The 72,089-nt window shown below is 39.9% G+C and overlaps 1 protein-coding gene across 1 annotated transcript; it reads left to right on the top strand.

Annotated features, from left to right (window-relative positions):
- Window positions 1-36,542: 36,542 nt before the first annotated feature.
- LOC109680121 (rhox homeobox family member 1-like) lies at window positions 36,543-41,876 on the top strand. Its single transcript, XM_020155088.2, has 3 exons — window positions 36,543-36,943; window positions 39,015-39,060; window positions 41,760-41,876. Exons 1-3 carry the CDS (start codon window positions 36,543-36,545, stop codon window positions 41,874-41,876), a joined length of 564 nt encoding a protein of 187 aa, XP_020010677.2.
- The last annotated feature ends 30,213 nt before the right edge of the window (window positions 41,877-72,089 follow it).

Raw genomic sequence — 72,089 nt, 5'->3', positions numbered from 1 at the left:
CAGGTCCACTGAGTCAGTGTTGGCACGATACAATGTTGCTTCCTGCTAATTGCCTCAGAGTCCCATATCTCAGTTAGCAACCTCCCACAACGTTTCTTGGGGGCTTCCAAGCCCTGTGAATCCTGTATGGACCAGTCCTCCAGGTGATTAAGATGACCACAGTCTGAGCAGCACTGCAGGGCACTATTCCCATATCAATTCGGTGTCCAAACTTACCCAATATGCTTCAGGTTTTCAGCTTGTCCTCCTATCAATTTCAGAATATCCCAGTCTGGACACCAGTGTAGTTACTCCTGAGTAAAAAAAATTTCATGCTTCCAATAACCCAGTACCTAGGGAGAATATTTATGCAAAAACAAATTCACCAACCCAGCAATGAAAATCTAACATGAACTTAAAATAAGTTGTATACAGAAACACTACTGTACTGTGCACTTAAAATGGCTACTGGAAATTTTATGTTACATATTTTTTCCACAATAGAAATAGGAAACAAAGCAAAGAATAGGCTATATACTACTGTAGCTTGGTCTACAATGCCATTGGAACTACACATGAAGGCAAAAAATCTTTCCCACTAGGCACAGAGCCTCTTGGTTCCTCCTCCAACACCATTCCTGGTACACTAACATCAGGACTAGGAAACCCACAGGTGTTGAGTTCCTCAGAGACCCTTTTCAAATGCCTTTGACAGCCTAGGCAAGGTTCCAAGCAGGGTTACAGAGCCACGTTGGAAAGGGATTGCTCCTGAGGACTGTGGGGCATCCACAATAAGCACAGTCTCAGGAGGAACTGCATAAGGTGAATGACACTTTCCTTATCAGTTTGCAAGAAAGAACTCAAGAAATGTGGTAGTGAAAGGCAAGTCACAAATACACACAAGAGATACTCTGACTTGTTCTTATATTAAACACTCCAAATCAGTAAGTCATGATGCAGCTCTATAAAAGATTGCAATTGACATTTAAACTGTGGAGTAAATGCCGTGGTCCTAAGGAAAAGCAGAATCCTTAAGTTTCTTGCAGATCCTGAACTGTTTTCAATAACACAGTTGTAAGAACAAAATTCTCAAAGACCTCCTGAATCAGAGCCCAGATGAATGTGCAGATCCACTTTGCAAGCACACCTACTGCCTGCCCACCAGCTCCTGTCCTTGGTACTGAACAACACAGCAGGACTGTATCTGGATTAGGACTGCTGCCTATAGGCTGCTCCTTGTTCGGGTATTCTGTATGAATGTGGCTCACACCAGTTTGTCATCTGTAACTTCCTTTAAAGATGCCTGACAACACCTCCACACAACTTATGAAACCTTAAATAAGCAGAACTAGCAAAATCAGTAAATCCCTTCTAAATTCACAAACTAAGTTTCCTCTGGTTACAAATCTACAATGCAATTCCATCTGCAGGGAGACAGTGAAAGTTAAGCCATGATGCCTAGAGGTGCTATTTATGCTCACATGGACATAGCCAGAGCATACTCTTATCCTGAGACTCCTCTTCTTACATATATCACTCTTTTAGACAGCAAATGTACTGGAACCCACCCAAAACACTACTAATGTCAACCCACTAATAATGTCAATTGATGGAGTAACAATCTGAGAATTATCATTCTTTGTTATTCTCAACAATTCCTCAATTCCAAGAAAAACATTGCAAAAATAATTTTACTATATTGAAATACAAGTGACTGAACATAGTGGATTTTCTACATTGAAAATATAAAATCACGTTTTAGTGGCCACTAAAAATGATTAAACAAAGAAGCTTTTAGAGACAGACACATTTAATGAGCTGTACCTCAATAGAAGTCATAAAGAAAATAATCACTTCAAATCCCACTGACCTACCAGAGAATTGGGGTTAGCAGAAAGGGAGCATAGGGAGTGACTTTCTTCCTTCCTGGCTGTGTGTGGCAGGATAGAAACCATGCACTTAACAGCCCTAAGCACAGGTCTAGTTCACGGCTCTACTGCCTGTCTAACTGTCCTCACAACTCTGTTCCCTCATTCACTGGGTCATCCATTCATTGATGCTGGCAACTAATCCCAAAGTTGACCTCCATCCAGGTGTGGTGTCCTGGTAAATGTCACTGCCAACTATCATCACCACATTCATTTTTAGGGAAACTCTTGTAATTTTTGACAAAACAGGATACTAGCAATACTTCAAAAGTCACTCTCCTTTTCTTGAATGTTTATTTCACAATTTTATTTTAAACTCATGCTCACAGCCATGCCCACCTTCCAGATGAAGGTATGCATCTTGCAGGGACATTTTTGTGGCCATGAATGTGACGGTTTGTTGCTTGCCGAGGGTCCAGGCCACCACACACTGACTCTGGGTGGGAAAATCTGTACTCACCTACTTTATAATCACATCATATTTGTAATTACAATTACTTGACAATAAAAACACAACTTAAAAGCAAACAAAATGCTTTATTAAAAAGAACTAGAAAACACAAAGGCAAGTTTAAGGGCGAGGACACAAACTTTCCATCAACACCTGTGGCTGTCAATGCCATCCACTCACTTATCCTCCCAGTATCAGTATGACATGAACAGTGCTTAGACAGACACTGCATGGTACACTGGACTGTGACAGATGCTGGTGCAGGGGCAAAGCATGTAAGGAAACAATGTAACAAAACTGAATCTATTTAAATGTGAGAATTGAATGTGCTCCAAGACCAGCTGGTAATAGTTCAGAGACAGGGGACAGGGAAATACAAGTGAGGATGACTCATAGGTGGACAGAAAGGGTTTTCTATGTTTGAACTCATGACGGTTCACCTGGGACCATGGCCTGGGAATCTGATCACAGCATAAACTCTTCTAGGAAGTCTGTGACAATTCTGAGGAAAAAATGGAGTGCCTGATCTGAATATTGCCCTGCTTCAGTTCTGGGGACACAGGTTCAAGTCCTGGAGATGAATCCAGCTTGTGATCTCACTGCCGTATTCTCCATGTAGACCCCAGACCCTTAATTTTCTTTTCTAGAATGCCCAACGAAATCATGTTCCACTTCAAGTGTCCCCTGTACACCATGCAACACACATCTAAGGGTAAAATAAGGGAAAATATTAAAGTAGATAAAAGTAGTCCATTTCTTATGTTGAAATCCAAATGGATAGGCTGACTTTCACTACATTTATCTCTGCATCACATGCTCTGTGGCCTCCTGGGGGACTACAGTGAAAACTTAAGAGTGATAGGGAAATTTCTTCTGGACTCACCTCCTATAACTTGGCTATATTGTCACAGTATTTCTGCATGAACAGGAAATACGACGTCATTTTGCTTTTAAATGCAGCCTGTAATGATTTGGATATGAATTGTACCCAAAAGTCATGAGTTGAAGGCTTGATCCCCAGTGCAGCAGTGTTCACAGGTGGGTCTTGTGAGAAATGACTGAGGGCTCTGACAAAATCAGTGGATTCATCTATTAATGGATTGGTATTTTGGTGGCATTATTGGGAGATGGTAAACATTTACGAGTTGATTCCTGATTGGAGGTGGTAGCAGGTCACTGGGGCTTGCCTGTGAAGGACGTGTCTTGTTCTGTACCCTTGCCTGTCTCTTTCTGACCAGCATAAGGTGAGCGACTTTACTCCTCCATGCCCTTCCACTATGATATTCTGATTTACCACAGCCTAGAAACAAGAGAGTCAGCTGACCATTGAAACCCTGAAACCCTGAGCCTAAATAATCCTTCCTACCTTAAGTTGTTTTCTCAGCCAAGAAAGGTCTGACTAACACACAGCAAGAGATAGAAATTCCTAACAGCCACTAGTGAAACAGCTCGGCTAATTATTATTCATGTGCAGCTCCAGTCATCACCCTCTTGCTGTGCTTCTGTCTGCCACAATCTCAGGCCACTTTGTCCTCACCACTAAGAACTCACTCTTATATTGTCATTCCACAGGTTGCAACTTACCTACTCTCTCAGCTAAGATATAAAAACTATGGGCTTTTATTGAGCCATACGCCCTAGCCACTACAGTTTCAGTTCACAGACTGATAATCCTAATGATAATTGTCATTGTTTAAACCTAAGAAATGGGACTGGCTTCACTTAATCTTTTATTTAGCCCTTCATTTTATTCTTTGGCCACTGACAGATCAAAAACAACCAACATCCACCACCAGGAAATCTGATCTACTGCCACCAAAGTGTCTCAAAGTTCTTGGGATACAATGCAGTCACAGGTGGGTGCAAAAGCCAATGGGGTTCAGAAGTGGGAACAAATACAAGTAGAGGGACAGGTGCAATTAGCGGTAAGGGTGTAGATACAGCTAGAGTCCCCAATCCCAGCAGCAATCCTTACCCACTTCCATAGCCTAATCTCCCCTGACTAGGGTACAGGGGCAGATCCAGTAGAGGTCCCTGGGCTGGTTCAGGTGGGGGACAGGGCATAGATGTTGTTATGGGTGGAGGTAAAGGTGTGGTGATAAGAAGGTGCAGGTTTATGGAAAGATGGGAACCAGATGCAGATGGAGGTGAGTGCCCATGTCCTACGGCCCTCATGTAGGGGCCCTGTGCCCATAGCCTCACATCACCTGACTGACCCTGCAGGTGAGACAAGGCCCCATATGCTGCAGAGCTCTTCCTGTGACCAGAGCCCACAGCATTACCCCTTATCCACCTCACTGCCTCTCACCCAGCAGGCAGTGATGAGCCAGGAATCACAGACCTTGGAACTCACACCTCTTTCCTGCTCTTTCTTACTTGCTCAGCTGCACCTGCCAACAACAGCAAAGGTCACCTCTCTCTGCTGCTCTTTGGCCCCCCTTACACAGTCTGAGTTGCTGTGCAGGCAGGGCCTACTTTTCTAGGGGACTGACACAAACACAGAGAAATGAGACTACTCAGTGGTGAGCACACACTGAGCCCTGATTGGCTGCTGCTTGGAGGGTGGTTTCCAAAGGCTGAGCCCACCCAAGCCCACCCAGGTCCTCTTGGGTACAACCTAAGCCCTGTCCCATTCATTTGCGTATGCATAATGAGATTTCCTGGATTTGTTCTCCCAATCCTGGAAGCAGGAGGTGAAACTTATGGGGCAGAGTGGTAGATGACTATTCTCAGGATGCCCGAGGTCCTGGGTGTTCCCACCTTCCACTGTCCACAGGGGCAGGAGTTCCTGCACCAGTGTGGCTCAGTGCTGGTGGTACTGGGGACACAGTAGCTTGCTGAGATTTAGACTGTTTCGCCCACCTCTTCTTCTCTCTATACCATCACCGAGTTCACGGGATGGGTGTTGCATCCGAAAGAGAGGAAAGACAGAGATAGGAGCATTGGAGGCCTGAGTGTATGAATAGGAGGAATCCAGGGGCCATGAACATGAATCTGCAGAGAAAAGAACACTGGATGTCCCAGGGAAAGGAAGTTTCCTGGAACTCACTAGAGCACCTGCCACCTCCTGGGACTGGTGGTGAAGTTTTCCTTGTCCTCCTTAATTCCCAGGATGCAATATACCATGTCATCAGTGGCTTCACCTGGGCTGAGGTCCTTGACCTGAGGGCTGTGGATGGAGCTGTTTGTCTCTGGAAACTCTGAGCTGTATCCTAGTGATCCCCAGTCAGGACAGCAAGTGCAGACAGCAACCAGACATGATCCTGTTTGGTGCCTGCTCCTGGCGACAGAGTGCCTGACAAAGGTACCAGTGTAGGTAGCGTCCCTTAGGCATGAGTATTGGATTTCTGATGGCACTAGTTGTGTCCCTGGGACCTTCAGGTGTTTGCCTTCTCAATGACCCCTTTGTAGAATAGCAAGAGCACTTTGGGGAACAATGAGTGAGGGGTAAATGCAGAATAGGCACTCTGTCTTGCAGCTAAGCTCACTGCAGTGGACTTGGTGTGAGGTCTGTCCCAAGAAAGGCACTTTGCTGGATTTTCCAGACTAATTTTGGTGTGGAGGGCATGGATGGACTGGCACTTTACACTATCCTTAACAAAAAAGATTGTAACACACCCTTGTCCATCAGAAAATTATCCAGCATGGGCAAATCTCTAAAAGACAGTGATTTGTTGGAGGCAGCATGCTTTGAGTATTTGCAATGAGACTGAAATCAGAGGCCTCCACTTCTTCAAGAAATCAGACGCTGGAATCTAAGGCTGGTGTTCCTGACAATTGGGGTATTCATATGCACTGAGTAAGACAGTCAGACAAGGTTCACATTTGGAGTGATGAATGCAACGTGTCCCCATGCAAGTACAAAATCCAGCTTATGCACGGGATATTGCAAATCTTTTTTGCGATTTTATTAGCATATGATAGTTACAGAGGGGGATACATTTTGATATTTGCATATGTGCTTATAATATGCCTTAGTTAGATTCAGCTCCTCAGTCATTTTCCCTCTTCCCACCTCCCCCCTTCTTAGAATAATTTAAACAGGTTTCATTCTTCTGTTTTCATATATGGATACAAAACACATCCACCATATACACCCTGATTCATCCTTTCCTTGTGTCCATCTTCCTTCCACTGGTACCTACCCCTGGAAAAGATTTATTTTCCCTCCCGCCCTTCATTTTTAAAATTAAGTGTATATTGATAGTCTAAGGGTACTTCCAATCAATGCATTTCATGCTTTTTCCAAATTAACCCCCTTGTCTCTGTTACTTACTCATTCTCTATCACCATGCTCCCTTTATATTCAACAGTTTACTGTAGAGTGCATTATATCATGTTCATATGTAGATTGGTTGTTTCAACATTTTTCATTCTCTAACATTTTCTTTCTCTCTCCCACCTCCTGTAGCCCCCTCAAACAGGCTCACTAAAACATTTTTGTTCTCTTTCATATACATGTATATGATCATATATGTTTCTATATATACACTTAGCTTATAGGTATAGCTTCCAAATATGAGAGAAAACATGTGACCTTCAATTTTTTGAGCTTGGCTCACTTCGTTTAACATGATGTTGTTCAGTTCCATCCATTTACCTGCAAGAAAAATAATTTCATTCTTCTTTATGGCTGAATAAAATTCCATTGTGTATATATGCCACATTTTCTTTTCTTTTTTTTATTATTTTATTATTCATATGTGCATACAAGGCTTGGGTCATTTCTCCCCCCTGCCCCCACCCCCTCCCTTACCACCCACTCCGCCCCCTCCCTCTCCCCCCCCTCAATACCCAGCAGAAACTATTTTGCCCTTATTTCTAATTTTGTTGTACAGAGAGTGTAAGCAATAATAGGAAGGAACAAGGGTTTTTGCTGGTTGAGATAAGGATAGCTATACAGGAAGTTGACTCACATTAATTTCCTGTGCGTGTGATGCCACATTTTCTTAATCCACTCATCAGTTGTCGGGCATCTGGCTGCTTCCAAAGCTTGCTATTGAAAATAGTGCTGCAATAGACATGGGTGTGCAAGTGGCTATATCATATCCGGGAGTACATTCTTTTGGATATATGCCTAGGAGTAGTATCACTGGATCGTATGTTAGCTGTATTTTTAGTTTTTTGAAGGACCTCCATGTTGTTTCCATAGCAGTTGCACTAATTTATATTCCCACCAGCAGTGGAGAAGTGTTCCTTTACACCCACATCCTCACCAGCATTTGTTGTTGCTTATGTTATTGATGATAGCCATTCTGACTGGGGTGAGGTGGAATCTCAATGTAGTTTTGATTTGCATTTCCTTTATGGCCAATGATGTTGACCATTTCATCATATGTTTATTGGCCATTTGTACTTCTTCTCTTGAGAATTGTCTGTTCAGTTCATTTGCCCATTTATTCAGTGGGATGCTGATTCTTTGAGAGCTCAGCTTTTTGAGTTCCCTGAATATTTTAGGTTATTACTCCCTTGTCAGATGTATAACTAGCAAAGATTTTCTCCCATTCGGTAGGCTGTCTCGCCAGTCTGGTGACTGTCCTTTGTTGTGCAGAAGCTTTTTATTTTCATGTAGTCCCATTTGTCAATACTTTCTCTTAATTGTTGAGCTATTGGAGTTCCATTCATAAAGTTATTACCTATGTCTATGTGGTCCAATGTGTTCCCTATTTTTTCCCTGATTACTTTCACTGTTTCAGATCTTACATCAAGATCTTTAATCCATTTTGAGTTCATGATTGTCCAAGGTGAGAGACTGGGATCTACTTTCAGTCTTCTGCAAGTGGAAATTCAGTTTTCTCAGCACCATTTGTTGAAAAGGCTGTCTTTTCTCCAGCGTATATTTTGGGCACCTTTGTTGAAAATCAGATGGCTATAGTTGCGTGGGTTTGTGTCAAGGTGTTCTACTCTATTCCATCGGTTTTTATGTCTGTTTTTGTGCCAGTACCATGCTGTTGTTATTACTATGGCTCTGTAGTATAGTTTGAAGTCAGGTATTGTGATACCTCCAGCATTGCTCTTTTGGCTCAGGATTGCTTTGGCTAGTCGATGTCTTTTGTGCTTCTGTATGAACTTTAAGATTGACTTTTCTATCTTGGTGAAGAATGCCATTGGAGTTTTGGTAGGAATTGTATTAAACATATACATATTGCTTTCATTAGTATAGACATTTTCGCAATATTGATTCTGCCTATCTATGAGCATGGGATGTCCTTCCATCTTCTGATGTCTTCTTTGATTTCTTTCTTTAGTGACTTATAACTTCAATTGTATATATCACTCACCTCCTTCGTTAAATTTATTCCTTGGTATTTTAATTTTTTTAAAGCTATTATGAATGATGTTACTTAACTTATTCCTTTCTCAGACTGTTTATTGTTTGTATATAGAAATGCTACAGATTTTTGTGTATTGATCTTCTATCCTGCTAGTTTGCTGCAAGTGTTTATGACATCAAAAAGCCTTTTGGTTGAGTTTTTAGGGTCTTTCAGGTATAGGATCATATCACCTGCAAATAGGGACAATTTGACTTCTTTCTTCCCCATTTGAATACCTTGTATTTCTTTCTCCTGACTTATTGGTCTGGCTAGGAATTCCAGCACTATATTGAATAAGAGTGGGGAGAGTGAACACCCTTGTCTCATTCCTGATTTTAGAGGAAATGGTTCCAGTTTTTCCATATTAAATATGATGCTGACTATTGGTTTTTCATATATAACCTTCATAATGTTGAGGAAGTACCTTCTGTTCCGAATCTCTTCAGAGATTTTATCATGAAAGGACATTGAATTTTGTCAAAGACTTTCTGCATCTATTGATATGATGATGTGGTTTTTGTCCTTGATTCTGTTATGTGCTGTATTACATTTATTGATTTGTGAATGTTGTACCATCCTTGCATCCCTGGAACGAAACCTACTTGAGGTTGATGTATGATCTTTTTAAATATTTTATTGAGGATTTTGAGTCTATGTTCCTCAATGATATTGGCTATAATTTTCTCTTTTTTTGTTTTTGATGTGTCTTTACTGGCTATGATCATAGAATGTGTTTGGTAGTATTCCTTCCTTTTGTACGTTATAGAATAATGTGAGGATCATTGGCATTAGTTCTTCTTTAAAGGTCTGGTAGAATTCAGCAGTGAATCCATCAGGACCTGAGCTTTTCTTTTTTGAGACATTTGTTATAAGTGTCTCAATCTCGTTATTTGTTATAGTTTTGTTTAAGTTTTAATAACCTCTTGGTTAGTCATATGTGTCAAGAAATTTATCTATTTCTTCTTCATTTTCCAGTTTGCATGAGTATACTGGTATGTATTGTAATATTCCCTTTTTTCATCTCTGATTTTATTAATACAGGTCTTCTTTCTTCTTTTAGTTAATTTGGCTATAGGCATGTTGATTTTGTTTATTTTTAAAAAGAACCAGATTTTTGTTTAGTTGATTGATTATATTACTTTTTAGTCTCCAATTCATTGATTTCTGCCCTGATTTTTATAATCTCTTTTTGCCTACTACTTTTTGGGTATCTTGCCCTTGTTTAGGTTATTTATTTGAGAACTTTCTGTGTTTTTAGTATATGCATGCATGGCTATAAAATTTCCCCTTAGCACTGCCTTTTCTGTATCCCATAAGTTCTGCTGGATTGTGCTTTCATGTACATCAAATTCCAGGAAATTTTGATTTCCTCCCCTTATTTCTTTGATGACCCACTGATCATGGAGCAATGTGTTGTTTACTATCCAGGTGTTTGAGTATTTTCTGCTGTTTCATATGTTGTTGAATTGTAATTTTATTTTATTGTGTGTTGAATTGTAATTTTATTTTATTGTGGTCAGACAGTATGCAGGGGGCTTATTTCAATTTGCTTATATATGTTAATACTTGCTTTATAATGTATTTTGGAGAAATTTCCATGGGCTACTGAGAAGAATATATACATATATATACGTATATATATATATGTATATATATATATGTATATATATACATATATATATATAGTGCAGTTGTAGATGGCTGTCAGATCCATTTGATACATGGTGACATTCAATTCTAAAGTTTCTTTGTTGATTTTTTTGTCTGGATGACCTACCTTTAGGTTATAAAGGAGTATCAAAGAATCCCACTATATTGTGTTGGGGTGTATATGTGTTTTTAAGTCCACCAGTGTGTGTTTAATGAAGTCAGGTGCACCAACATTGGGTGTATAAGTTAACAGTTCCTATTTATTCTTGATGTCTTGCTCCTTTTAGTAGTATGAAGTGCCCTTCTTTGTCTCTTCTGACTAATTTATATTTGAAGACTACTTTATCTGATATAAGTATAGATACTCTTGCCCATTTTCAGGGACCATTAGTTTGGTAAATCTTTTCCCACCCTTTCACTGTAAGCCACTGTGTTTTTCTGTCAATAAGGTGGGTTTCTTATAACCAAAAAATTATCATGTCTTCCTTTTTAATTGAGTTTGCCAATCAATGTCTTTTTATGGGGGAGTTGAGGCTATTAACATTTGGTGTTAATATTGAGAGGTATGTGGTGATTCCTGTCATTTAGCTGTTTTAGTTGTATAAGGGTGTGTGTGTGTGTGTGTGTGTGATATCAATTCTATGCTACTATCTAGTTACTTGTCTGCTCTTCTCTTGAGACTTAATAATTTCCATCTTTTCATAGCTATGTTTGTTTCCATCGTCTGTATATAGGATTCCTGTGAGAATCTTCTGGAGTGCTGATTTAGTGATCGTGCATTGTTTTAATTTCTGTTTATCATGGAAGGTTTATATTCTTGCTTCAAGTTTGAGCTGTAGCTTTGCTGAATAGAGTATTCTAGTGCTTGAAATACCTGAAATACCTCACCCCATGTCCCTCTTGCTTTTAAGGTTTCTGTTGAGAAATCTACTGTTATTTTGATTCATTTACCTTTGTGTGTTGTTTGATTTTTATTTCTTACAGTCTTCAATATTCTTTCCTTGTTCTCTGTGGTGATTGTTTTAATTATGATTTACTCTGGAGAGGTTCTATTTTGGTCATGTCTGTTTGGTGCCCTAGAGGCTTCCTATAACTGAATGGGAATCTCTTTCTCGAGATTTAGGAAATTTTCTGCTATTATTTTCTTGAATCTATTTACTATGCTGTTGGCTTATACCTCTTCTTCTTCAGTGCTCACAATTTGCAGGTTTGGTCTTTTAATGGAGTTGCAAAGTTCTTGCATATTCCTTTTGCAGTTCTTTGGTCTTTTCTCTAAGTATTCTTCTGTAGTTTCCTTAATCTATGTTGTCTTTGAGCCCTGAAATTGTGTCTTTCACTTGTTCCAGTACACTGTAGTGATTTTCAACTGTATTTCGTATTTGACTTAAGGAACTTTTTGTTTCAAGGGATTGTTTGATTCTTTTTTTTTTTGAGACATTACATATCTTTATTAAGCTCTTCTTTCACATCTTGTACTGATTTCTTTATTTCATTTATCTTTTTCTTTTTATAATTTCCTTGGTTTCATTTTGGATAGCTCAGTGGTTTTCCCCTTTCTCACCAACCAATACGGCTTCTAAGACAGCCTGTTCTGGGGTTCCTCTGAGCTATTTTCAACACCCAGACCTCACTCTGAGTATGCATGCAGGAATGGGACAGTATGAACCTTTTGGATGCTTCACAGACCAGCACATACTCTGTGTCCTTCCCCCATTGAAAAGGTCTTCTAAAAGAAGTCCTGAACTAGTCAGTTACTATATGAGTATCTTACAACTCCTTTATATTTCTTAACACTGATATTAAAGTCTGTAAGATGAGCTCTTTCCATTACAACATTCTTAGGAATCATACTGTCTGTCCTGCTCTTCCACAGGTCTATCTTTCTATAACTGAAATAAGTTTCTCTACTGTCCATCCTTCAACGAAAGAAAACATAAAGAAAGAAAAGCATTCCATTCTTTTGAATGTATTGAGGCTTGAATTCAAGACTTCTTGCTTCCACTCCACTTCTTGAGCCACACCAGTATGACAGAATTGCATTTCTTCTCAGATCTGATAAACCATATTCCCTAGCACAATGAAAATCCTTATGTTGAGAACAACCAGTACTGGAAAGGAAAGGCCTGGAGGGTGAGTGTACATGCCTGACACCTTGATCATGGAATTTCTAGTTTCCAGAACTGTGAGAAATAAAAATTTTGTTCTTTGTAAGAAAAAAAAATCAATCGTGATAAAAACAGTCGTCAGGAATAAAAGAAAATTTTCAGTCTAAAAAAAGGTCCTCTACAAAATGTTTAGTGTGAACACTTCATTTCAACATGTACTGCAAGGCAATGTTAAAAGTCACAGAAGCACATTTAACAGGTGGCAGCAGCCATTCATGGTAGAACTGAAAAGAGAATTATGGATACATTTCTGCACCCTACAAAGAGAAATACAAAATCAGGAAAGCTGAAGTAAAATTGTTTTCATCTGTGGTTATCAATGTAGAAAATTATACAAAAATTTACTAAAAGAAGTGCCTTTAGAGTCTTTGAAGAGACCAGGAGCACACAGTCACCTTGGTGATCATGTCAACATAAATCCCAGCTCTGGTATGTGTAGACTGTGAAATATGGCAGTGGCCATGAGACTTCACCCAAGTGTTCACAAAAAGTGACCTGTGGTCATTGTGAGGTCTTCTACCTTCTCCAATACCCACATGCAAGTCAGTTTGCAATCCAGCACAGTCCCTTCCTCAAGGTCCTACCTGGGGTGCAGGTCTATCAGTCAGCACCCAATAAGGGCTTGTTATGTGCATGTCACCCAGAGGTGTCTTTCTGCTTCACAGGGCCTGTATTCCTTGTCCATTCTCCATCACAATGGCACCCAAGCAAACCCCACCCACTGCAACTGTCATTAAGCAGAACGCCAATAGCAATGGTTGAAAGGGGAGCGTGTGCACATCCAAAATGGCACATCACCCTGATAACCAGGGTCAGGCTTCAGACCAGGAGTAGCTCCGCTCTCTGCCCAATGGATTACCAAACCCTACAGAAGTTGTGGAGGTCAGGTGTCTTCTGGAGAGTGCCAGCCATGTTGGACCAGGTCCCCTACTGTGAGAATCAACTAGAGTTAGGTGTTCTCCATCAAAGGAGTTAATTTAAAACTATCATTGTGTAGAAGCCCGCTACCGTCCCAGAATTGCTGCTTACATGATTTGTGAAACATTGCTTGATCTTGCAAGGTTCTTGAAGTCAAACAAAGAGCTGTTTATTGCCAGATGTCCTAATCTCAAACTGCTTGCTTAAAGATGAATATTTCCCAAAAGAATTTTCTTGTTCTCCCTGCTTCAAGGTCCCCCTTACCACACATGCCCCCTTTTCTAAGTAACCAATCATGAAGATTGGTGAGCCCAAACCCATCCATCACGGTGAGGGGCAGAGAGAGATAAAAACTGAGCTAACTTGCCACTCAGTGTGTTCTGCCTATCAGACTATGGTCTGTGGCTGCACCCTTCTGCAGAAGTAAAACTTTTCCTTTTGCCTTGCTGAGCAACTCCAGCGTGTTTCTTTGGGCATTTCTAACACTACTATGACCCCACCTACTATGGCCAGGAGGTAATTGAGATGGAAACAATTATGGTTGAACCTGAGCAAGGTACTGCAACCATAGCAGCAGCAAAAGGCCACTTACACTGGCGAAAGAGCCCTGGACCTTGTGGATGACATTAAAGCACCAGGGTGATTTGAACTAGGAAGGCAACGAGGACACTGATGATGGCAGAGACCAGGATCAGGAGGAGTGGGCCCACATGGATGCTGTGGGTCCTCAGCACCAACATGAATAGAAAGAATGCAGAACCAGTTCTCAAGATGGCAGATGGGCAAGTGCAAAGTGTATTTAAAGAAACTCACTACCCTGATGTGTTCACCAGCTAAGTGCCTTCCTCCAGGAGGGCACTTTCACCTCCAGTTGTCTATTCCTCTCCCTGGCTTCCTACTTTCCCTCTTGACCCCCAAACAACTGAGGTCTTCTGTTGCCTACCTTAGTCCTGGGTGGAAAAGTTCAAAACTGGACATTGGTCACTCATCTTCTTTTCTTGTCTTTTGTTTTCAAATTTTGCCACAATCAACAAAACAATTTATTATCAATATAATTTTTAAACTTTAGAACTCAGTAAGGGTAAGTGTTTTCACATGTTGTTTTGTAGATCTCCAGATTTCTCTTCAACTTGCCAAACACTAACTCTATACACATTAAAGACCTCCCCATTTTCCCTTCCAGTACTTAGTACCATCCTACTTTTTTGATTCTCTTAATTTGCCTACTCCAGAAACATCATATAAGGGAAATCTTGCAATAAAAGTGTGTGCCTTTTCTGATCAGCTTGTGTCATATAGCATTAGGTCCTCAGGGTTCACCCATGTTGTAGCACATGGTGCAATTTCCATCCTTTTAAAGCCTGAGTAATGCTCCATTGTGTGGCTATCCCACATTTTGATGTAACAGACAGTATGCAGGGGGCTTATTTCAATTTGCTTATATATGTTAGTACTTGCTTTATTACCTAAAATATAATCTATTTTGGAGAAATTTCCATGGGCTGCTGAGAAGAATATATACATATATATATATATATATATATATATATATATATATATATATATAGTGCAGTTGTAGATGGCTGTCAGATCCATTTGATACATGGTGACATTCAATTCTAAAGTTTCTTTGTTGATTTTTTTGTCTGGATGACCTACCTTTAGGTTATAAAGGAGTATCAAAGAATCCCACTATATTGTGTTGGGGTGTATATGTGTTTTTAAGTCCACCAGTGTGTGTTTAATGAAGTCAGGTGCACCAACATTGGGTGTATAAGTTAACAGTTCCTATTTATTCTTGATGTCTTGCTCCTTTTAGTAGTATGAAGTGCCCTTCTTTGTCTCTTCTGACTAATTTATATTTGAAGACTACTTTATCTGATATAAGTATAGATACTCTTGCCCATTTTCAGGGACCATTAGTTTGGTAAATCTTTTCCCACCCTTTCACTGTAAGCCACTGTGTTTTTCTGTCAATAAGGTGGGTTTCTTATAACCAAAAAATTATCACGTCTTCCTTTTTAATTGAGTTTGCCAATCAATGTCTTTTTATGGGGGAGTTGAGGCTATTAACATTTGGTGTTAATATTGAGAGGTATGTGGTGATTCCTGTCACTGGCCTTCTCCACACTACATATTCATGCAGCAGAAGGTGGTGTCAGAGAGAGAGGCACAAAGTCCCTTTGTGTCTCTAATATTTTGCAGTTTGGGAACTTCCAAAAGCAATAAATACAATGGAACCTCATTCCCCAGGAGGCTGAGAGGATAGTGACACTTGATGGGAAATTTGCACTCTCTGTGTTTACAAAGAAAGCAAACATCTAGGGAGGAGTTAATTTTGTGATCCTTTTCCCATACTGGTGTCAACCATCTTCCTAAAATGCCGGTCCCATGTTTTTGCCTCTAGAGAAAGGACGAGAGATGGATATGGTGGTTGAGCAGTAGGGCCTTGGGTGTCCCGGCTACTGGGCAAACAGCACTGGATCACGATGCTATTTTGTAGCTGACACAAAGTTAGGTGACATTTTTATGAACTGAGAAATGTTTTCAGGGTGGAGGAAGATGGAGAGTGCAGATATGCCATTGGTGAGAATTGTCAACCTCTCTCCCTGAACTATTGGGTTGGCAAAGAGTTTTGAGACTTATACAGTTCATTTGGGTTAAGTTGGTGCCACGTTTCCCTAGCAATACAGGCTACAATGTCACAACAGTGCGCACACCTTCCCTGCCAGGCCACATAATCCTCAAGACGTTTCAGATGACCAATGATCCTTTAGAATCCATTGAAGTCAGCCTTCTGTGCAAAAATCCCATGTACTCCTTCCCATTGATTACTGACCTCACACTGAAAATGGGATTTGCTCATAAGGAGCAGTCCCCTTGCAAATGACTTTACATAGGATCCACATGTTGTGAAATCTATTAACCCCCCAACACAAGGTCAAAGACTCAAGTGACTACAAAGCAGGGGCACCTGTAAAGGCGGTAGTCACCTGTCAAGAAGCATACTTTTTTTTTCTTGTTATCAGGCATTGATTTAACATCAGCGTCATGGAGCAAGTCACAAGCTATACCTATATCCAATACTGGAAAGAAGTGGTAGAGATTTAAATTGGGAGACTTGGTGTCTGTCTGAGTGGTAGAGCACCTTCCATGACACGAACAAGCCCGTGGGTTTGATAAGTTGCAATGCAAGAAAAAAAAAGAATGACAAAATTGTGGGAAACTGAGAATGTTCTGGGCCTATTCTAGTGCTTGGTAAGCTGAAGACAGGGTTGGTATTATGAGTCCTAAGTTGTTGTGTTTTTCTTAGCATTGCTGGGATTGAACCCTTGAGCTTGCATACTCTAGGCACTTGATCTACCACAGCCTTCTAACATATTTGAGCAATTAGATAAACAGTTCCCATTGGGAAATGTAAAATTTCAGTAGCATATAAATTGCATGATGTATTTTTTCCCTGTTTATCATGAGATAAACTGTTCAATTTGTTGAACCAATCCCTTTGTCCCTCTGATTTCAGGTTTGGTTTAACAATAGGAGAGCCAAACACAGGAAATATCAGAGGGAAGCAATGCGGAGACATGCACCACCTGGTACTGAAGACTACATTTTCATGATGGAGGCGGAGGAGCCTTAGGGTGCCATCCTTCTCCTAGAGCCACATGGAGATCAGTTCTTCCGATGTTATCAACACATGTGCTACCCGTATTGTCCTGCCACCCTTAATTAAGCACTTATATTAGCAATAAAAAGGTAAATTGTTAATATTTGTGTGTGTGTGTGTGCATGTGTGTGTGTTCTGGGATTAGGAGTATACAGATGTAAATTTTTCAGGAAATGCCATTTAAACAAAAGAGAAGGAGTTCTCCTTTCATAAAGTGAAATCCAGTCTCCATGAATTGGCTGTGCACATCACTTAGTTTCCTAAGTACCATGGTGACTCATACATTCTTCTCTGTCAGAGAACCCTCTCCTGGAGCTCATTAAAGACCAGTTTCATAGGGTTTATATGGTCCCAGTGTAAAGGGAGGCTGCCTCCTTGGAAAGCATGCGATGCTGATTTTCATTCCTTCTCCCTCCTTTTTCTGACTCATGGTTGTGAAAAGACAGCAAAGGGTTAAGGTATAACATAGATCTTCCACAGACAATGATGTGTTTGCTAACTGTCTCATGTCCTATTGGGAGTCCAGAATATCCAAGAATATAGTCGTATATGCCCCTTGCTTTCTTAGATCATGATTTTGAAACCAAATTTCTTATGTCCCGGTGTGGACTTGTTTCTTCTTCTGAAACAGAATTTTTCTCACTGCTTTATGTGGTGTCAGTACTAGAGGGGCCGCTCAGATAATGTCCAAGACATTGTCAGCCCCAGACAAGACCCGTTCTTGGCCCTGCCAAAGCTGAAACTGAGAGCCAGGGAGTGCACAGATCAAACCCCTCAGTCAACCTTCACTCAAATCTGAGGCAAACTAACAAAGATCATTCATTACTAATGATCAGGCTGCCTGGAAGAAGAAAACAAAAGTAAATACCTTTACCAAAAGGACTGTCATCTTCATGAGTCATATGCACAGTCATTTTAATGTATCTCTACAACTTTGAGGACCCATGCATATTAGGACATCAGGTAGCAAGAGGCAAAATTAATAAGTCAAACACTGCTACAGATGAAAATTTACTCAAGTTTTAAAAGAGACACATCTAAGATTAATTCTATGAAAGACACTTACATAAGAAGACATTTCATACATCTGAAAGAAAGTTACGCATGGTGGTACACACCTATATGAGATTTGAGGATCCTCCACTCAGCGCCAGCCTGAGCTACATAGTGAGACTCTATCTCAAAAAAAAAAAAATATATATATATAATTATCTCAAAGGCATGAAACAGAAGTTAAATTTAAGGAAATATCTGCTTGATTTTTTCAAACATTTAAAAACTAGTGACCTATCAACATATTAACCCAAGAAAGATAGTCTTTGCAGGTGATTGCTAGTTTTGGTTAAAAAGTTATTAATACAATCTTGTGAGTAGTCCAAGTAGATTTCAGCAGTGAGACCAGTAATGTAGCAGTTCTGGGTGTGGGCCTGCTTTGTCAAATTGTTCACCACAAAGAACACATGCCAGTAAGCTTTCAAAATTCTGAGGTTGATCACCCAGATAACTAGGAAGTAGTATAAAGTATTTGAGGACACACATTGTTTTCTTAGCACTAGATTCACATAGCCTAGATCTGGATTCAAACAAGTATGATATCACAACCTTGCAGGTTGAACTTGGAAGAACCTGATAATCAAAATTCTAAGCAAAAATTTTAACTGCAAGTACTTACAAAAAAAGGCCAGGAAGAAAGACAAGTGAAGTAACAATTCTTCATTGGACAATACAAGAATGTGGTCTCCTGGTAGAGGTGAGAAATGACATTCTGAATAAAGACAAGAATTGCTGTGTATAACATAGGGGAGTGATGTTTGTTCTGAGGTGCTTTGAAAAACACAAAAGTACATTTACTTGTGTTCCATCAGCAGAACCTTTGGCTGGTTGGTATCATCCCAGACTGGTGATATGGGGATTTCCACAAAGGACTTTCTGCCCCAAAAGGCCACCATGTATGTCCAGTAGGGATTCCAACACAGAACTATTAAATGCCAGGGTAATGGGTTCAAAGCATTGCCTTGGAAAACTACATAATGGGGTAATTCGGCTTCTCACAGTGCTCAATGAGACACTAGATGGAGCATCCATCTAGTTGTGTCAAAATTGAGGGGGTCAGGTTATAGCTTTCGTGTGATCCAGCTGATGCTGGGCAGGTCACAGAGAAGGTAAATTACTCACTGTTTCTCCATCAGGACACTGAAAGACAGCATCAGGGGGTCTAGAGTACTCACCACATGAGTCCTGATCGTGAGGTCTTCCACTTTTAACTGGACACACTGCACACACACAGGGCCACATTGTTTTCCCTAAGATCCATTTTGTGCTGATGTGACTCCTCAGGGAATAGTTGCTGTCCTGCCAGGAAATGGTGGAGTCACAACCCAGCCCTGGATTTTCTGAGTGATTAGTTCACCTGGTCCATTGACATGGGAGGGGCTGGAGTTCCCAAACTTAAGTGGATACACTGTGGAGTTGCTGTTTATGATAGCACAACCCTCATCACATGACCCTTGTCCTAAGAATGCTACATGGCATCACTTTTACTTTGGGATTGACTTGAGAGTTTCATTATGCTCCCTCCACTGAAACTAAGGCAGCAAGGATGTCTTTCTCATCTTCCTCTGTGAAACTCACCCACCAGACCACCATTTTTATTACTGCTTTGATCTCATTCCTTGTTATAGATCTGTTTAAGTGGTACCTTCCTCTTGGTTCAATTTGTAGCCCATGTATGTCTAGACATGTCCATTTACTGCTTTGGGGTTTGTTTTTTTTTCATTTTTCTGAGACCTTGAGATGCACCTCAGTAGTTATGCCGTTAAGTTCTCTCTGGTTTTAAATGTAGGCACTTGTAGCTATAAACTTTCCTCTTAGCACTGTCTTTGCTATGTCTCAAATATTTTGGTATGTTGTACTTTCATTTTCATTTGAGTCTTGAAATTTTAGGTGTGTGTTCCTTTTGCTTTAATGACTCATTAATCATTCAAAAATATACTCTGTCACCAAGTGGTTGAAAACTTTCTGTGGTTTCTTTTACTGTTAATTTCTAGTTTTATTTCATTTATTTGAAGTCTTCTTTTTCTGATACTGAGTATAGCTACTCCTGCTTGCTCTCAAGCTCCATTTTTTTGGAATATTATTGACCATTCTTTTATTTTAAGCCCATTTTTGTCTTTGCCAGTGAGGTGAGTTTCTTACAGGCAACAAATGGCTTGTCTTGTGTTTTATTCTAATCTGCTAGTCTGTCTCTTTTAAGTTGAGATTTGAGACCATTAACATTCAGAGTAATTACTGGAAGGTTTGTAGTAATCCCTGCCATTTTTTTGTTTTGTAGTGTTTGATTTTCCCCTACTCCTCATTTGCTTATCTTCTAGTCTTGTGAGGTTTATTCTTTCCTGTATTTTCAGGGTTGCATTTATCTTCCTTTCTTTGTGTTGAATTCCTTTAAAAATCACCGGCTGTGTCATGAATTGCTTTGCTTATTGTTTATAATGTTGTTTTTTTAAATTTCTCTTTCAACTATGAATGATAGCTTTTCTGGATATAGCTATCTAGGTTGGCAGTTATTTTCTTTCAGAGCTTGAAATACACCATTCCATGCCCTCCTGGGTTTTAGAGTTTCCACTGAGAAACCTGCTGTTATTCTGATGGGTTTGTCTTTTTTATATGTGACTTGACACTTCTCTCTTGCAGCTTTCAATATTCTTTCCTTTTTATAGGTACTGAATATTATAACATGGAGAGATTCTTTCTGGTCTTGTCTGTTTGGAATGCTAAAAAGCCTCCTCTACCTGGATGACCATCTCTTTCTCAAGATTTCGGAAATTTTGAACTATTATTTTATTGAATGTGTTTTGTTTGCTTTTGGGCTTGTACCTCTTCTCCTTATAATTCATAGTTTCATCTTTTGGTCAGGCTCCAGAGAACTTGCATGTCCCATTTGTACTTTCTTATTATTTTTTCTTTATCATTATATGAATATTCTTATTCATCTACCTCATCTTCAAGCCCTGATATTCCATCTTTAACTTGATCCAGGAAGGACTATGTAGTGTCAGGACTGAACACACTTCATCGCTAGACCCACTGTCCTGAATATTTGTGAGGAAATTGGTAGCCAAGAAGCAGACACCACTTTGCAAACAGAGGACCAGCCTGGTGTGCTAGGGAAGAAGACAGCAAACCTCAGTACATATGAACTGGAGCTGTCCCCTACATAGGGTAAAGCACAGGCACAGTGTAAAACACAGGAGTGGAAAAGCCTCACAGACCAAGTCCTAACCACATCCCTAGACCAACTGGCCTTCATAATTTTTGTGGTGAGAGCTAGCTGCATGCCACTTTGTGTACCAAGTACCAGCCAAGAAAATTAGGTGAAAGACTTTAAACCTTAATGAGGATAAGTTGTATGAACAAGTAGCCAGAGTCCACCATTCAGGTCAGGCCATTGGGGTGGGCACACCTAGTGGTTTCACTCTGATCCATAAGCTGAACACAGAGGCTATTCCCCACCCCAGCTGTTGCAATACATGCTTGGAGCCAGTCCATCCCCACCAGAGCCACTGCAGTGGGCTGTAGCTGTCCTACAGCTAGAGTTGCTCCACTTAGAGGACTTACTGCTACTCAAGAGGACCTGATCTGCCCTCTCCAGACTCTGCACCTGTCTGAGAGCCTTAATTGACTAGCAAACTCAGACTGCACCCAGTTAAAAATCATAGCCAATCCATGGACAAGAGGGAAACCAGGAATGAATACATCAGGGGAACCACAGACAGAATGTTGAGGCCCGGAGATTGGAGGATTTCATCTACTGCACAGATGCAGAGCAGATGGTATACACTCACATTCTCTCTCTTTTTTATTTTACGGTTTTACCTTTACTCACATGTGTATACATTGTTTGGGCCACCTCCCCCCTGCCACCCCCTCCACCACTCCCAAGCAGAACCTGTTCCACCCTCTTGTTCTCTGATTTTTTAAGAGAAAACATAAGAGATAATAAGAAAGACATAGCATTTTTGCTAGTTTGAGATAAAGATAGCTATATGGAGAGATTCCTAACATTTCTTCCATGCACATGTGTATTATAATCACATTAGTTCATCTGTGTAAGACCTCTTCACTACTTCCCAGTCCCCTTCCCATAGTGGCCTCTACCAGTTTAGGATTATTATAATCATTCCTATAGAGTGAGCAGATCGACTACATTCAAGTTTAAGTTTCCTTCCCTTTCCCTATCCCTCCAGTGTGCATTCTCTGCTTAGGGTATGACCCATATCCAATAGTGCATTTGTTTTAGGTCTATAATGAGCATATGAGGGAGAGCATACGGTTTTTGGCCTTCTGAGCCTGGCTATCTTTGCTTAAGATGATATTACTAGTTCCATCCATTTACTTGTGAATGACAAAATTCATTCTTATTTGTGGCTGAATAAAATTCCATTATGTATAAATGCCACATTTTCTTAATCCATTTGTCAGTAGTGGGGCATCTTGGCTGTCTCCCTAGCTTGGCTATTGTGACTAGCACTGCAATAAACATGGGTGTGGAGTGACTTTCTAATAACCTGAGTCACATTCCTTCAGGTATATCCCTAGGAGTTACGGTATGGTATTGCTGGATCATATGGCATATCAATGTTTAGTTTTTTAAGTAGCTGCCATATTGTTTTCCAAAGTGGTTATACTAGCATATGTTCCCACCAGCAGTGTACGAGGGTTCCTTTTTCCCAGCATCCTCACCAACATTTGTTGTTGGTGTTGTTGTTTTTTTTTTTTTTTTGGAAAGATTTTATTTGTAGAGAAGAGAAGAGAAAGACTACATGGTGGGGCATGCAGGGGGACCCAGAAAACAGTGGTCACCTGGTGGTGTTCTTGATGATAGCTATTCTAACCGGTGGAATCTTAGTGTGGTTTTGATTTGCATTTCCTTTGTAGCCACAGATGGTGAGCACTTTTTCATGTGTTTTTTGGCCATTTGGACTTCTTCCTTTGAAAAAGTTCTGTTTAGTTCAGTTGCCCAGTTCCTTATTGGTTTATTGATTTGGGGGGAGTTTAGTTTTTTGAGCTCCTGTATATTCTGTTATCAGTCCTTTGATGTATAGCAAACAAATATTTTCTCCCACTCTGTGGGTGGTCTCTCCAATTTAGAGACCATTTCTTTTGTTGTGCAGAAGTTTTTTAATTTCATGTAGTCCCATTTGTTATCTTTTCTCTTAGTTGCTGGGCCGCTTGAGTTCTACTGAGGAAGTCCTTGCCTATACCTATTGCTTCCAGAATATTCCCTGCTGTTTCCTGTGCTTACTGCAAGGTTTCGAGTCTGATATTAAGGTTGTTAATCCACATTGAGTTGATACTAGTACAGGGTAATAGGCATGGATCTAGTTTCAGTTTTCTGTGGACAGATCACTTTTCCTAGCAACATTTGTTGAAGAGGCTGTCTTTTCTCCATTGTATGTTTTTGGCACCATTGTCAAAAATAAGGTGGGTGTAGTTGTGTGGATTCATATGTGGGGCCTCTATTCTGTTCCACTGGTCTTCATGTCTCTTTTTTGTGCCACTACCATGCTGTTTTTATTGCTCCGTAGTATAGTTTGAAGTCGGATATTATGATTCCTCAAGCATTGCTCTTTTTGCTCGGTATTGCCTTGGCTATTCATGGTCTTTTGTGTTTCCAAATGAACTTTAAGGTAGTTTTTTTCAATCTCTGTGATGAATGTCATTGGGACTTTGGTGGGAATTGCATCGAACATGTAGATTGCTTTTGGTATTACAGCCATTTTTACTATGTTGATTATGCCAATCCATGAGCATGGGAGATCTCTCCACCTTCTGTAGTCTTCTTCGATCTCTTTCTTCATTGGTTTGTAGTTCTCCTTGTACAGGTCATTTACATCCTTTGTCAAGTTTATTCTGAGGTATTTCATTTTTTTGAGGCTATTGTAAATGGAATTGTTTTCTTGTATTCTTTCTGAATCTGTTCATTGTTGGTGTATAGAAAGGCTACTAATTTTTGTAAGTTGATTTTGTATCCTGCTACATTGTTGAAGCTCTTTGTGATGTCTAGTTTTTGGGTGGAAATTTTTGGGTCAGTGAGGTATAGGATCATGTCATCTGCAAATAGGGATACTTTGACTATTTCTTTACCTATTTGCATTCCTTTTATTCTTCTTCTTGCCTTATTCCTCTGGTTAGGAATTCCAATATTTTCATGCGACATTGACTCAAATCAATTCCAGAAACTGGTCAGTGGCCACTCATTTTCCTTTCTTGTCTTTTGTTTTTGAATTTGCTATCAAAATGAGCTTTAAAGTTTACTCATCATGATTAAGTTTTTTTGTGGGGTTGTTTTACAGTTCTCCAGAAGTGTCTTCAACTTCCTAAACTCTATGTCCATTAAAGACTTTCCCACTTTCTCTTCTCTCAGCCCCTGATACCGTCTTACTTTTTGATTCTCTGCATTTGCCTACTCCAGGTATGCAAAGGAACAAATATTGCATGATTTCCCTTATGTGAGGTAACTGGAAGTCATCTAATATTTGTTCCTTTTGTGATCAGTTTGTTTTCTAAAGCATTATGTCCTCAGGATTCATCCATGCTGTGGAACTTGTTGCTACTTCTGTTCATTTCAAGCCTGAATAATGTTACACTGTGTGGCTATCCCAGAGTTTATTGTAGCTTTTATTTCTGGAGAGACATCTGGGCTGATTTTTTTCTTGTGCCTCTCATGTATAGTGCTGATGTGAATGTGGGTGGATAAAAATGTATTCAAGTGTAGGTTTTCAGTTCTTTTTGGCATGTGCCCAGAAATGGAATTCCTGAGTCATATGGCCATTTCTGTGTTTTGAGGAATCTCCAGGCTCTTTTCCTTAAAGGAGTGGCTGCAGTATTTGACATTTTCACCAACATTTCAGAAGCTTTCCAGCTTCGTTGGGGCGTCAATGTCACTAGTTTTTTTCCTGGATTTTGATAGTAGCCATCTTACTGGGTGTGAGGTAATGTCACTAGGGAAATTTGCCTTTCCCTAATGTTCAGTGATGGCTGGCGAGCAGCTTTCCATGTGCTCCATGGTTATTTCTATATCTTCTTTGGGAACTGTTTCTTTAATTCCCTTTTCCTTTGTTAGAATCTGGATGGATTATGTTTTGGGTTATTTACTTGTCAGAGTGCTTTCTAAAACCTCTCACTAAGGTATAATATACAAGTATTTTGTTCCATTTTGTGATTGCCTTTTCCCTGTCTAGATTGTGTCCTTTGGCAAGACAGAAGCTTTTACTTGTAATATAGTCCAATTTACCTATTTACTTTTCCCCTGTGTTGGTGATCTGCCTCTGTAAATAAAATTTTATTGAAATCAGTGTCAGCAGAATGAGGTACCACCATGCAATTACAACATTGCAGCATTTCTATGTTTTAAATTTGTGTAATTCTTTTCATCATAGGCATTTGTTTTTATTTGTAATATAGCATATGAAAGTTATCTGTCTTGATTTCTGAGTTGTGAACAGCATGTTCAATTCTGTGATGAATTGAAACAATTTCTAAAGCGAGTCTCTTTCTTGTAATTGCAGTTAATTATGCTTAAGGAGTTTGAGGAGGCCCAGTAATTCTGAAAGGAACACAGAACATACATATCATATTGCATGTCATCCACAGTGCTGAATATTGAGCATTTGTGTATTCTCTCCACAGGAGGGAACTTGCAGGAGTCATGAACGTTCCTGAAGAAGCAGTGCAAGTGAATAAATTTGAAAAAAGTATTTGGCAGGCACTCAATCTACAACCTGTTCCAGGAACTGGACAGTTGTGTCCTAGGCATCTGCAAGTTAGAGTACTTTATTGTTTGTTTTAGTTTGACAAACAAGGTGTGAAATGTGGAGGCTTCCTGGGTGAAAATGGAATTAACAAACTCCACGTTTGCTTTTTTCCCACTCCTGCAAGTAGTATAATTTCCTAATCAATAAAGCAAATGAAAACACAAGCTGCTTCTCCTAACGTGTGGGCAAAATTGAATGTGTGCATTCACATGTATATGTGTACATTGTATAAACATATCTATAACACATAGGTAAGTACAATTATATGCATATGTAAGATATATATGTGTATGTGTGTATATCCAGTAGTTAACACGCAAATCCTTTTAAGGTTCATGTCCTTAACAAGCATTTCTGTGGGGAGTCATGTTGGGGTCACTGTGAAGCTGAAAGTATTCAAATGACACAGGGCGTGGAAGGGTTGCAGTAGGGTCCACCTGTGCTAAGTTACTAAACAAAGCTAAAAAAGTTAGCTAACAGAATGCATTTATAAATACTGTGTCACTCTGATTATGTACTGTCTGTTTAATTAAGCTGAGACCAATTTGGGAAGAGAGGTAAAAATTCCAAGTAGCTGGTCTTCTTGCTATCCTTTCAAAGTATTTGGTAAGGTGATATAAACCATTGCAGCACAAAAATTTCACTTTTATGCATATTGTGTTGTATCCTCTTAAAAACATTTCCCAAAGAGTCTCACTATGTTTAGAAGACATTAAGGATTGATGGTATACAAATGTCTCTCAAGAGTAAATACCCCAGCATGGTGGAGCAGGCCCCTAATCCAAGCACTTAGGGTCTGAGCCAGGAGGATCTCAAGATTCAGGCCAGCCTGAGCTATATAGCAAGATCCTGTCTCAAAACTTGAAAGAAAACATGACATAGGAAACAAATGACAGCTTATAGATTCTCATCTGTTTCTACATTCTACACCATGAATTTCCCCAAGAACTTTCCTGTCAGATTTCCCCCTTCCTTTTGCAAACATAATAGTTCAGTTTTAGGAAATGAGTATAGAAAACACAGACCTTTTATCACCCACTGGGCACATTGCTTCTGTTCATGGAGACTTCACCAATGGTGGGTGTGAATGTCTGTCCACAGGATCTCTGTTCCCCTGGCCTTCTCCACACTGCATGTTCATGTAGTAGAAGGAGGTGTCAGTCAGGGACAAAGAACTTTGTTTCCTTTGGAATTTGAAGTTTGGGAACTTTCAAAATGCTTAAATATAATGGACCCTCACTAACCAGGATGCTGAGAGGATGTTGAGGAAATGTTAACATCTGACAGGTAATTTTGACTATTTGAGTATTTACATTTAGTACGTATTTGGGGATCAGCCAATTTTGTGATCTCCCTACCACATTGGTGTTGACCCTCTTCCCTAAATGCCAATTCCACCCTTTTGTCTCTGACGAAAGGAATGGGCTTTAGATGTGCTGGTTTTTCAGCAAGGCCTCAGATTTTCCATATACTGAGAAAGCAGCGCTAGGCCAGGACCCTGGCAATGTAGCAGAAACAGGATGTGGCAAGATGGAGAGTATCGATTTGCCATTGTTAGAATGTTCTTTCTTTCCCTAAACTCTTGAGTAACAGAGACTTCGAAGAGTTCTCATTCATTTGGCTTGAGTAGTGCTCAAATGTCCCCAGGCTAAAATGTAAATACAGTGAGCTCATTCTTCTCCTTCCAGACAGCCCCCTAATGTACCTTTATCCTTTTACCAGGCGTTGGTTTAACATCAAGGAACTGTAGCAAGTCATAAGATAGACCTCCATTCAATAGTTGAAAGAAGCCTTAGGGAAATTAAATTGGAGGGACTTGGGGTATATCTCAGTGGTACAGCACTTGCATAACACAAGCAAGACCATGGACTTAATACACAACACCCCAAAATAGTAAACTATCAATATTTTGGGGAGACAATAAAAGTTCTGAGCCTACTCCAGGCCTTGGTACATGGATAGGGTTCAGTGAGAATGAGCTGATGGTGGGCATAATATTATGGTTCCTAAAATTGTTGGTTGGTTAAGCAATTAAGTAAATAGTTTCTGTAGTGCAATTTAAAATCTCATTCTGATATAAAATTGTATGATGTATATTTTTACAGTTTATCATGACATAAACTGTTCTATAGGTGAAACCAATCCTGTTGATTTCAGATGTCATTTAACAGCAGGAGATCCAAATATAGGAAATATGAGAGGGAAGCAATGCTGAGAGATGCACCACTTGGTACTGATGGCTACATTTTCATGATGGAAATGGAGGAGCCCTAAGGTGCCAACCTTCTCCTGGAACCGCATGAAGATGAGATCTTCTGGTGGCACCAAGAATGGGGCAACCCGTATTTCCTTGCCACCCTTATCTCCTCATCACTTATATTAGCAATAAAAATGTGAATTCTCAGTATTTCATTGTGTACTTATATGTGCCTTCTGGAAATAGGAGTATGTATACAAATTGTTCTGCAAATGCCATTTAAACAGAAAGATGAGGTTTCATTTCATGAGGTGATATCCTCAAGTCACCATCAATGGGTGCTGCATATCACAGTTTCCTAAGTACCATGGAGTTTTGCCTTGACCCATACATTCTAGTCTCGTCACTATTGTGCTTTTTGACACCCCTAATTCCCCCTTAGGGACCACAGGTATTTGCAAAGAAGCAAAGGGCAGTTCATATTGAGAGGACAGTGTATTTTGAGACAAAGTTTAGTTCCTTCCACAAGGAGGAATTCCGTTCAACCCCGGACTTTGAGAAAAACTTCCTAAGAGACAGTATATCCACAGGATTGTTGGGAAGGAGGCTGCTGAATATTCATGTAGGCTGCCCCAAATTCTGTTCACTGCCAACCATTTCTAGGGATTGCACAGAGCAATAGGAGCTATTGTGTCCTAGTGGTTCTGCTGAGAACTAGCCCAAGAATCAGTTCCATGCATGCAAGAATGAGACTTCTCTTCTTTTCTGTCCCTTTCCAAGCCCACAAAGTATATTGGTCGCACCCTCTCCAGCTCTGAGATGGCTAACAGTACTTTAGATGTATGTTGTCACTTTCAAATGTCTTTTGCAATCTGCATTCACTGTTGATTAAACATTGAGATGGGGATCTTTTTGCTCAGAACAAGATCCTTTTGCTCCAAAACAAGATCAAGAACATGGTCCCTTGAACAATATTCCAGAATAATCACTCACTAGAAAGAATAACTTGTACCTCTGTCTTTTTGTTTGTGTGAAATGTCATGATGGAAAGAAAAAAAATCAAGATAAGGGGATTAAGCCACCAATAATTAATTGAAAAAGTAAGTTGTAGCAAACAGTTGCGTGTCAGGTGCCCACAGTGAACATCAGGCGCTATCTAAAAAAATAAACTTGATCAAAAAGCCACTCAAGAGAAACACAGATCAATAGAGGGAGGCTTCCTATAAATAGGAATATAAATCAAGTTGGTTCTAGAGATGAGATCTATAAAAAGAATTGTACACCTAATTCCAAATATTGTTTGACAATATGGCAAAGACATACAGGAGCCTTTATCAGAAATTATTGAACTATAAACAAGTCAAGTTTCTCTCATAGCACTACATACTAGTCAGGAGGAGAATGAGGGAAAAAAGTAAACATTCAAAAACTGAGAAATTGTGTGCAATGCCAGGTATGAAAAGAGCATAGCGATCCGCTGGGAAGTGGGGAACTCCTGCCCCATTTCTGGGAAGGTGAATAGGAGCCTGAAGGAAAGGAGCCTGGAGAGGAAGGATCAGGCTGGAGGCTAACTAGAACATTGGAGGAAGTGGTAGAAAGAGAGGTGGGTGGAGCAGTTGTTGATCCAAATGTTTGGTGCACATGTGAATCACTGGGACTTTGATAAAACGTGCAGTGTAGTTCCTCTGGTGCTGTGCTTATCCTAGGCAGTGCTATCATGTCACAATTCTAACATGAGGTGATGTGATTCTGCTAATACTCAAACAACCATGGGGAGCACCCAGGTCAGAGCCTTGGCTTTGACCTGGCTCCACTGAAGTCACCTGCACACTGTATAATGGGAAAAGACTGTAAAATACTGTTTCTGATCATGAATTGTGGATTTTATGGAGCTCTTTGGATTTATGCAGAGAAATGGTCTTGCATCTAGAGGATGAATTCACTTATCTGTGGGAACAAGCCCACGAGATAGGCAAGATCATCATTTTTATTTCATGCATGAGGAAACTGAGGCACTGACAAGGTAGGTTATTTGGCCCTGTCCACTTGACTCACAAGTGATAGAGCTGGTATTGAACCAGGTCTGTGGCTCACCTGCAACACTGCACATCCTGTCTGAGTAATGATTTGCAGCAGCTCTGTATAGTTCCATGTTGTTTGGCCAAGCCATCCCATTCACTCAGGTGTAGGTAACTACACATTTCACTGTAGTGTGAAACTAGCTTAAAGGAAAACATTTGATGACAAAATGACCTAAAGAGTTCAGGTTCTCTCATTTAAATTTGTATGAGCATCATTTATTTAATTTGTCTTGTGAATTTAAATGTACTTTCATACTATGCTGGTGCAAGTGAAAACAAATGCACGCAGGGAGACAACCTTGTCTATGTAACCAAAAATGTCTCTGCAATGCACACACTGTATTTTGCATATTCGTATTGCAAAATTCCATCAGCTTTGTCTCCATAGCCTTTATGTCTGAACCTCACTCTCTGTTACCGGATGCACTATAGAGACATGGAATCTGTTTTCATCTCAGTCTCTCCACTTTGAAACAGGAACAATGGAAAACAAAAGAGAAATGTCCTATCCACATGCCCACTGTTGCTCAATCCCCATGACACACATGTGACAGTGACAGTCTGCAGTACAGGGCTCTACCTTGGACCCTCCTACGTTTCCTTTTCAACTCTCTCTGGAACACAGAACTTAATGGTACTAGCTTTTAATTTCTAAGATAATTGAAAAGTAACTGCCTAGCAAGCATGAGGCCATGAGTTCAAACCCCAGTCCTGCCAAAAAAAAGTGGTAGATTGTGTGCATACCAATTGGGATGTCTTGAGTTCAAACCCCAGCACAAAAAAACAAGAGAAAGAATGTTTTTCCCACCTCATAATCCTCCATAATATATATATATATATATATATATATATATATATATGCTTATGTGTCTGTCTGCACATAAACACAATAACACAATTGTATAAACCATATATTATATATTTATATGTATATAATGCATAACATGCCTATAATAATTTTACTTTATTCATGTATGTCTAATTGTATATGGGGATTAGCAGTAGCTTCATCCTTCTTCCATTTACAAAGACTCCAAAGTATGAACTTATTTGCTAAACATACAAAAAGAAACAAAACCATATCACCTTCAGTTTGTCTAGGACAAAAATATCTACCCTGTCAAATAACTTTTTTCAAGTACAGAGATCTGCACACTGACTTCACTCATATTCATTCATCTAAAAAGCCCATCTCTCAGGTGAATTCAACTAGGATACATTGTAACAACTTTTGTAAATGTCACAATGTATCCCTAGTACAACAATAATATGATGATAAAATAAATATAAAAAATCCGCCTATCATGTGGGGGAAAAGAAACCCTCATACACCTTTGGTGGGAATGTAAGATAGCATAACCACTGTGGAAAACAGTATGGAGACTCCTACCATATGATCCGGCAATGCCACTCCTAGAGGTATACCGGAAGGAATGTAAGTCAGCTTACCATAAAGGCACCTACACATCCATGTTTATTGTAGCATTATTCACAATAGCCAAGCTATGGAAACAGCCAAAATGACCCACCACTGAGGAATGGATTAAGAAAATGTGGTATTTATATACAATGGAATTTTATTCAGCCATAAAGAGAATGAAATTTCATCATTTGCAGGTAAATGAATTGAACTGGAGAACATCAACTTAAGTGAAGATAGCCAGGTTCAGAAAGCCAAAGGCCACATGTTTTCTCTCATATGTGGAATATAGACCCAACACAAATGCAAGCAATATTATGAAAAACAGGTCACACTAAGCAGAGGTCACTAACGAGAGAGGGGGGTAAAAGAAGAAAGTTAAGTAAGGTGAATATGGTTAATGTACTTTCTGTATAAGAATGAGTATAGAATTTTTAAACCTGTTGAAATCACCATAAAAGGGGGACTAAGGTAGAAAGGAGAAAAATGAGGGGATGAACCAATTCAGGTTATAATACATATATACATGGAAATGTCACAATGAAACATCCTGTATAGCTGCTGCCTTAAACCAACAAAAATGTCTTTTTTTTCTTCAAAGAAGGGGAACAGGAAGGTAAAACAGGTCTTGAGGGGGGAGCGCTGGTACCAGTGGGGGGGGAGAGGATACAAGAAAAGGGTGTAGGGGGGGAATATGTATTACACACACATGTATGCAAATGGATAAATGACACCTATTGAAACTATTCCAGGAATGGGGGGATAAAGAAAAGTGATAAAGGGTTGAATTTAGCTAAGATATATTGTAAGCACTTTTGTAAATGCTACAATGTACTCCCAGTACAACAATAATATGATAATAAAAAGTTAAATTAAATTTAAAACCCGCCTCTCTTTCTTTGTTTTTTCTTTTTTAAGGCAGTAGTTGGGGTCAGAGGAGGGGTGTTGTCACACCATTACTGGAAATCTGATTAGGACATGAAGCATGAAATGACTTAAGAGAAATGTCCAGAGGGTCCAACTTCTCCCCTGCCTGCACTCATGTTCAGAGTGAGGTCCAGACATTTACTCAAGAGGAATCCAGTCTCAGAGGTCTGGAATGTTGTTTTCCACAAAACCATCGACCTACATCACACATCTGGGTCTCAAGTCACCTTTAACAAAAACTTGATACACATTAAGAATTAAAATCTCGAGGAAAGTTAATACTTCTATGAGGTTGGAAGTTGTGTAGAAGGCAGGGTGTGATGGGTCAGTGGGGAGGCTAGATGGCAGGGGCTGATACACAGCCCCTTTTGATGCCCAAAAGGAAGCAGTTCTTTCTGACTCCTCGTTTCTTTTGCATCCCTTCAAGGAATGCAAATTTTGAATTTAATCCTCTTATTTTTAAAAAATTTAGATTGTATGATTCTACTCTTCTTCCATTCCCTCTCACCAGTCTTTCAGGGTTCTCTTGTTTGTTTCTTTGTTGTACTGGAGTTTGAACTCAGGGTTTCACACTTGGGCCAAGTGTCCAAACCTTTTGCTCTGGTTATTATTGACATAGGGTCTCCGTTTTGCCCAGTCCAGTTTGTACCATGATTATCTTATTTTAGGCTTCCCTCCATAGCTAAGATGGCAGGTGCCATCAGGCCCAGGTTTTTCCTGTTGCTACGGATCCTGCAGAAACCCATTTTTTATCGGCCTGGTCTGGCCTGGAACTGTGATCCTCCCTATCTCAGTCTTCCACATAGAAGTTGCCTGTCCTTCATCTTTGTGTTCAGTGACATCTGTAAGATATGCCTCAGTGTCAGCTCTGTTCATTTTCTCCTCAGGAGATGTCACTAGATTTGTTCTTTCTTTCAGCTTTCATGGAGTGCTGGAGTTTATCTAATGCCGATATTCTGTTTATAGTAAAAGAATGTGTTCCACAGTAAAACACATGGACAGAAATTTTAAAACCCATTGATGATTTACCTTGTGGACTTTGAAGTAGAGGAAACTATCATTTTACCACATTAACTGCAGCACTGTTATATATTTGAATTTCAAATAAACAAGAAATATTTTAGTACAAGTTGTTCCAAGGATTGAACTAGAGAATTATCAAAAAATATTTGGAAGTAAACAGTCCTTTAACTCAGTGAATTGTGTTTTTATTCCATGTATGAGGGGAATATATTTTAATTTGTGTAGGAAATAGTTTTACAATAGAATGGGTTCCCCAGGAGTACAAAGGAGAAATGCAAACTGCCACAGCCTCAACTCAAAACCTATTATTCCTTAAAGATGTGATGTGTACTACTTCATATGCCCTCACTTCCCCACACAATCTTGCCTTGGACCAGAGCCTGCTACATATTATAAGTACATGTTCTTTCCTGTGCCCTCACTCTCTTAGGCAATCTTTTGGGACTCAAACCCAGCTACCTCCAGGGGGTGTGTTGCTTTGTACTAAAAGACCTGCCTTAAAATGTGGGTTCAGTCCCCTGCACATGAAAACAACAGTAACATCTAACAAATATTGCAGAACAACAACAACAAACAGGTGAGCCAGTAAAGCTGAGATTCTTCTGCCTCAATGCCTCCACAACTAAACTAGATGACAGAATAGAACTATTGAAATCCCTCAACAAACATACTGGGCTCTTAAAATTGTTACTTGTTAAAATCAAAGTGTGTGTTTCCTGTAATCCCTTTTCATACATCTTCCTAACAGCTATAGGCACTCATCTTCATCACAAGGCCAGGATGTGGCATGCAGAAGAAAAGTAATAGTTCCTGTGATAAACTGATTGCCCACTGCTCAGGGCCAAGATGCGTGCATAGGAAAAACGCTTTCTAGACAGGTGGCCATAGATAATGAAAGACCTTTGTTGTTTTGTCAGCATTGGTGTTTTGAAGTGTTGGAGATCTAACCTAGGGCCTTTTACCTGGTCCATGACTCCCATAAGATTGCCTAGGAGAGGGAGGGCCCAGGAAAGAACACACACTTTTTAGTAGATAACAACAGGCAAGATTGTGGGGGGAATTAAGGGGATAGAAAAAAAACACACAAAACACACAACATATTTTTTTAAGGCAATAAGTTTTGAGCCAAGGCTTTGGATCTGCATCTGTCCTTTGTACCCATGGATGTCACTGTATGGTTTAAAACTATTTCTCACACAAGTGAAAATATGTTTACATTACACCTGGAATAGAAACACAGCACACTGATTTAAAGTACTATTCAGCTAAAATATTTTTATGTAACTCCAATTCAATCTTTGGAACAAACTTGTACTAATCCTTTATTGTTTGTTTATTTGAAAATCAAACATGTCACTGCCCTGCATTTTATGTTGCAATACAGTATTATTTCTTCTTCTTCACAAACCGACAGTATAATACATGGAGGAATTTTAAATTATCATCTATTTCCTTTGAAGATGCTGCTTGAGGCATTAATATCCTGAATTTGGAAGTTACTTCCATTATTGGGTCTTATACTCCATATTATGCTGTGGCATTGATTTCTCCTATTTTCCCTTCACAAGGAGCAAGGTGTTCTGTACCATTTTAGAAAGAAAGATAAATCATATCTGCCTGCCCACAAAGGGAACATGGGATTAAGGCACCTCAACTAATGTGCCTGATGAATCAAGGACCCTGCCCCACTTTTCCACAACATGGCTAATAAATCACCTTATGAATAATGGCCACTGAACAACTCATGTCCAAAATTATTTTAGGGGATGGCAATCCACCTTAGTATCTTAGAAATGATGATCCAGATCAGCATATGATACTGAAATACTGTAATCTATGCAGAAAGTACATGTCCCAGATTCCTGAAATCTCCTGTTAAAATTGAATTTTCAAAGAAAATAACACACATGCACTGAGAAGCCCACTTTTAAAAAGCTTCTTTCCAGATTTATAACTGCTTTCAAGGGTTTGAAAGCAGGACCACATGCTTACTAGGCAAGTGTTAACACTTTTGAGTTTCACTGCAGCCAACAGTAGGATAACTCTCAACATAACTGGACAGGAAATTCTCTTCCGTGATATTTTCCTTAACATATGTGTATTGCTCCCTATGGTCCCGGCATTGTTCCTTACAGTATCTGAATATTGACTTCTTTATGTTCACTGTAACACAAAGAGGGAAGAACTATATGTAGTGCCACATTATCAGATTTGATAAACAATGTGCAGGGTTGAATGCTTGAACTCTGGTGTGAATTCTTGTCCAAAATCTGGAGTATTTAGACATTTTCAATCATCTCAAGAGGTTTCTTGCAGCCTGTGGGTCACAAGCATGTATGGTGTGAAAACCCAGTGCCAACTTCCTGCTGCTGGACTTCAAAGACAATACCGCCAGTGCTCTCCTTGTCCACAGATACATCAGGAGCACATCATGTCCCCTAATTCCTAGCCCATGCTATGTGAAGGCTGGCAGAACATGTGCAGGGTGAGGGTCCTGAGAAGTAATCCAATTGTTATCACAAGGATTTTTCTGGTAAGTGTGATTTCTTGCCCCATCTTCCACTCTCTGCTCCTGTATCAGCATGCAATCCATCATGCTCAGGTCTAGGGGTCCTTGCTGCCAACCAAGTGGAATAGTCAGCTAAGGTCGAAGTCGGGCCTCATTCCACAAATGCCCAACAGAGGCGCCATACTTCTTCACACTGATATTTTTCCACGCCCCCAAAGGCAGCTGTTGTACACTAGGCCCTTACCTGCATGGCCACGCCCCACCAGCTGATCTCCTCAGCAAGCCCCACCCACTGAAAATGGAGTAAGTGGAAATCCAATAGCTGTCCTCTGAAGGGTAGCGTGTGCACGTCGAACGTGGTGAACGTTCCAAACGTGCTGAACGTGCCACGGACCAAGGCCACGTGACCACTAGAGTCTACCCAACCAGAACTGGCTCCTCCCACTGTCCCTACCCAGAGGCATCTGTGGAGGCATCCCGGCTTCCTCAGAGTTCCAGCCATGGCATGGCAGTTTGCCTACTATAACCCCAACTGCTACCTCCTGGGGGTCTATGAGAGGGAAATATGGGCTCAACCTGCACAAGGTGTAGCAGCAGCAGCTGTCACCCACTTTTGTGAAGGAGCTCAAGACTTCATGGATCTGAGGCTCAGAGGTGACCTGAACTTCTGGGGCGATGTGAACCAAGTAGGTGGGATGAACCACAACAGAGGCGACGGGAACCGTGCAGGCCTTGAAAGGCACCAGGACCAGGGACAGCGGCAGCCCCAGGAGCCAGTGCCCTTGGCTGCCACAGGTGCCCAGCCCCCATCCACGAGTCGGCGTTACAAGCTGAAGCGTTGGCAGCTGCGTGAACTGGAAAGGGTTTTCCAAGAAAATCAGTACCCTGATGTGCTCACCAGGTAAGTGGCTTTCTCTAGAGTCACCTGACCTCCAAGGGTGCAGCTCAGTTCCAGGTGTCTTTGTCTGTCTCCTGGCCTTTCCTTCTCATCTTGACCCCCGAACTACCCTCAGCCTTACACCTTCTTGGGTTGAGGAGGATACTCGTGGGTCAAGGTCTATATACTCATGCACTATTTACAAGAATAATGTCTGGAAACTGGCGGTGGTCACCCATTTTGTTTCCGTTTGTTTTTGAAATGTGGTATAAGAAAAACATTCCCAACTAAACTTTTGAAGTATAGAACTGCCAGCATGAAGTATTTTTGTGTGGTGTGGGACAGGTTTCCAAAGGTCTCTTTATCTTGCCAATCTATACCCATTAAATAACACCCTTTCTGCTTCCACCTAGTCACTGCCAACCACCAATCACTCTTCCATTTTCTGGATTTGACTACACCAGGTTCTTCAGTGCTTGTGCTTTTGTGACTGGCTTCTTTCACTTAGCATATGTCCTCAGTTTCATCCCTGTTGTACCATGTGCCAGAATTTGCACCCATTTTTTTTCAAATGTTGTGATACTAGGGATTGAACACAAGTCATTTGATGTGCTGCTAGGCAAGATTGCTAACGCTTGAATCACATCACTAGCCCTTTTGTTTTGCATTTTGTTTATGAGATAGAGCCTTCATAACTTTGCCTAAAGTGCATTAGAACTGCTGTACCGCCTCCCTAAGCCAACTGAGTAGCTGTGCTTACAGGTTTGCACCATCATACCCGGCTGAATTTCCTACCTTTCAAAGGCTAATAATATTCCCTTCTGTGGATATCCCACCTTGTGTTTTGACATTGGTCTGTGGAGGGACATCTGGTCTGCTTTTGCCTTGTAGGTTTTTGTGAATAGAGCTGTAGCCAATAGCTCTGCAACAAATAACTCTGAAACTCCAAATTTTCAATTCCTTTGGGAGTGTACTTGAAATGAAATTCATGAATCATAGGACAGCTCTGTGTTGAATGTTTTGAGGAAGCTCCACACTCTTTTTCCATTGTGGATACATGATTTGCCATTTCCAGCCACCATGTAAGAGCTATACAGTTTCTCCACAACCTCACCAATGTTTGTTGTTTACTAGGTGTTGATGGTAGCTATCCACTGTGTGTGACATAATCACTGTGGTTGGGTCTGTGATTCCACAATGATTGTCAATACTGAGCATCTTTTCTTATGTTTCAAGGTTGTTTGTGTATGTTTTTCAAGATACAGCACACTTAAGTCCTTTTCTGGTTTTTCTTTCTTGAAGAATTTAAGTTTTTGTTAGTGTATACTAACCATACAAAAGAGTCTCATTGTGACATTTCCATATATACGTGTAACATATATATGATTAAAATCACACCATCTATTATCCTTTCTTATCCCCCCTTTCAAACATACTTTAATGAGTTCATATTTCCATTTTCATACATGCATAGGAAGTACTTATGCATAGGAGGTCATTTCAGGCCCCTTTCACCCTCTCCTTTTGCCCTCTCCTTTTGTGCTGTTTCCTAGTTCAAAAAGTCTCCACATTTTACACTCTTCTATTACACTCCCTTTTTAAGGTCTGGATTCTGCATACGAGACAGAACATTCCATATTTTTCTTCCTCCGTCTGACTTACTGACATATAGTTATTTTTTAAGTAGAACTTAAAACAGATGGGCATGGTAACACTCACCTGCCTTCCCAGCACTAGGGTGGCTAAGACAGGAGTATGTCAAAATCAAGGTCATCTTGATTACATAGTGAGATCTAGGATAGCCTGAGTTACTTAGTTGGACCTTGTCTCAAAAACACAATGAAAACAACACAAACTAACAAAATAAGCAGTGCATTAAGACTTGTGTTCACTACCAGACTACCAATTCAAACTTTAATTTTGTTATGAGATGAAACCATTGGTAGAAAAATACTGGCTCTGAGAATTACAGAAAAGTATACTTGGGGAGTTGTGAGGAGATATTGTTCGTATAAAAAGAAGATAGAATGTACAATTTGTATTCCATTTCATCCCTGACACTGAGTATTGAATATTCATTGCTTTCTTTCCCCAGAAGAGAGCTTGCAAGAACCATCAATGTGACTGACGTCAAAGTGAAGGTCAGTAAATCTGAAACAAGCATTTGGCAGACACTGAATGGAAAACTTAGTTCAGGAAGTGGACAGTTTTGTCCCAGATGATTGTAATTTGGTGGGGTTCACTTTGTTTCATGCTGACAAACAAATATTGGTCCTTGGAAAATTTGAGTTGTAAAATGGAATAAGTAATTACCAGCTGGTTCACTTTTCCCCTATTGCCATAGTGAATGTGATTTACTGTTCGCTTTAGTGAATGTGATTCACTATTTTAGAAAAAGCCAACAAACTGCTTCTCCTTTTCCATGTGCAAATTAAATATATATAACATAAGCAGGTAAATTATATGTATGCAATACATATGCATAATTTAATACATACTTAAAGTGGATTTAGGGACCACTTATGGAGGAGTCGGGCTTAGTGTAACCAAGGAAGCATTCAAATTTCTGCATGGTGCAACATCATTACAAGATATGTTAATTGTACTAAATTACTAAAAACCAAGCCTAAGGAATTAGATAACAAAAAGATTTTATACACATTGTGAAATGTAACTCAGACATAGAAAAAAATCAGTGAGTAATTAATGTGCATTTAGTAAAGCTGAGGTTGATGTGTGAAGTGAGCTTAAAAGTACAAGTGCCTGTCTTCCTGAATTCATTTTTAAATTCTTGGTAAGGTGATAGAGAGTAAGTGAGAGTGATGAAATTGAATTATCTGCCATGCTGTTTTGTGTTCCCTGAAAACACTGTCTAAATATTTATACTATGTTTGGAAGAGGGCAAGAAGTGATAAGTTTTTTAATGTGTCTCAAGCATAAACCAAAGAAAAGGAAAATGTTGAATTAATCTCAGTTGAGATCATAATTAAATGCATACATTAGTCTTGAGTAACTGCTTATGTGGAAAGATTTCTTTTTCCTTTTTGGAGGTCCTATTTGAAGATGTGGACTTATAGAATAAGTTTGGGGATATGGCCCTATTTCATGGTGGATTCATACTTCCCTTAATTTCGAGTACTTTCTATTCCTCCAGACAGTGATGAGTAGAGGGATAGTGTTTCATCGGATCAAAGAATGACTATTTGAGTGCAAAGAAAAGCACACTGGTGGTATGGCATCCAGACCAAGAGCACAACAGAAGAGGCCACTGAATGCTGGCATCCTCACACCACAGGCTGAGATTCAGTCAGGCCTACCTGAGATGGGAGAAGTTAGGAGGAAGAGGGGAGCATTTACATAGGCTGATAAGGCAACCTCAGAGGAAAAGGAAAAGCCAACGTTTGTGAGATTTTTTTTTCTCACCTGCCTGAGCTTACTTGTTCTCTCCATGGAGATCTGAACGGAGCTACAGGAAACAAATTAGCAAAGAGCCTACAGGGTCTTATCTGCTTCCACCTGCTACATCAAGAATTTACCGAGAACCTTACTTCCTAATTTCCACCATTCTTCTAAAAACATAATAGGTTGGTTTTTGGAAGTGAGTATGCGATTTCCTAAACTAGTTATTCTTCTTGTTGTTTGCAGGGTTGGGAAAGGAACACAGAGCCCCACAAATTCTAGCCATATCCTCCTCCACTGATCAATCCCTGTAGCCCAGTTACAGATTTAATCAATCAAAAAAGAACTGCTCAAAGCTTACAGTACATTAATTATATTAAATTCATATACAGATGGGTTCTTTCAATATTTTTGTTGTTATTGAATAATTGGTAAGCATGGGTGGTGATAGAGAAGATATAAGCAATAGGGACGTAAATCTGTTGAAAGCATGATATATACATGTCTGAAATTTCAAAGGAAACTCCTTTGGATTATCAATACACACTTTGAAAAAATGAAGGAATGAGGTGTAAAATAGGCCTTTTCTAGGGGCGTGTACCAGTGGGAGTCGTGAGGGCATAAGGACATGGTGACTGAAAGTGAATATGATCACTGTATTTTGTATTCATATGAACATAGCAAAATGAAACCTGTTCTTAGAAGACTAGAGGGTGGAGCAAGGATAACAATGGGAGGTGGCAAATCTAAGATATATTGTAAGCACATATGCAAGCCACAATGTATCCCCCTGTACAACTACTATATGCTAATAATAACAATAATTGAAAAATTAAAAAAGAAATGTGGTATACATACACAAAGTAGTTCTAGTCAGCCATAAAGAGGAATTAAATTATGTCATTTGCAGAAAAATATGTGGAACTAGAGACCATCAAGTGAAATAACCCAGAATGAGAAAGACAAATATTACATGTTCTCTCTCTTGCAGATTCTAGTCCTTTAAAAATGAATGACAGACGTTAAAACAGGGACTGTTTCAAGGTGGGAACTAGTGGGAGAAGGGAGGGCAAAAGGAGGGAGGTGAATATGATCAATGTACTGTATACACATGTATTAAAATAAAATAATAAAAACTGTTAAATTGTTTTTAGAATAGAGAAGGGGATGAGAAAGAGTAATAGAGAGTGTGAATTGGAATAAATTTTATTATATGCACGTGTGGAAATACCATGATAAAATCCCTTGTATGGTTACTATGTGCTAATAAAAAGATATATACATATATTCCAGAATTGAAAAAATAAAAAGAGAGAAGAACAAAAGATCTGTTGCTGTGCTATTTAAACCCTTATAGCCATAGAGAGTTGCATGATATGTTTTATCCATGATGATATCCCTGTTGGATCACTGAGCTAACCCCTTTTCTCTCTGATTGCAGAATTGGTTTAACAATAGGAGAGCCAAATATAGGAAAACTGTGAAGAAACCAATGACCAGAGGTGTGCGAAATGTTGGCCAGCCAGATGATTCTCCCATGAGGTTGGAGTGGTCATAGAGTGCCATCTTTCTCCAGTGTTCTTCTGGTGCCACCTACACCTGGGCCTGCCCTGCTGCCCCAGCCACCAATGGTTCCTCAGAACTTATACTAGCAATGAATAAGTGAATTCTCAACATACTTGTGTGTGTGGTGTGTTTCTTCAGTGGTTAGGATAATATGGATGTAAGTTTTTCAGAAAATGCCATATTAAAAGAATGACAATAAGGTCTCTTTTCATGAGGTGATGTGTTTGGTCACCATCAGTATGCCCTACACATCACAGAAGTTTTCTAAATGCCATTGTGGTTTGCACTGATGGATTCATTTTTCTCTGTCCCCACATCAAGCTATTCTCACCGCCACTCTGTCCATTGGGAAACAAGCATGTGTAAAGAGGGCTGGCCAAGTTCTAGTAAGATGACAGCGTGTTTCCAGAGGACTGTGTCCCATCCTCACTCAGGGGTTCAGTCCAACCCTGGACCCTGACAGAAACTTGCTAAGATGGGAACAACTATCATCTATGCTGCTACAAATTCTGTTTACCGCCATCCATTTCAGGGAGCACACGGGCACCATGAGCCATTGTGGCCCACGGGTCCTTGTACTTAAAACACTCATAATTCTCACTGCTATCCAGGCAGAGTTGGGATGGCTGTAAGTAGGAGGTGTGTTTTCCAGAAGGGCAGAACTTGGTCATGTGTGGACATCCAAAGGGGGCTAAAATTTCTTGTTTATTTCACTACCTTTTATTCTTCCCCATTCTCCCAACACAGGTGCTACTTGAATTGTGCAAGTTGATATGAGACAGAGGGAGGGGGCAGAGGAGGAAGAACACATAATAGTCCCAGAGTCCCTGGATTCATATTTGAAGAACATCCTTTATCCCAGTGCTCCATGCAGGCAATCTGTATTATGGCATCATGTCCTTATCTCTTCAAGAACAACAGAAAAAGAGAAAGGGATGAAGAACTTGAATAACCCCTAGCAGGTCCAGCACATTGAGAATGCCCTTTGTAGTGTGGGCTCTGAGCACCACTCCCCCTTTAGGTCCCATTCTCTCCAAAAGTACCTAAATAAGCCAGTAGTTAAGATAAAATGATAAGGTAGCAAACTAACTGCTAAGTGTTTGCAACCAGGTAAGGAAAGTTGTGGGAGCCATGCTCTCCAGGGTGGTCTGAATCAGGAGCTTGGGACTAGATTTTGCAGAACACTCCAGGTCATCAGATGCAAGTTATGGGATATGAATACAGCCCTCAGAAAGGTCCAAGTACTGCAGATTGGAATACCTATAGGCGTGTTCTAAGGGCATGTAGCTCTTCCTTTGTTTTTAGTGGAGACTGTGGACCATGCAGCATCTGCTAATTTAAGCATTCCTGGGTTACCCCTGCTAAAGATGCTCTACTGAGATCAAACATACCCTGTACTGGGTGGGTGCTGTAGGCTTCTAATAGTACTGACCTTTTACTACTTCTCCCTTTCCCCTACTCTACCTGAGAGATGTTAGAGGGACACAATATTCCCAAATGGGAATTTTATTAGTTGCTAAGCCTTGTAAAATAGTAAGTATATTAGTGTTAAGTGTAGGTCTTCATTGCAGGCACCTTTTACTGTATAATTTTACTTCCAATAAGCTAATCTTTTGGGAGACCTCAAAGGTTTGACCCTTTCATTGATTGCTGTCAGACCCTTCCCTTTTGCCCTCTGCCTTGAGCAGCCCCTCTTTTGGCAGGCTGAGGGAGGCTGTCATTTTAGCTCCTTTAAATACTGCATAGATGCTTTGGATAAGGGCCTCCTTGATGAATTCTAGATGCCTTTGCTCACACTGCAGTGATTTTTTCTCAGGCCAGGTGGAAATACTATACCTAGTGACTTAATAGAAAGAGTGCGATTAATGAAGAAAAGACAGCCTCTTCAACAAATATTGCTGGGAAAAGTGGTTATTTGCCTTCCGAAAACTGAAACTAGATCCATGTTTATCACCCTGTACTAGTATCAACTCAAAATGGATCAAGGACCTTAATATCAGACCTGAAACTCTGAAGTTAGTACAGGAAACAGCAGGGAATACTCTGGAAGCAATAGGTATAGGCAAGGACTTCCTCAATAGAACCCCAGCAGCTCAGCAACTAAGAGAAAGGATGGACAAATGGGACTTCATAAAATTAAAAAGCTTCTGCACAACAAAAGAAATGGTCTCTAAACTGAAGAGACCACCCTCAGAGTGGGAGAAAACATTTGCCAGATATACATCAGACAAAGGACTGATAACCAGAATATTCAGGGAGCTCAAAAAACTAAACTCTCCCAAAATCAATGAACCAATAGAGAAATGGGCAGCTGAACTAAACAGAACTTATTCAAAAGAAGAAATTCAAATGGCCAAAAAACACATGAAAAAATGCTCACCGTCACTGACTGTAAAGGAAATGCAAATCAAAATCACACGAAGATTCCACCTCACCCCTGTTAGAATAGCCATCATTAAAAGCACTACCAACAACAGGTATTGGCAAGGATGTGGGGAAAAAGAGCCCTCATACACTGCTGGTGGGAAGGCAAGCTAGTACAACCACTCTGGAAAACAATATGGAGGCTTCTTAAAAATCTAAACACAAACCTGTCATATGATCCAGCAATCCCACTCCTGGGGATTTACCCAAAGGAATGCAACTCAAGTTACTCCAGAAGCACCTGCATACCCATGTTTATTGCAGTGCTATTCACAATAGCCAAGCTATGGAAACAGCCAAGATGCCCCACTACTGACGAATAGATTAAGAAAATGTATTTATACACAATGGAATTTTACTCAGCCATGAAGAAGAATGAAATCTTATCATTTGCAAATAAATGGATGGAACCTGTAAAATCATCTTAAGTGAAGTTAAGCCAGGCTCAGAAAGGCAAAAATCGTATGTTCTCCCTCATATGTGGACTTTAGATCTAAAACAAATGCAGTAATATTATTAGACATGGGTCACACACTAAGAGGAGAACACATACAGGAGGAATAGGGAAAGTAGGAAACCCAAAACTTGAAAGTGCTTGATGTCGCCACTGTAGAGCAGCTAATAAAGTAACCTTAAAATGACAGAGGTCAATATGGGAAGGTGACTGGGAAGTAGTGAAGAGGTCTGGTAGAGATGAATCAATTTGGGCTGGAATACATTTGTGCATGGAAGCAATGCTAGGAATCTCTCTGTATAGCTACTCTTATCTCAACTAGCAAAAATGCTATGTCTTTCTTATTATTGCTTATGTCTACTCTTCAACAAAATTGGAGAAAAAGGCAGAACAGGTTCTGCCTGGAAGCAGGGGGTGGGGGGTGGGAGGGAGGTGGTGGGGACAGGGGGGAGAAATGGCCTAAACAATGTATGTACACATGAATAAGTGAATAAAGCAAAAAAGAAAGAGTGGGGTTGATGCAATATGAGGCCTATAATTGGCCCTTATATAAAGGTTTTGATTGGTCATAGTGAACCTGTGAGCTGGTAAGGAAACTGGTGACATCCAGAACAATGAATTTAAATGAGGTTGCAAGTAGGAACTGAGACTCCTGGTGTACTGCAATGCAAAAGGAGGCATCCTTTACATCTGGAGCTATAAACCAGAAAGCCTCCGTGGGGATTTGGCTTACTAGTATAAATGTGTTCAGGATAAATAGTGCAGAAGGGGATAACTTCTTCATTGATGACCTTGATAACTTGTACCATTCTGAAAGAAATATCTAGTTTTTTTCTGCCATGATGGGGTTGTAGCAGGGAGAAATGCAAGGGCATATCTGGACAGTTGATAAAAACTTGATAATATGAGGATGAAGTCTTCTTTTGGTCACTCACCGAGAAGACACTGGGGATACCTGGGGAAGAAAAACAGATCTTTTAGAACTCCCCAGAGTTGCAGAAAGTGAATGTTTGAGGAGTATACAATACTAGAACAACTAGTGTACTTGGTGAAGTCATAGGTGGTCAGTGACCACAAGGTCTTAAGATCACTGGGCCAATAAAAGAGTAGAACTTATACTCTGGACACTAAGGGTGTTTCCTAGCTTGGATAAGACATCTCGGCCAGAGTGTGTGGGATACTTAGGCAATGCAAGAAAGAGTGAGTAAAGATGGTGAGTGACTTCTAGTGAGCATATGAGTGGTGGAGTAAGTGTACCCACTGGGCCATCAGTAGGGGTTTTGAGCTTGGGATGAGCTCTGCTGTGGGCAACAGAAGAGTAGTCCTTTTTCTAGTGCCCTACTGCTTGCAGTATGGATGTGGGCTTGGTGGATGCCTGGTGGATTTTGGCAGTTGCAACTGTTATTTCTTGAGTGGCTGCAGTTGTAGCAGGCCAATGAGAATCTTGTGGGAGCCTGCGGTGGCCTTGGCACTAGTTCAATTATATAAAGTAAGTTGGTAGCTGCTATAGCCAGGTTTTTCTTTAAGGCAGAGTGACTATATGGAGCCTGAGAGCACCCTTGATAGGGGAGGAAGTTGATAATTTCTATCACCATATATTCTCCCACTAGCATCTTTTCAGCTCTTAAAGCCTTCTTCTGGTTATCAGACTTTAATGGTTGTTTGTAGTAATGTTAGAAAAGGACTTTGGTATCCCTCTTGTAATTTTGGGGGGGTTCTCTAATTTCTGGTGAAATTTGACTGATCAAATACATGTCAAGAGCTACTAGACCCACTGGTGTCTCAGGATTTAAGTTCAGTCTTTCCATCTGGCCTCTGTTAGATTGGACTGAAAGAGGATGAGATTTTCAGTGGAGTTTGAGAGACTTAATTTATTGCAGTTGATGGGTTTAATCATGATTGCATGAATGTTCTGGAAGAGACAAGTGATGATATAGTTTCTTCAATCTCTGCCCCTTGATTGTTCCTGGTAGTCCCATTCAGGCTCTTCTTTAGAGACATCACTTGTATTGCAAGTGCTTTGGGTATGAGCCTCATGAGTTCAAGTCTGAGGTAATAACCAAATTCTGGACCTTTCCTCATTGGAGCAACCAATGTTGTGGATGACTCAAATGTCCAGCCAGGAAAGGGCAGGAAGTGGTTTTGAATTATTTAATAACAGTGGAGGGGTCTTGGCTGTAAAACACAAGGTTGGATGAAGTATTATCCAAGTAATTCTTAGAGCCAGTATTTTTCTACATAGGAATTAAAGATTTCATTAAGAGTCTCCCTCATGGGCAGTCTAGACCTAAAAAAACGGAGTGTAAAAGAAGATTGTAAAACGTGGGGAATCTTTGGGGTTGGAAACAGCAAAACAGGAGAGGGTAAAGAGAGAGAATGAAAGAGGTCTGAAGTGATCTGTGTACTTTCTATGCATGTATGAACATAGAATTATGAAACTTGTTAAAGTGTGTTTGAAAGGGGGTATAAGAATGGATAATATATGGAGTGATTTTGGTCATAGTACTTTAAGAATATGTATGGAAAAATCATAATGAAACTTCTTTGTGCAATTACTCTCCACTGACAAAAACTTAAATTCCTCAAGAAAAAAAAAGCCCATCCTTTTGTCTCATTGATTCTTTGTATGATTTTTTGGTCTCCAGTTCATTGATTTTGTCTCTTACCTCTATTATTTCTCTCCTTCTGCTAGCTTTGGGTTCAGCTTTTTCTTGCTTTTCTAGGAGTTTGAGATTCAGTATCGGGTCATCTGTTTGAGATCTTTCTGTGTTTTAGTACATTCATTCATGGCTATAAACTTTCCTGTTAGCACTGTCTTTGCTGTGTCCCATAGGTTCTGACAGGTATGCTTTTGCTTTCATTAGATTCCAGGAAATTTTGATTTCCTCCCTTATTTCTTTGATGACCCACTGATCGTTGTGCAATGTGTTGTTCAGTCTCTAGGTGTTTGAGTATTTTCTCCTGTTTCCTTTGTTGTTGAGTTCTAGTTTTATTCCACTGTGGTCAGAAAGGGGGGTTATTTCAATTTACTTATATCTGTTAAGGTTTGCTTTGTGTCCTAAAACGTGATCTATTTTGGAGAAAATCCATGGGCTCCTGAGAAGAATGTATTGTGCCATTGCAGGGTGAATCCTCTGTAGATGTCAGCCAGGTTCATTTGATGTATGGTATCATTCAATTATAGTTTCTTTGTTGATTTTTTGGTCCATCACCTATTTATTGGTAATAGAGGTGTACTGAAGTCTCCCATTATCACTGTGTTGAGATCTATCTGTGCTTCTAAGTCCAGTAGTGTATACTTAATGAAATTTGGTACACCGACATTGGGTGCATATAAGTTGACAATTGTTATTTCCTCATGATACATTGCTCCCTTTTTTAGTATGAAGTGACCTTCATAGTCTCTCCTAACTCAGGCTTGAATTCTACTGTATCAGGTGTAAGTATAGCTACTACCGCCTGTTTGGGTTTGGGCATTAGCTTGGTAAACATTTTTCCACCTTTTCACACTAAGCCTATGTGTTTTTTTTTTTTACTCTGTAAGGCAGTTTTCTTGAAAATAACAAATTCTTGGGTCTTCCTTTTTAATCTAGTTTGCTAATTGGTGTCTTTTGATGGGGTAGTTGAGGCCACTAACATTAAATACTGATATTGAGGGGTATATGGTGAATTGGATTTGTGTGTGTGTTTGCATGTAAGGGTTTGTGTGTGTACAAGTAATTCTATGCAACTCTGTAATTATTTTTCTGCTCTTCTATTGAGATTTAATTATTTCCATCCTTTCATGGCTATGTTTATAGGATTTCTTTCAGAATCTTCTGGAGTGCTAGTTTAGTGGTCACATATTGTTTTAGTTTCTGTTTTTCATAGAGGTTTTTATTCTTCCTTTAATTTTGAATGATGGTTTTGATGGGCAAAGTCTTCTAGGATTGAATTTGTTATCTTTCATTGCTCAAAATACCTCAGTGCATGCCTTTCTTGCTTTTAAGTTTTCTGTTGAAAAATCTGCTGTTATTTTGATGGGTTTACTATGTATGTTATTTGATTTTGCATTGTTATACTCTTCAAAATTCTTTCTTTGTTTGCTTTGCTAATTGTTTTAACTACTAAATGCTGTGGGCAGATTCTATTTTGGTCTTGTCTGTTTGATGTCCTTGAGGCTTCCTGTTCCTGGATGGGCATCTCTTTCTCCACATTCGGGATCTTTTCTGCTATTATTTTGTTGAATCTATTTCTTATGCCTTTGACTTGCAACTATTTTCCTTCTTCAGTGCCCATGATTTGCAAGGCTGGTCTTTTGATGGAGCCGCAATGAAAACTATAAACCGTAGAAGAAAGAAATCAAAGAAGACTACAGATGTGGAAAGATCTCCCATGCTCATAGGTTGGCAGAATCAACATAATAAAAATGACTATATTACCAAAATCAATCTATATGTTCAGTGAAATCCCTATCAAAATTCCAATGACATTCATCCGAGTGAGAAATTAACCCTAAAGTTCATTTGGAAACACAAAAGACCACAAACAGCCAAGGCAATACTGACCACAAAGAGCAACACTGGAGGTATCACAATATCTAAGTTCAAACTATACTACAGAGCCATAGCAATAAAACAGCATTGTAGTGGCACAAACACAAGCATGAAGACCAGTGGAACAGAATAGAAGACCCAGATATGAATCCACACAGCTATGTCCACCTGATTTTTGACAAAGGTGCCCCAAATATATAATGGAGAAAAGACAGCCTCTTCAACAAATTTTGCTGGGAGAACTGGATATCTGTATGCAGAAAACTGAAACTAGATCCATGTCTTTCATCCTGCACATATTTCAATTCAAAGTGGATGTAGGACCTTAATATAAGACCTGAAACTTGAAACAAATGCAGGAAAGAGCAGGGAATACACTGAAATTAATAGGCATAGGCAATGACTTACTAATTAGAACTGAAAAGGCTCAGCAACTAAGAGAAATAATTGACAAATGGGGTTACATGAAATTAAAAAGCTTCTGAACACCAAAGAAATAGTAACCATATCAAAGAAGCAGCCCACAGAATGGGAGAAAATCTGACAAGGAATTAATAACAAGAATACATAAGGAGCTCAAGAAACTAAACTCCCCAAAAATCAGTGACCCAATGAAGACATGTGCAAATGAACTGAACAGAGTTTTTTCAAAGGAAGACGTCCAAATGGCCAAAAAAACATATGAAAATATGCTCACCTTTCCTGGCCATAAAGGAAATGCAAATCAAAACTACATTAAGGTTCCACCTCACTCCTATTAGAATAGCTACCATCAAGAACACAAACAACAAATGTTGGCAAGGATATGGGGGGAAAGGAACCCTCATTACATTGCTGGTGGGAATGTAAACTAGTACAACCACTATGGAAAGCAGCATGCAGATTCCTCAAAAAACTAAACACAGAACTACCATATGATCTATCAATATCACTCTTAAGGATATACTAGAAGGAGTGTGAGTCAGGTTCCAATAAAGGCACTGCACACCCATATTTATTGTAGCATTATTCACAATAGCTAAGCTATGGAAACAGTCAAGATGCCACACTAATGATGAATGGATTAAGAAAATATGGTATTTATATAAATGAAATTTTATTAAGACATAAAGAAAAATGAAATTTTGTCACTTGCAGTAAATGGATGGCACTAGAAAACATAATCTTAAGTGATGTAAGCCAGGTTCAGAGACCAAAGGCTGAATGTTTTCTCTTATATATGGACTATAGACCCAATACAAATACGAGCAATATTATGAAAAACAGGTCACATTAAGGGGAAGCCACACATGAGAGTGGGAAGGTAAAGGAAGGAAGGTAAGAAGGTGAATGTGAATTTTTAAATATAAGAATGAATGTAGAATTTTTAAATCTGTTGAAATCACCAGAAGAAGGGGACTAAGATAGAAAGGAGAAAAATAAAGGAGATGAACCCATTTGTGTTATATATCTACATGGAAATGTTCTAATGGAATACCCTGTGTAGTTACCTTAAACAATTGTTTTATAAAAATGGAGAACTGGAAGGCAAAACAGGTCCTGTATGGTGAAAGGTAGGTACCGGTGGGAAGGAGGAGGATATGAGGAAGGGTGTAGGATGATGCATATGGTATAAATATTATGTACACATGCATGTAAATGCAAATATGAGACCTGTTGAAACTATTCTGAGAATGGGGGCAGAGGACGTAAAGGAGAATGATGGAGGGGTAAATTGAACTATTATATATCGTAAAAACTTTTATTAATGTCACAATGTATCCCCATGCAATAGTATTGATTTAAAAAAGAATTGAGGGGAGGAGACTTTCAATAAAATAATAAATGAAGGGAAACCTAACTTTGATCTTATAAATGGATCACTCTGACCCTATGCAGGCAGGCTGTGAGTATGAGTTTCTGCGAGGTTTAGTTTGTAAGAGGCTTGGCTATGTTCCCAGAGTATGTGACAGTGTTGATCATGTGGCTGAAGTAATTACACATGTATATGCTTTCCAAAGTTGGTCATTATTCTCTGTAATGATAAAGGACACAAAATGGAAATTTGTGATGAAACTTGTGACTTCCACGCAAATTCTGCAACACATGTTACTTGTGTTATCACAAAAGTCACACCACGTTAATTATGATCTTTGGGCACTACTAGAGTTTTTGCTATTTGGCATTATTTTCAATTTCTAATTGAAACTTGATATTCCCTTCATTTTCCAGATTCATTGATTGCACAGGAATAACACATCAAAAGAACAATTTTCCCCCAAATCAGAATATATTAATATGACAAATATATACAAGAAATTTCATAGGAATTGATCTTTCAGATAGAAGCTCTGAGGTCACCCTGTTTTTTTCATAATATAATGTGGGTAAGGAACCATTTAATTCAGGAATCATTGCACATAGTGGATACTGCAAAGAGCTAATAAGACTATCTTCTCCACTAAGCGCTAGCGCATTCCAAAACTTAGGCCTAGGACCCTTTCTCGTTATCTTAAAAATTGCATCCAGTTTTATTGGATTTAAATTTCTAAATGTTCATGATTTAAACCCATTGATTATTGCCATTGAAGACTCTCCAACGTGTGGATGTAATTTACCTACTTGAAATATACTTGTCATATAATAAAAATCATCTAGGTAACGTATTCAAAATAAAACTGTTTCCTCATTGAGAGAAAAAATCATCAGAATCCTAAATGAGCAAGACTTTTGTGCACCATTTTGGAAAATCAAAATCAATTATTATGATCACGCCATTAAATAGATAAATAAAATGAGAACCTCATCATTCACATGCATGACCATGTCTTGCTGTTCTCACCCTGATCTGGCCCTAGTCAGGATGAATTATATCTATTTACACAAATCTCTTTGTAAGACTTTTGTAAGACCTAAATTCCCCCACTTGCTTCACTGTAAAACTGCATGAAAATAATTACCTTGGTGCTGAGATGCCCAAGTTTGACAAGCAACTTCGCATGGACTTTGTCTCAGAAAGGGCAGGGAAGGGCTACAAGAGAAAGAATGTGTCCTGGGGTCATCTCTTGCTCCCTGGGACACGAGGATCAGTGAGCATGGCACTTATGTCACAATTTCATCTGGATAAGAAACATATTGGAAAATGTTCTCCAATCCTGGAAGCACAAGGTGAAAGCTGTGAGGCAGTTAACTGTTCCCAGACTGCCTGATTTTAAAGCCATTCCCATCTTACATTGTTTGTTCACAAAGGCAGGAGTTCCAGTGCTGGTGTGGCCCACTGCTGGTGCTACTGGAACCACTGCTGAGGGTTGAATACTGTTTTGTCCACCTCTTCTCCCTACAACATCACAGATTTCTCAGGGTGATGGTCACAAAAAAGCAGGAAAGGCAGAGAGTGAGAGAGATCAGAGAACTTGAGGCTCCGTGTTTGGGCAGGAAGAAGGCAGGGGCTGTGAGCATGGAGTTGAAGAGAAAAGAACACTGGGTGTCCCAGGGAAAAGGAGTTTTCTGGAGTTCACTGTAGCACCGGTCACCTCCTGGCTCTGACCATGAAGTTCTTCTTATGCCCCTTGACTCCCAGATAGTGGTTTCTTCAGTCTTTAGTGGCTTCACCTGGGCTGATGTCCATGACCTGAGTGCTGTGGATAGGGCTTTTTTTCTCCCCAGACTCTGGGATGCGATCCCAGTGATTCTCAGTCAGGACAGGAGGTGCAGTCAGTAGCACCTGTTGTGGTGTCTGCTCCTGGTGACAGCTCACCTGCCCCTGGTACCAATGTAGGTAGCATCTCTTAGACGTGGGTACTGGCTTTCTCAGGTATGGTTAACTGTACAGTGTGACCATTCAGTGTGTGTCTGTGCAAGAACTCCTCAGTGAAAAGGAACAGCTTTGGGGAAGCTTGAGGGGAGCATGACTGCACAACAGAGGCTCTGATCTGTTGCTCAGCTTACTCCAGTCAACTTGGTGCAATTTCTGACACAAAGAAGCTGGCATTACTTTTCAGGCCTATTTTGGTGTGGATGCCTTGACTGAGACTTCATATTATACCTTAATGTAAAGATTGCAAATGCCCCTTAACCCACCTTTCCATGTGCAGCAGTAAATAATCCAGGACCAGTGAGTCATAAAGCAAGAATGACTTTTTTGAAGAAGTATACTTTGAGTATTTGCAATGATGCTAAAATCAGAACCCTCCACTTCTCAGACTGGTTTGCCTGGAAGTTGGGGTGCTGAAATGCACTATGCAAAAAATCTAAAGTATCTTGTAGGGTGCCAGTGGCTCACACCTATAATTCTAGCTACTCAGGAGGGAGATAGCACAAGGATCATAGTTCAAAGCCAGCCCAGGCAAATAGTTTGTGAGACCCTGTCTTGAACATACGCAGCCTAAAATAGGACTAGCAGAGTGACCTAAGGGGTAGAGCACCTCCTTAGCAAGTGTAAGGCCCTAAGTTCAAACCCTACTACCACCAAAAAATAAAGGACATCTCTTTCCTTATTGTTATTTTTGGATGTGGCATGCTTTGAGTATTTGCCATAATGCTGAATTCAGAACACTGTACTCACTCAGGAACACAGGATGTGGAATCTTAGGGCTGATTTGCATGGCAGTTATGATGTTTATATGCACTCTTCAAAAAATCCAAAGCACCTCACTAGAAAGTCCGAGGATCCAGATTTGGAGCAATAAATGGCAACATCGCAGCATGCAAGTGGAGTCCTGTGCCCAGAATGCTAACAGTGTACAGCCTATGGGTGCAACACTTGCCTCTGAATCCTGTGCTATGCTCCACCTGGGTGCTTGTAGTTTCAGGACTCCTTCACAATCTGTTCCCTGTTCTGGGCTCCAGGTACAGACCTGTGCGAGTTTCCAACTGCCCCCTTCCTCCTGCTCAGAAGAAATGCAATTTTATTGTCAGATAATAGAGCCCTGGGCTTCTTCCTTCTGCTTCTCCTTATAACTAGTTGCATTGAGTTTGCTCTCTCAATATCTTCAATGTTTCAAAGTTCCAGATTTAAAATAGAAAGACTCTTTGCTTCACATTACATACTCACTTGAGACATTTACATTGCTTTTTTGAGTTCCATTTTGAAATACATAGATCCAGCAGCTATGATATGCTAGATTAGGGTCTGGCAAACTTTTCCTATGAAGAGCCAGATAGACATTTCACATGATTTTCTTGTGCCTGTGAAAGTTTATTTTCTTTTTAAATTACTTTAATCATTTAATACAAAAAGAATTGTTTTGTAGATGTTCCAAGAAGAATTAATATCCTGAATTTGGAAATTACTTCCATTAGTGGATCCTGTGGTCCATATCATGCTGTGGCATTGATTTCTCCTATTTTCCCTTCCCAAGGACAAGTGTGTTCTGCTCCAGTTTAGGAAAGAAGATAAACCATATCTCAGGGTCCATAAAGGTATCATGGAATTGACTAAGGCACCTCAAGTAATGTGCCTGATGGATCAGGGACCGTGCCCCACTTTTCCACAACACAGCTAATAAATCACCTTACAAATAATGGCAACTGACCAATTCATGTCAAAATTATAACAAGGTATGGCAACCCACAGGATCTCTCTGAGTTTAGCCAAGGTTCCTCCTGCTCAGAATAGCTCTTGCTCTTGTCTGCACTCCTTCCATCCTCTTGGCTCTTAGTTCATGATCCATTTGCAGCCCTGGGTTAGTTATCACATGACAGAACTACAGGGGTTTCAATCATTGTGTGCAGTAGTCTGGCTCTAGCATCTGTGACACCCAGTGTCATTTCACATATTCCTGGTATACTCCAGAGTTTCCATTTTGAGGGGCCTTGTGTGCATGTTGCCCTATGTGTGCACCTGGCATGCTAGTACTTACTTAAACTTAATTTTTGTTGGTACTAGAGATTGAATTAAACTTAATTTTTAATTCTCTCTTTGAAAACCTTGAATACCCAATTAAACCACATACTAAGCAAAAATAGCCCCAAATCAGAGTTGGACATACCAGACTTATATGAGGAAGGTCCTCAGTCCCAGATTGCTGGAATCTGAATCCTGGAATCACTCACTGCTTGTTGGTGGCTAATCTGATGAGGAACCTATTTTTATTATCTGTGATTTAATTATTTTAATGTGGAAATAGTACACATATCACATTCATAGGGGTGGTGTGAGGATTAATTGAGATGATGATTATAAAAATTCATCAATGACAGCATCATGTAGCTTCATATTTCCTCCTTTAGTCACACATCTATGTATGTACTTATCTATCTATCTATATTATTCACAAAAGACCGAGAGAGGGGAGAGACAGATATGGATAGGGAGACTGATATCCTATGCTATTGTGTGATGAACATAAAATGTTTTCTTGTGAGAATAATAATACACCACGTGGCTTTGTACCTATATGTGCTCTCTGTAGGCTTCTGTGTGTGAGATCCTTATACCAAGAAAGTGTGTGTTTCACTCAGCTGACACATTTTCTTTCCTGACCTATTGTCCTTCATTTCTAGGGATGAGAAAATGACAATGCAATACCAGGGCCCAAGTTCACATGCCTGGTCTGGGCCCAACCCAAGGACAAGCACTATAACAGAGGTAAGCAAGTGCAAGACAGGGTTTATCCATACTTTCATCCCTGGATCACTCTGGCTTCTGTGGGGAGGATAATCACAGGAGAAACAAGGTGCAAGCAGGGAGACAGGAATCTCCTGCAGTATTCCAGGCTTAATGTGATGATGCTGAGTTTTCAAGCAAGTTGGAAGAAAATTTGTAGACGTGTTTTTCAGGTACAGTCAATAGTATTTGTTGATAGATTAGGAATGAAGAGTTGAAGAAAAAACATGCCACAGTCTGTACACATCATCAGAGTCCTTAAACTGATGAAAACCATGTGATGTGGATCTTGTTGTTATCCTCATTTCATAGATGGAGAAGCTGATACACACATTCATCCAGGGTCCCAGGATACATGAAGCTCAGGTTTAGACCTGTGCCTCCAAAAGCAGCCTCTCATTACTGTTGGTCTTTTCCTTGTCCTCACAAGATTCAGCTCTTCCTATTTTCTTTTTCTCTTACTGTTCATTCTTTTTTTAATCCTTATTATATCTTCCTTTCTTATTTGCCAACTTCAAGCCAATGCTCAAAATGGCCATCTATCCGGACCTGCATTTGATAACTCTGCATCTTGAAGAGCTCTGTGCCTAGAGTTCAAAACACAATGTTTCTGGTCCCCTACAGAGTCTTGTTGTGTCTGTATCAACTCTCTGCCTGTGCCTACAGCAGAGCCCACTGAACTCTGGATCTTCTTTGACCCTTTCTTTGACATTCTAAAACTATATATATATATATATATATATATATATATATATATACATATATATGCATATATATATAAAATGTTTGTATACATATAATGTGTATATATATATATATAGATAGATACATTGCGTGCAGTATAATGTGTGGTCTGAGAGTTAATATTAGTAATAAAGACTGGAATAAAAGTATCTGCTTGGAGATCCAAGGTAGCAAATAAGGCACAGAAGCAGACAGCATGAGCTCCATGACTCCAAAACCTTGCTGGAGCCACACTTGGTGGAAATAAAGCACCAAGGAAAATCAGAACTTTGACACCCTGAATCTCTAGCCCATGGAAAGCTTCTCCACACCACACTACACTGAGAAAATAGGAGGGCTCCCACCCTCATGAGATGCCAGCTCCAAACCTGCTTGGGAGACATTTGGCAGACCAAACAGGTGAGTGCCTAGCATCACACGGTATTCCCCCAATCACCCCAGGATAAACCAACATAGCCCCCTGGGCAGACTGACATCTCCTCCCCCCGCCACACAAAAAAAATGACAAACAAGGAACTGAAAACTAACACACAGGAGAAGGGTGGAGTTGCTGAAAGTGCACCAGAGAAGAGGGGAGAAGCAAGGAGCTGATCTCTGCCTGATCTTTCAGTAAACAAAGGCTAAAAAGGCAGAAGGGCCAACAGTGGGGGGGGGTGATAAGCCGCTGACTGAAATAGGACAGGTAGCAGTCCACAAAGCTCATCTCCTGAGCCAGTGAGCAACATCCAAAGTCAAACAATATTGCAAAATTAAAATGTAATCAGCAAACCATCACAAAACGCTGACAGCAGGGGGCTGGCTGAAGGATCACTGACCTTGCCCCAGAGAAAGGGGGCAAGGCAAAGAAAAAAGCCCTTGGTAATCAAGCACAGCAAAAACCCATCTCCAAAGCTGGACAGCTGGTTGGCTACAGAGCTGATTCCAGAACCTCAGGACAACATACAAACTTAAACTGCCACACCCCACTGAAGGAGGAGCTTACCAAGCAGCTGCCTCTGAAAGACAGAAGAAAAAACAAACATTACCCAACCATCTGGCGAGACTATGACAGAGCTTCTGCTTAAATACCACACTGGGAATGGATGTTTGTTTGTTCTCTGTTTCTTGTTTCTTTGTTCATCCCTCTACATTGATTTCTTTGGGTTTTTTTTTCTTTGCTTAATTCTGCTATTGTAGAATTAACACATTACACCCAGACTAAGAACAGAAATAGCACACACAAACTTAGCTACAAACCCAATACAGCCACAAAACAAAATTAAACCAAGGGAAAGAAAATACGTGACCGAAACCACCAAGTAGCCTATCAAGGACATAGTTGCACAGAACCAAGTGGAGGAATGGGAAGACAAAAAAGGATGGAAACCATTTTCCCCCCAAAAAATAATTTAATGTAGGATTCAGAGGGAAATGAAGAAATTGGATATCCAGTTCCGGACTACAACAAAACAAAACCAAACAATGCCAAGGAATCCACCAATGCCCACAAGAACAACCTCAAAGAAGAAAGCTTGTAAGTAATAACTGAGAATTTCATGGAGATGTTAGTAGACATGGTTAACCAAAACATAAAAGAGGCACTCAAGAAATTTCAAGACACCAAAAATAAAGAATACAAGAAGACATGGAAACAAATAAGTGAACTCATAGCAGCCCTAAATAAATACCAAAGTGAAACACAGAACACTGTAAATAGAGAGATAAATGAATTAAAGGTGGAAATAGATAATATTAAAGAGGAAGTGACCCATGATATGGAAAACCTCAGAAAAAAGAATGAAACAGAAATACAAAATACAATGGAAGGTCAAGCCAGCAGACTAGAACAACTGGAAGACAGAATCCCAGAACTTGAAGATAAAATGGAAACTCAAAGAAAAACTGAAGAGCTATTAGTCAAACAACTCAAGACCTGCAAAAGGAATATGCAAGAACTCACCGACTCCATCAAAAGACCAAACCTGAGAATCATTGAAGAAGGAGAAGAGGTGCAACCAAAAGGGATTCATAATATATTCAACAAAATAATAACAGAAATTTTCCCACACCTAGAGAAAGCTATGCCCATTCAGGTACAGGAAGCCTCCAGGACACCAAACAGACTTAACCAAAATAGAACTACCCCACGACATATTATCATTAAAACAAGAAGCACAGAGAATAAAGAAAGAATATGGAAAGCTGTAAGAGAAAAAAAACAACATACAAAGGTAAACCCATCAAAATCACAGCAGATTTCCCTGCAGAAACCTTATAAGCCAAAAGGGCATGGAGTGAGGTCCTCCAGGCACTGAATGAAAACAACCTCAACCCTAGGATACTCTATCCAGCAAAACTATCATTCAAAAGAGATGGAGCAATAAAAGTCTTCCATGATAAACAGAAATTAAAAAAAATATGACCACCAAGCCACCACTAGAAAAGATTCTCCAAGGAATACTTCATGCAGAAAATGAAAGCAAACAAAACCATGAGAGGACAGGCAGCACCAAACCACAGGAGAAGAAAAGACAAGGAATCAGAGAGTAACATTAATTCAGCTCTACACAATCAAACTCTTAAACAATAAAAAAACAACTAAATGAGAGGAATCACCACATACCTATCAATATTAACACTGAATGTTAATGGACTGAATTCACCCATCAAAAGACACTGTCTGGCAAATTGAATTGAAAAGGAAGATCCAACAATCTGTTATTTACAGGAGATCCATCTCATCGACAGAAACAAGCACTGGCTTAGGGTGAAAGGCTGGAAGAAGATTTACCAAGCCAATGCCCCTGAAAACAGACAGGAGTAGCAATACGTATCTCAGACAAAGTAGACTTCAAACTTACATTGATCAAACGAGATAAATAAGGATACTCCATACTAATAAAAGGGGAAATACACCAAAAGAAAATAACAATTATCAACCTATAGTTGTGCACCCAATTTCATCAAACATATTCTGAAGGACCTAAAAACATATATAGACTCCAACACAGTGGTAGTGGGAGACTTTAATACCCCCTATCACCAATAGATAGGGGGGTATTAAAAAGAATAAGAAACAAAAAATCAATACAGAAATTCTAGAATTAAATCACACCATAGATCAAATGGACTTAGCTGATGTCTACAGAATATTTCATCCAACTTCCACAGAGTATACATTTTTCTCAGCAGCCAATGGAAATTTCTCCAAAATTGACCATATCTTAGGGCACAAAGCAAGCCTCAGCAAATATAAGAAAATAGAAATAATGCCATGCACTCTATCTGATCACAATGCATTAAAACTAGAACTCAACAACAAAAACAACAGTAGAAAACATGCAAACAATTGGAAGTTGAACAACATGTTGCTCAAATGATCAGTGGGTCATCAATGAAATGAAAGAGGAAATTAAAAGATTCCTGGAAGTTAATGAAAATGAAAACATGACCTATGCGTATCTATGGGACACAGCAAAGGCAGTCCTAAGAGGAAAGTTTATAGCCATGAGTGCATATATTAAAAGGACAGAAAGATCTCAAAACAATGACCTAATACTACATCTCAAACTCCTAGAAAAACAAGAACAAGAAAATCCCAAAACAAGAAGAAAGAGAGAAATAATAAAAAATAAGGGCTGAAATTAATGAAATAGAAACAATAACAACAACAAAAAAAACCAAAGAATCACTGAAACAAAAAGATGGCTCTTTGAAAGAATAAACAGATTGACAGACCCCCGTAAACCTGACTAAAATGAGGAGAAAAAAACCCAAATCAGTAAAATCAGAAATGCAAAAGGGGAGATAACAACAAACACCACGGAAATTCAGGGAATCATCAGAGACTACCTTGAGAACCTATATTCTAATAAATTTGAAAATCTTGAAGAAATGGTCACATTTCTAGATTCTTACCACCACCCACAATTGAACCAAGAGGATATTAATCACCTGAATAGATCTATCACACAAAATGAAATTGAAGCAGCAGTAGTCTCCCAAAAAAGAAAAGTCCAGGACCTGATGGATTTTCAGCTGAATTCTATCAGACCTTTAAAGAAGAACTAATACCAACTCTCCTTAAACTTTTCCACATAATAAAAAGGGAAGGAACACTGCCTAACTCATTTTATGAAGCCAGTATTACACTCATCCCAAAACAAGAAAAAGACACCTCCAAAAAGGAGAACTACAGGCCAATCTCCTTAATGAACATTGATGCAAAAAATCTTCAATAAAATAATGGCAAACGGAATCCAAAAACATATCAGAAAGATCATTCATCACGACCAAGTCGGCTTCATCCCAGGGATGCAGGGGTGGTGGTTCAACATAAGCAAGTCTATAAATATAATACAGCACATTAATAGAAGCAAAGACAAAAACCACTTGATCATCTCAATAGGTGAGAAAATGCCTTTGATAAGATCCAACACCACTCCATGACAAAAGATCTAAGAAAACTAGGAATAGAAGGAATGTGCCTCAACACTGTAAAGGCAGTATATGACAAACCTATAGCCAACATCATACTTTATGGAGAAAAACTGAAACCATTCCCTCTAAAATCAGGAATGAGACAAGGATGCCCACTATCCCCACTCCTATTCAACATAGTCCTGGAATTCCTAGCCAGAGCAATTAGGCAAGAAGAGAAATAAAAGGAATACAAATAAGGATAGAAACTGTCAAAATATCCCTATTTGCAGATGACATAGTCCTATATCTTAAAGACCCAAAAAACTCTACCCAAAAACTCCTAGACACCATAAACAGCTACAGTAAGGTGGCAGGATACAAAATCAACTTACAAAAATCATTAGCTTTTCTATACGTCAACAACGAACAAATTGAGAAAGAATACACGGAAACAATTCCATTTACAATAGCCTCAAAAAAATCAAATATCTAGAAGTAAACTTAACAAAGGATGTGAATGATCCCTACAAGGAGAACTACAAATCCCTGAAGAAAGAGATCAAGGAAGACTACAGAAGGTGGACAGATCTCCCATGTTCATGGATTGGTAAAATCAACATAGTAAAAATGGCTATACTATCAAAAGCAATCTACATGTTTAATACAATTCCCATCAAAATCCCAATGGCATTCATCACAGAGATTGAAAAATCTACCCTCAAGATCATTTGGAAATGCAAGAGACCGCAAACAGTCAAGGCAGTACTCAGCAAAAACAGCAGTGCTGGAGGTACGACAATACCTGACTTCAAACTGTATTACAAAGCAATAGCAATAAAAACAGCATGGTACTGGCACAAAATCAGACACTAAAACCAGTGGAAAAGAATAGAGGACACGGATGTGAATCTACACAGCTATGCCCACCTTATTTTTGACAAAGGCATCAAAAACATACAATGGAGAAAAAGACAGCCTCTTCAACAAATGGTGTTGGGAAAAGTGGCTATCTGCCTGCAGAAAACTGAAACAAGATCCATGTCTATTACCCTGTACTAGTGTCAACTCAAAATGGATCAAGGACCTTAATATCAGACCTGAAACTCTGAAGTTAATACAGGAAACAATAAGGAATACTCTGGAAGCAATAGGTATAAGCAAGGACTTCCTCAATAGAACCCCAGCATCTCAGCAACTAAGAGAAAGGATGGACAAATGGGACTTCATAAAATTAAAAAGCTTCTGCACAAAAAAAGAAATGGTCTCTAAACTGAACAGACCACCCACAGACTGGGAGAAAATATTTGCCAGCTATACATCAGACAGAGGACTGATAACCAGAATATACAGGGAGCTCAAAAAAGTAAACTCTCCCAAAATCAATGAACCAATAGAGAAATGGGCAACTGAACTAAACAGAACTTATTCAAAAGAAGAAATTCAAATGGCCAAAAAGCACATGAAAAAATGCTCACCATCTCTGGCCATAAAGGAAATGCAAATCAAAACCACACTAAGATTCTACCTCACCAGTTAGAATAGTTATCATCAAAAACACCAACAACAGGTGCTGGCAAGGATGTGGGTAAAAAGGAAACCTCGTACACTGCTGGTGGGAATGCAAGCTAGTGCAACCACTCTGGAAAAAAATATGGAGGCTTCTTAAAAAACTAAACATAGATCTCCCATATGATCCAGCAATGCCACTCCTGGGGATATACCCAAAGGAATGTGACTCAGATTACTCCAGAGGCACCTGCACACCCATGTTTATTTCAGCACTAGTCACAATAGTCAAGTTATGGAAATAGCCAAGGTGCTCCACCACTGACGGAGAACGTCATTCTGAGCGAGGTTAGCCAGGCTCAGAAGACAAAAAATCTTATGTTCTCCCTCATATGCAGACTTTAGATCTAGGGCAAATGCGGTAATGTTGCTGGACTTGGGTCACATGCTGAGGGGAGAGCACATACAGGAAGTATGGGGATAGGTAGGAAACCCAAACCTTCACAGTGTTTGATGTCCCCACTGCAGAAGAGCTAATACAGTAACCTTAAAGTGACAGAGGTCAATATGGAAAGGTGACTGGGAAGTAGTGAAGAGGTCAGGTAGAGATGAATCATCTTGGGTTGTAACACACTTGTGCATGGAAGCAATGCTAGGAATCTCTCTGTATAGCTATCCTTATCTCAACTAGCAAAAACGCTATGTCTTTCTTATTATTGCTTATGTCTACTCTTCAACAAAATTAGAGAAAAGGGCAGAACAGGTTCTGCCTGGGTTGGTAGGAGGGGGAAGAGGGAGGGTGCAGGGTGGGGGGGGAAGAAATTACCCAAACAATGTATTCACATATGAATATATGAATAAAGAAAGAAAAAGAATGTGCTTGCCAATGACTATCAGGTAACATCAGTAGTACTTGGCAGAATAATCACAATGAAATTGACTTAGCTGGTAAATTTCTTGCTATTCATTAAATTCTGACATTGTAGAATGACACAAGCATATCTTTCTATGTTTCTGACATAGCTAACTCAGGAAAGACTCAGACCATTCTGTAATAACTCTGGGATCTATTACATGCTCAGGAAAGAAAAGAAAAAGATTGCATTTGGTCTCTCAGTTCCTGTTAACACTGTCCCCCAGCATACTGAAAATCCTTTTGTTGAGAGCAGTAACTATTTGAATGTAAGAGGAAACAAAGTAGTCCTTTCATGTTTATTTCCTTAACACATGTATAATGCTTAGTATGGCCCAGATATTCTAAACACTTTCTGAATTTTAAGTTCTTTATTTTCACTACAGTATGCAGAGGTGGACACCCCATGCAGTGTCAACAATCTGGGATATAATAAGCAGAGGTCCAGCCATGGTGTAGCAGGACACCAGCAATGACCCCCAACTACTCCTACCTGGTTATCTATGAGATGAAAATGCAGATTGAACCTGAGCAAGGCACAGAAGCAGGAGCAACAAAAGGCAACCATTTTCAGGTAGGAGTTCTAGACTCCATGAGGATGAGGTGAACCAATAGGCAAGGTGAACCACAATGGCAGCCACAAGGGACCTGGGAAGTGCCAGAATCCAGGATGGGTGCAGGCCCAGGAGATAGCACAGTTGACAGCCATGGCCCCACAGCGTCCAATGCCCCACAGCCCCCACTGTACTGTACATGTATCCTGTACAAGCCCACACCTTGGTAGGTGCAGGAAGTGGAAAGAGTTTTTCCAAGAAAGTCAGTACCTAGATGTGCTCACCGAGTAAATGGCTTCCTTCAGGAGGCACCCAGCCTCCAGGTATTCAGGCTCACTTCCAGGTGTCTTTTCCTCTCTCCTGTCCCAACTTTCCCTCTTGACACCCAAAACCCTGGGGTCCTCAACCTGCCTTGGTGCTGGGTTGGGAAGGATCCTTGTGGGGTCAAGGTCAATATGTAATGCAGCATGAGCAAGAATCAAGTTTAATGTTATCCTAAATTTTATGATGTGATCAAGCATGTTGTAAATAGAGAATGATTCTGGCAATCATAGACAGTATATTTATGGAGTTTTGAGGCGATACTGTGAATGTCGCAAGAAGTACAGAACGAACATACTATACTGCATTTCATCTGAAACACAGATGAGCAAACTCTTGTGCTTTCCACCCCACAGAAGAGAGCTTGCAAAGTCTGTGTATTTGGCTGAAGCCATAGAGATGGTAAGTAAATCTGCAAAAAGCATTTGTCAGACCACCAATCTAAAATCTGTTTCAAGAATTGCAGAGTTTTATCCTAAGCACTTTTATGTTGCTGTGTTTCTATTGTCTTTTATGTTGGCCAGCAGGAATTAAACCTTGAAATTTTTCTTGGTGGAAAATGGAATGAGTAAACTCCAGCCCTTTATTCTTTCCTATTATTGAAGGAAATGTCATTTTCCAATGGAGAAAAACAAAGTGCTTTTCTTCTCTATGCATAGAATCATATATATATATATAATATGTAATTCTTACATCTGTGTATGAGTATAACATGTAGTATATATTACTTCTATGTATAATATGTAATACATTCATATCTATATGTATATGTATATAGATTTATATGTATATAGATTTATATATCACATAATTAAAGTTCAGCCCTTCTCAAATGCATATGTTTTAGAGGGCACATCTGTATGGAATCATGTTGGGGTCAGCGTGAAGTTGGAAGCATTCAAAGTTCTCCGTGGAGGAGCAGGGTTACAAGAGGGTTAAACATTATCAAATTACCAAAAACCATGTTTAGGGAATTAGCTGAGATGATGGAATTAAAAATATTGGGACAAGGGAGTAATTCACCAAAGAACACATTCCGTAAGTAGTTACTGTGTGTTAGTTAAGCTGAGACTTACTTGGACTTTAAAGTCCAAGTGTCTGTTCCTCCTCCTTTCATCTGTAAGTCATTGGAAATATGATATAGACAGAGGCAGCCCTAAATTCAAATTTTTTCCATCATGCATTGTTGTGTCCAATTAAAACATTGCCTAAACAGTCATGCTATGTTTCCAAGAGGATAATGATTGATAGCCTTGAAAATGTGTCTAATAGATTGATACAAGCAAAAAGGATAAAATTGAATTAATCTCAGTAGACCCACTTGGTATGAAAAGGTTAGTGGAAAACTACAGGTAGTTAAAATTCACCTTTTGGTCCATCAATAAATGCCTAAGTGAATCTTCTCTTGAGTCATTTCTATCATAGGAAGATTTCTCTTTCCTTTTTAGGGGTACTATTTTGAAAATGTGGGTTTTGTGGGATATGTTTGGGGATGTGACCTGCATTTCAAGGTAGATTCATTACTCCCTTAATTTTCAACAATTCGCTTTCTTCAGGCATGGTGACTAACAGGGAGGTAGGTCAAGGGATCAAAGGATGACTACTTGAGCCCAAAGAAAAGCACAATGATGAATATCAAATAAAATGAGGAAAGAAATACCAGGGTGATCTCACCGTTAACTTGTGCAGAGTCCATGTATGAGAGTGGTGCTGGAAACAGGCTGCAACCTGCCTGGTAGGGCAGCCAGAACAGCAGCCCCAAAAAAGAGTCCACTGACTGCTGTTGTCCTAATGCCACAGGCCACAATTCACCTGGATCAGCTGGAAGAAGTTGGGAGGGAGAGGGGAGCATTTCCCTAGGCCGATAAGGCAAACTCAGAGAAAAAGAAAACTCAAAGCTTCAGTGGGATTTTTTCTCTCGCTTCCCTGAGTTTACTTGTTCTCTCCACAGAGTTCTGAAGAGAACATGAGCCACAAGAAATCAATGAGTGAAGAGTGTACAAGTTCTCATCTGATTCTACCGTCTATACCAGGAATTCCCCAAGAAATTTACTGTGCAATTTCCCTCTCTCTTTTGCAAACATAATAGATTGGGTTTGGGGAATGAGTATTTGGAATAAACTTCAAATCAGCCCACTCCAGTCAGCCACTGGACACTTTTGCTTCTCTTCATGGAGACTTTACCAATGGTAGGTTTGAATTCCATCCACAGGAGCTTGGATCCATTGGCCTTCTCCATATCACATATTCATGTAAGAGAAGGAAGAGTCAGGCAGGGAGAGAAGTCCCTTTGTGTCCCCTACAGTTTGTAGTTTGGGAACTTCAGAAAGGATTAAATACAATGGAATTTCATTCCATGTGAAAGGTTGAGAGGATGGCGAGGGGATAGTGACATGTGTTTGCTAATTTTTCCTTTTTCCATTTTCACCGATGGCAGATATTTAGGGAAGAGCTGATTTTGTGAACTTTTCCCTAGCTGGTGTTGATCAGTGTCAGTTGATCATTTCCACCTTTTACCTCTAGATAACAGATGGGCTTTGGATGTGGTGGTTGAGCAACAGGGCCTCGGGTTCCCCACATACTGTGCAAGAAGTGTTGTTCCAGGATTGTGGCAATGTTGTAGCAGGAAGGAGGGGAACAACACAGCAGGGAGACAAAACTTAGAGAATGTGAATATGAGAAAGGTCACATAGCACTGAAGGTAAAGTAGTCAATAGAGACACATACAACCATATATGGGTCAAACCTTGCTTCTTGCTTCTGTAACCTGCTTGCAAAGGTATATAAGGCAAAGCCCCTTTGTTCTCAGGGCCCAGCCTTTGGAAGGGAATCTGCTGAGCTGTTGCCAGCACGCTAATAAGTACTGTTTCCTGAAAAGCCCTGTTGTCCTGATTCCTTGCTTGAATATCCCACAACAATAGTGCTGAAACAAAGTGATCTGAGTCTAGAAAAATTTAGAGGTTGTAGAAGGATGAAGCATTTGCTATTAGTTGAATGCTCTACCCCTTTCACTGCACTCTTGGGTGGACAAAGATTTTTGTGAATTTTAGGTCATTTTGGTTGATTTGGTCTCAACTTTCTGTAATACTATAGGCTACAACGTCAAAACGGTGTCCAGGCCTCCTCTCGCTGATTCCCCTTCTAATTTTTAAGATGTTTCATAGGACCAATGATCACTTATATAAACCCTTTAATGCAGTTTTCTATCTAAAAATCTCATGTGCTTCTTCCTATTAATTATTGATTTCCTACTGATGATGGTCTTTCAAACAGGGAGCTGTTCCTCAAAACACGACTTCAAATAGGGCCCATGTATTGTGATGTCCAATGTCACCAAGAAATAAGGTGACAAGATTGCAAGAGACTACAGGGTAAGAAGCTCCTGGACAGCTAATGGTCAGTTGTGAGACTTTCTTTTGTCTTAATACCATGCATTGAGTTAACATCAGGGACTTGAAACAACTCATAAACTAGACCTGCACCCAGTTTCTCTAAGAAAACTTTAAGGAATATTCAAGTATAATGAACATATCCTAATAAAAAATAAAAAAGAAACAAATTGGAAAAAGGGAATGTTCAAATTGCAAGGAGAGAAAAAAAGTATTGAGCCTATTTCAGAGTTCAGCACAAAGCTTGTTCGTACTATGGGTGAAATAAGGAGGGTGATGTGTTTTGCCTAAAGTAGTTATTGCTATTATTTGCTCTGCAATTTAAAATCCAACAATACCTGGGTTACATCGTGCTGCCCCTGCCATACTTATCTACTCCATGAGTCACCACCAATAGGCCCTGCATATCACAGATGTTTCCCAAGTACCATAGAGGTTTGCACTGATCCATACATTCTGTTCTTTCCCCTATCATGCAGTCCTCACCCCCTATGTGCCTCTTTGGATTCACAATATGTGCAAATAGGAGCAGGGAAATCCTAGTGAGAAGATGGTATATTTACAGACAGGACTGAGTTCTGTCAACACTGATAAGTTCAGTTCAAGCCTAGATCTGAGAGAAACTTCCTAAGAGGCTACCCATAGTGTTCACAGGAAGGAGGCAGCTGATCATTCATCTAGGCTGCTCCAAATTCTGCTCACTGCTATCCCTTTCTGGGGAGTGCACCAGGTACCATTGTGTCCCAGAGGTCCTGCTGTCCAAAGCAATGATAGGAATCAACTGCAGCCAGGCCAAAGTGAAAGTTCTCTTTCTTTCCACCCCCAGTCCAGGAAGCATATTGTCTCACCCTTCCCAGCAGAGAGGCTGACTCCTTCAGATGTGTTTTGCCACTTGCCCAGTTTTGGAAGAACCCCTCTCACACTGAACCTTTTGGTTCAGAACAGCTCAAAAAAAGAACAAAACGATGGCACCGCAAGTATTGCTCCAGAATAATCACTCACTAGCAGGACAAAATCATAGTTCTGCTTTTCTCATGCTCACTTTGTTCTGTGAAACTTCCCATATTAAATGAAATAAAATTCAGGAAAGAATGATGAAACCACCAGGACCCATGTGTTAAAGCATTATATTCTTCTCAGATGAGCCTTCAACTTTGAGTAATCTTTAGCATGTGAGGCTCCTATAATGAATTTTTATTTGTTATTTTATTTATGATTAACTGGGGTGGGGAAAATAGTAGAATACTTGCCTAGCTTGGGTGAGGTCCTTGATTCATTCCCCAGTAACACACACAAGAAAAGTCATTATGATGGCTACAGATGATGTACTATGGTGACATTAGAATCCCTCTTCTGGAAGCTCATCACAGACCAGTTTCATAGTGCTTTCCAAATACTCAGATTGATAATCAACTATATAGGGAGTGAGACTGTTGCTGTCATCAGGGTGGAGTCTGTGATCAGAAGGCTTTCAAATTCTTTGTGTCCCACGGGGAAGAACTCATCACAGAACACGTCAGTGTAAATGGAGTTTATTAAAAGTTAGAGAAGTACAAAAAAGGAGCATGGTGGGGCCTAGGTGGAATCTGGAGACAGAGAGTGTGCTTCCTTTCTCCAGGTGCTTTTTAAACCTATGCTAACCTAGGGGAAGGGAAGAACCAGGTGATTCCCATCCAATAATTAATGAGTGGGGAGAGGCATGGGTGGTTCCCAGGCCAGGTAAGGGCGGTCCCTGAACCAGAGTGTGGTCAATCCGAAATTAAGTTTCTAGGACTCCCGAACTTTCCCTAATTTTAGCTGCCTCAAATTCCCCTGAAAATCCCGAAAAAATATTTTTCGGGTTGCTGATGGGCTGGAGTTTTCTTTTCTTCTACATCTGCTTCAAGCTGACAAGGGGAAGCAGACCCTACCTAAAAGGGGAAATTGTCTCTCCTACTTCTTTCCTTTGGGGCTTATTTGGGCACAAGGTGTGTGAGTTATTGACCAGTATAGTTAAGGCTCCTTATGGAGATCTGGGTTGCTCATGGAGACCTCATTTTTCTGCAGATATTGATAACACTGTTGCCTCATGATTTGGGTCCTAAAGGCTTTAATAGCGAAAGAGAAAAATTTGGTTTAGAAGGCATGACCCAAACATTAACAATGACAGGAGCATCAGAAGGGGCCCTGCCAGGTGTAGCAGGGAGGATAAAGCTTTTCATTTTGAAAAGTGACAGAGAGTCTTATTGTTACTTTTCCTATAGGTGTTTATACCTGTGGCTATTTTTAACCCTTAGATGGCCCTCTGTTTGGACTGCCACTGTAGTGGGAAGTTAAGGACTGACTGTTTGGGATAATATCTACATGAGGGGCCAGATGTGCCAGGGGGCAGGTGCCAGTCCATTAGAGGGTAAACATCAATAGGAGTCAGTTCTGTACAGAAAGAAGAGTCACAGTGTCCCTAAGCAGAAGTTAGATACCATTGAAAGTTATATTGCCTTTGTTTAAACAGAAGGCCTTGGCTGAAGACATGAGTTTGCCTTTTGCCAGAGGCTTAGAAGGGTTAAATATTAGCACATGCAATGTGAGTCCCCTTTTTATTTATTTATTTATTTATTTAAATTCATATTTTTTTATTATTCATATGTGCACACAATGATTGGATCATTTCTCCCCCCTGCCCCCACCCCCTGCCTTACCACCCACTCCGCCCCCTCCCTCTCCCCCCACCCCCTCCCTACCCGGCATAAACTATTTTGCCCTTATCTCTAATTTTGTTGAAGAGAGAGTAGAAGCAATAAGAGGAAGGAACAAGGGTTTTTGCTAGTTGAGATGAGGATAGCTATACAGGGAGTTGACTCACATTAATTTCCTGTGCGTGTGTGTTACCTTCTAGGTTAATTCTTTTTGATCTCACCTTTTCTCTAGTTCCTGGTCCCTTCTCCTATTGGCCTCAGTTGCTTTTAAGGTATCTGCTTCAGTTTCTCTGCATTGAGGGCAACAAATGCTAGCTAATTTTTTAGGTGTCTTACCTATCCTCACTCCTCCCTTGTGTGCTCTTGCTTTTATCATGTGCTCAAAGTCCAATCCCCTTGTTGTGTTTGCCCTTGATCTAATGTCCACATATGAGGGAGAACATACGATTTTTGGTCTTTTGGGTCAGGCTAACCTCACTCAGCATGATGTTCTCCAATTCCATCCATTTACCAGCGAATGATAACATTTCGTTGTTCTTCATGGCTGCATAAAATTCCATTGTGTACAGATACCACATTTTCTTGATCCATTGGTCAGTGGTGGGGCATCTTGGCTGTTTCCATAACTTGGCTATTGTGAATAGTGCCGCAATAAACATGGGTGTGCAGGTGCGTCTGGTGTAACCTGTGTCACAGTCTTTTGGGTATATCCCCAAGAGTGATATTGCTGGATCATATGGTAGATCAATGTTTAGCTTTTTAAGTAGCCTCCAAATTTTTTTCCAGAGTGGTTGTACTAGTTTACATTCCCACCAACAGTGTAAGAGGATTCCTTTTTGCCCACATCCTTGCCAACACCTGTTGTTCGTGGTGTTGCTAATGATGGCTGTTCTAACAGGGGTGAGGTGGAATCTTAGCGTGGTTTTAATTTGCATTTCCTTTATTGCTAGAGATGGTGAGCATTTTTTCATGTGTGTTTTGGCCATTTGAATTTCTTCTTTTGAAAAAGTTCTGTTTAGTTCACTTGCCCATTTCTTTATTGGTTCATTAGTTTTGGGAGAATTTAGTTTTTTAAGTTCTCTACATATTCTGGTTATCAGTCCTTTGTCTGATGTGTAGCTGGCAAATACTTTCTCCCACTCTGTGGGTGTTCTCTTCAGTTTAGAGACCATTTCTTTTGATGAGCAGAAGCTTTTTAATTTTATGAAGTCCCATTTATCTATGCTATTTCTTAGTTGTTGTGCTGCTGGGGTTCCATTGAGAAAGTTCTTACCTATACCTACTAACTCCAGAGTATTTCCTACTCTTTCCTGTATCAACTTTAGAGTTTGAGGTCTGATATTAAGGTCCTTAATCCATTTTGAGTTAATGTTGGTATAGGGTAATATACATGGATCTAGTTTCAGTTTTTGCAGACTGCTAACCAGTTTTCCCAGCAGTTTTTGTTCAAGAGGCTATCTTTTCGCCATCGTATATTTTTAGCGCCTTTGTCAAAGACAAGTTGGTTATAGTTGTGTGGCTTCATATCTGGGTCCTCTATTCGGATCCTCTGGTCTTCATGTCTGTTTTTGTGCCAGTACCATGCTGTTTTTATTGTTATTGCTTTGTAATATAGTTTGAAGTCAGGTATTGTGATACCTCCGGCGTTGTTCTTTTGACTGAGTATTGCCTTGCCTATTCGTGGCCTCTTGTGTTTCCATATA

This window comes from Castor canadensis, chromosome X (assembly GCF_047511655.1).
Source record: "Castor canadensis chromosome X, mCasCan1.hap1v2, whole genome shotgun sequence".
NCBI lineage: Eukaryota > Metazoa > Chordata > Mammalia > Rodentia > Castoridae > Castor > Castor canadensis.
Note: the sequence above shows the minus strand (reverse complement) of the source record. Positions and strands in the feature narration are given on the sequence as shown.

Excerpts from the sequence above, each read along its gene's own strand:
- LOC109680121 (XM_020155088.2), top strand. The coding sequence starts at position 36,543 with ATGGCATGGCAGTTTGCCTACTATAACCCCAACTGCTACCTCCTGGGG. Across the intron at positions 36,944-39,014 it reads TACCCTGATGTGCTCACCAG|AAGAGAGCTTGCAAGAACCA; the intron begins GTAAGTGGCTTT and ends TTCTTTCCCCAG. Across the intron at positions 39,061-41,759 it reads TGACTGACGTCAAAGTGAAG|AATTGGTTTAACAATAGGAG; the intron begins GTCAGTAAATCT and ends CTCTGATTGCAG.